The sequence below is a fragment of the Rana temporaria genome, chromosome 10, assembly GCF_905171775.1.
Source record: "Rana temporaria chromosome 10, aRanTem1.1, whole genome shotgun sequence".
Taxonomy (NCBI): domain Eukaryota; kingdom Metazoa; phylum Chordata; class Amphibia; order Anura; family Ranidae; genus Rana; species Rana temporaria.
Genome location: NC_053498.1, coordinates 25,442,577 through 25,514,665, shown reverse-complemented (window position 1 = coordinate 25,514,665; position 72,089 = coordinate 25,442,577). Strand labels below are relative to the sequence as shown.

General features: G+C 45.9%; 1 protein-coding gene across 1 annotated transcript; it reads right to left on the bottom strand.

Annotated features, from left to right (window-relative positions):
• Positions 1-17,991: 17,991 nt before the first annotated feature.
• On the bottom strand, positions 17,992-54,324 carry LOC120916457 (protein BTG3-like). The gene is made up of 5 exons (XM_040327431.1): positions 54,242-54,324; positions 32,299-32,500; positions 25,488-25,625; positions 23,710-23,926; positions 17,992-18,345 (listed from the first exon to the last, which is right to left on the bottom strand). The coding sequence occupies exons 1-5, from the start codon at positions 54,294-54,296 to the stop codon at positions 18,148-18,150; spliced, it is 810 nt and encodes a 269-aa protein (XP_040183365.1). The 5' UTR covers positions 54,297-54,324; the 3' UTR covers positions 17,992-18,147.
• Positions 54,325-72,089: the final 17,765 nt, after the last annotated feature.

Genomic DNA, 72,089 nt, shown 5'->3' with positions numbered 1-72,089 from the left:
TATATATATATATATATATATATATATATCCTTTTTTGTTAGCAGAGAATCTATAGAATAAAATGCCGATTGTTGCAATATTTTATGTCACATGGTATTTGTGCAAGCGGTCTTTAAACGCAACTTTTTGGGGAAAAATACATTTCACGAAATTAAAAAAAATAAACAGTAAAGTTATGCCAATTTTTTTGTATAATGTGAAAGATGATCTGACACATTAAAACTTAATAGTTAATTGTACAGCATATTTATATTCATACTAATATCCAACAATATATCATATAATATATGTTATGTGTAATTAACATACATTTATCTAAGTAGCTAGAGCCCATCCAATATCTATCTATCTATCTATCTATCTATCTATCTATCTATCTATCTATCTATCTATCTATCTATCTATCTATCTATCTATCTATCTATCTATCTATCTATCTATCTATCTATCTATCTATCTATCTATCTATCTATCTATCTATCTATCTATCTATCTATCTATCTATCTATCTATCTATCTATCTATCTATCTATCTATCTATCTATCTATCTATCTATCTATCTATCTATCTATCTATCTATCTATCTATCTATCTATCTATCTATCTATCTATCTATCTATCTATCTATCTATCTATCTATCTATCTATCTATCTATCTATCCCTACCAGTGCAATATGTAAATTAAGTATGTATAAAAAAAATATGTAATCTAAATAAGTGTAGTGATATAGTATATTATCCTATATACCATCCATCTACATGTGGGTATTATATTCAATATCTAACATATATACAGTATCTGTGTAGCTAATTTTCATCCATGTAATATTCCACCTAATGCACCTAACACCCCCCTTACTCCCCCCTTCTCAGTTGCCACCCCCCTTCTTTGTCCCTTTTTTTTCTCTTTTTCGCCCTTTTTTTTCCCTTTCTTTCTCTCTCTTTTTTTTGCTATATTTTTTATTTATTTTTTGTGAGGAATCGAAGAAACCACCATTCAGTAAAGAAATGGATCAAGGAGGTGTTTGTAAGTGTCAATGAAATCTTAAGTGATAAATGTTATATGGAATTGGAACACTTAATAAAGAGAAATTAAACAAAAAAAAATATGTAATATATACAGTATGTATATATATATATATGCCTTTACAATATGACCCAATAATTTGTCCGATTGATCAATCTCTCTGCAGTTGTAACAATCCGGATGATCCCATCTCAGGGTAATATTTTCCTTGAACTTGGCAGCACAATGTTGCCAAATTAGGTGGTGGGTGTGGCATTTCCTAACCATATACCCTATACAGGGGTCTGTAACTTCAATGCTCCCAATCCCTCCATTACCATTTGAAAAGTTGTTCCCAGTCTCAGCACATCAACCTATGAATAGAAATAAATAAAACAAAGAAAACACCCATCTCAGCCGATTTCACCTGCAAATGACTAATAACAACATATGCTACCAGTTCAATTCATATTATAATTACATTTATTTAGGTAGATTAGCAAACCTCAACTTTTTATAGCTACTAAAAATATTTATTACAATGAACTGTATATAAAGCAGGCAAAAAAAAAATGAATGTATCTTTAACAAATTTTAATGGGTTGTAAAAAAAATTGATTGTTCTGTAAATAATTGGGAGCTTATAATAATTGAATGAATATAATTTATTATAAAAGCATATAATATATTACTGGGGATCCTCAAACTACGGCCCTCCAGCTGTTGCGAAACGACACATCCCATGAGGCATTGTAAAACTCTGACATTCACAGACATGACTAGGCATGATGGGAATTGTAGTTCCTGAACAACTGGAGGGCCGTAGTTTGAAGACCTATGATATATACCATAATATAATGCATGATATATACCATAAAATAATGCATGATATATACCATAATATAATGAATGATATATTCCATAATATAATGCATGATATATACCATAATATAATGCATGATATATACCATAAAATAATGCATGATATATACCATAATATAATGAATGATATATTCCATAATATAATGCATGATATATACCATAATATAATGCATGATATATTCCATAATATAATGCATGATATATTCCATAATATAATGCATGATATATTCCATAATATAATGCATGATTTATACCATAATATAATGCATGATATATGTTATTAACAGTAGCAGCCTATCATTTTTTTTTATGACTTATTTCCTCCACTGAAATAACTAACCTACATTCAAGTTGCAACACAATTTTTATTAAATTTAGGCAATGGAGAAACGTGAATCGAATGGAAAATTGTTGTCTGTTCATAAAATATTTTACAATTACAATTTTACACAATGAGCTCAGACAGTCCTTAATAACTAATTTTTTTTAAAAAATTCAATAAATAAATACACACACACATATATATATATATATATATATATATATATATATATATATATATATATAGGGTACCCACCACCCCTACTATCCCAGCGCTGAGAGTTCCTAGGCCTGCACACCTACTGAGCCCATTATGATGGGCTCCCACCATCCCTGTGTGGAGCTCCTGTGTCTGCACACCTGCTGTGCCCATTATGAGGGGCTCCCACCATCCCTGTGTGGAGCTCCTGTGTCTGCACACCTGCTGTGCCCATTATGAGGGGCTCCCACCATCCCTGTGTGGAGCTCCTGGGTCTGCACACCTGCTGTGCCCATTATGAGGGACTCCCACCATTCCGTGCTGAGTTCCTGGGTCTGCACACCTGCTGTGCCCATTATGAGGGGCTCCCACCATCCCTGTGTGGAGCTCCTGGGTCTGCACACCTGCTGTGCCCATTATGAGGGACTCCCACCATTCCGTGCTGAGTTCCTGGGTCTGCACACCTGCTGTGCCCATTATGAGGGGCTCCCACCATCCCTGTGTGGAGCTCCTAGGTCTGTACACCTGCTGTGCCCATTATGAGGGGCTCCCACCATTCCGCGCTGAGTTCCTAGGTCTGTACACCTGCTGTGCCCATTATGAGGGGCTCCCACCATTCCGTGCTGAGTTCCTAGGTCTGTACACCTGCTGTGCCCATTATGATGGGCTCCCACCATACCTGTGTGGAGCTCCTAGGTCTGTACACCTGCTGTGCCCATTATGAGGGGCTCCCACCATCCCTGTGTGGAGCTCCTGGATCTGCACACCTGCTGTGCCCATCATGAGGGGCTCCCACCATCCCTGTGTAGAGCTCCTGGGTCTGCACACCTGCTGTGCCCATTATGAGGGGCTCCCACCATCCCTGTGTGGAGCTCCTGGGTCTGTACACCTGCTGTGCCCATTATGAGGGGCTCCCACCATTCCGTGCTGAGTTCCTAGGTCTGTACACCTGCTGTGCCCATTATGAGGGGCTCCCACCATCCCTGTGTGGAGCTCCTAGGTCTGTACACCTGCTGTGCCCATTATGAGGGGCTCCCACCATCCCTGTGTGGAGCTCCTGGGTCTGCACACCTGCTGTGCCCATTATGAGGGGCTCCCACCATCCCTGTGTGGAGCTCCTGGGTCTGCACACCTGCTGTGCCCATTATGAGGGGCTCCCACCATCCCCGTGTGGAGCTCCTGGGTCTTCACACCTGCTGTGCCCATTATGAGGGGCTCCCACCATCCCTGTGTGGAGCTCCTGGGTCTGCACACCTGCTGTGCCCATTATGAGGGACTCCCACCATTCCTGTGTGGAGCTCCTAGGTCTGTACACCTGCTGTGCCCATTATGAGGGACTCCCACCATTCCTGTGTGGAGCTCCTAGGTCTGTACACCTGCTGTGCCCATTATGAGGGGCTCCCACCATTCCGCGCTGAGTTCCTGGGTCTGTACACCTGCTGTGCCCATTATGAGGGGCTCCCACCATCCCTGTGTGGAGCTCCTAGGTCTGTACACCTGCTGTGCCCATTATGATGGGCTCCCACCATTCCGTGCTGAGTTCCTAGGTCTGTACACCTGCTGTGCCCATTATGATGGGCTCCCACCATCCCTGTGTGGAGCTCCTGGATCTGCACACCTGCTGTGCCCATCATGAGGGGCTCCCACCATCCCTGTGTAGAGCTCCTGGGTCTGCACACCTGCTGTGCCCATTATGAGGGGCTCCCACCATCCCTGTGTGGAGCTCCTGGGTCTGTACACCTGCTGTGCCCATTATGAGGGTCTCCCACCATTCCGTGCTGAGTTCCTAGGTCTGTACACCTGCTGTGCCCATTATGAGGGGCTCCCACCATCCCTGTGTGGAGCTCCTGGGTCTGCACACCTGCTGTGCCCATTATGAGGGGCTCCCACCATCCCTGTGTGGAGCTCCTGGGTCTGCACACCTGCTGTGCCCATTATGAGGGGCTCCCACCATCCCTGTGTGGAGCTCCTGGGTCTGCACACCTGCTGTGCCCATTATGAGGGGCTCCCACCATCCCTGTGTGGAGCTCCTGTGTCTGCACACCTGCTGTGCCTATTATGAGGGGCTCCCACCATCCCTGTGCTGAGTTCCTAGGTCTGTACACCTGCTGTGCCCATTATGAGGGTCTCCCACCATTCCGTGCTGAGTTCCTAGGTCTGTACACCTGCTGTGCCCATTATGAGGGGCTCCCACCATCCCTGTGTAGAGCTCCTGGGTCTGCACACATGCTGTGCCCATTATGAGGGGCTCCCACCATCCCTGTGTGGAGTTCCTAGGTCTGCATACGTGCTGTGCCCGTTATGAGGGGCTCCCACCATCCCTGTGTGGAGCTCCTGGGTCTGCACACCTGCTGTGCCCATTATGAGGGGCTCCCACCATTCCGTGCTGAGTTCCTAGGTCTGTACACCTGCTGTGCCCATTATGAGGGGTTCCCACCATCCCTGTGTAGAGCTCCTGGGTCTGCACACCTGATGTGCCCATTATGAGGGGTTCCCACCATCCCTGTGTGGAGCTCCTGGATCTGCACACCTGATGTGCCTATTATGAGGGGTTCCCACCATCCCTGTGCTGAGTTCCTAGGTCTATACACCTGCTGTGCCCACTGAGGGGTTCTCACCATCCCTGTGTGGAGCTCCTGGATCTGCACACCTGCTGTGCCCATTATGAGGGGCTCCCACCATCCCTGTGTAGAGCTCCTGGGTCTGCACACCTGCTGTGCCCATTATGAGGGGTTCCTACCATCCCTGTGCTTAGTTCCTAGATCTGTACACCTGCTGTGCCTATTATGAGGGGTTCCCACCATCCCTGTGCTGAGTTCCTAGGTCTATACACCTGCTGTGCCCACTGAGGGGTTCTCACCATCCCTGTGTGGAGCTCCTGGATCTGCACACCTGCTGTGCCCATTATGAGGGGCTCCCACCATCCCTGTGTAGAGCTCCTGGGTCTGCACACCTGCTGTGCCCATTATGAGGGGTTCCTACCATCCCTGTGCTTAGTTCCTAGATCTGTACACCTGCTGTGCCCATTATGAGGGGCTCCCACCATCCCTGTGTGGAGCTCCTGGGTCTGCACACCTGATGTGCCCATTATGAGGGGTTCCCACCATCCCTGTGTGACGCTCCTGGGTCTGCACACCTGCTGTACCCATTATGAGGGGCTCCCACCATTCCGTGCTGAGTTCCTAGGTCTGTACACCTGCTGTGCCCATTATGAGGGGCTCCCACCATCTTTGTGTGGAGCTCTTGGGTCTGTACACCTGCTGTGCCCATTATAAGGGGCTCCCACCATCCCTGTGCTGAGTTCCTAGGTCTGTACACCTGCTGTGCCCATTATGAGGGGTTCCCACCATCCCTGTGTGGAGCTCCTGGGTCTGCACACCTACTGAGCCCATTATGATGGGCTCCCACCATCCCTGGTCTGTACACCTGCTGTGCCCATTATGAGGGGCTCCCACCATTCCGTGTGGAGCTCCTGGGTCTGTACACCTGCTGTGCCCATTATGAAGGGCTCCCACCATTTCATGCTGAGTTCCTAGGTCTGTACACCTGCTGTGCCCATTATGAGGGGCTCCCACCATTCCGTGCTGAGTTCCTAGGTCTGTACACCTGCTGTGCCCATTATGAGGGGCTCCCACCATTCTGTGCTGAGTTCCTAGGTCTGTACACCTGCTGTGCCCATTATGAGGGGCTCCCACCATTCCGTGCTTAGTTCCTAGATCTGTACACCTACCAAGCCCATTATGAGGGTCTCCCACCATCCAAGTGCTGAGTTCCTAGGGCTTGTAGATGCTATAATGGAAATTCTAATCTGACAGGGAGTCTTACATCTCACCACTTTATCCACATTTTTAAAAACATTTTTTTTTTACTATAGCCATGTTAAAGGGTACTGCATTCTCAATATTTACCACTAGATGGCAGAGGATTACACCAAATGATGTAGCCGCAAGCCAGATTGGTCTACAACGTCTTATCTGTGATAAATGCAATATAAATAGTATACCGTTTTCACCAGTGTAATACTTATTTTTGTTCTTTTTATGTTTACTCTCTGCCTGTAAAAGAAAATAATATATATCACATCATCCCACCCTTCTTACCTTATTTAGATTTTAATTATTCTGACATGAGAATTCCATAGACTGCCATTGCGAACTTCCTTTTGAAAATGCTGGTTGCCTGACGCTCTCATGATCTCAGTCTCTGTTCTCAATCTAGTAAAATATTTATCGATCTGCCAGAAATCCAGTCGGCTCCTCACTTCCTGCTTTAGCTGACAACACTACCTCTGCTGCACTGAAATCACAACCAGTGTCATCAGCACTGCCTGACTGAGTTTAGGGAAAGGTACTGTATCTTGGGAGATGTAGTTCTGGGAGCATGCCTGAGCAGAGGAGGAACACAGATAATAAAATTGTTTTGGTTACCCTGGTTGGAGGCCAACCTGATGTGAGTAACGAGAGAGAGAAGCATCCGGTATCCAGAATAAGGAACCTCTCAATGAAGAATATAATTGTTTATTGGATGTAAAACACGTACAGATAGAGGTGACATGTTCTGGGGAATTGTTAATCTGTGACCAAAAGGTAGATAAATAATGGGTATGTGGTGCTGCACTGTAAACAAATAAGTGAAGTGACCCCCTGATGAAGTCACGTGGGCGTGACGCTACGCGTTGGGACAGGCACACCGGAAGTGACGTCGGAATACGAGCTGCTAGTGGATTACATGCTTTTATTTCAATTGTTTATGTAAGTACATCAGCTGTCGTCTTTGAATAAATATAGTTTCTTTCACATACTACACTATCTGGGACCCCTTCTTTCTTTCTATATACCTAGTATATAAAAGGAATAGTGCCCCATCATTGGTATCAGTGGGAGGAATAGTGTCCCACCATTGGTATCAGTGGGAGGAATAGTGCCCTATCATTGGTATTAGTGGGAGGAATAGTGTCCCATCATTGGTGTTAGTGGGAGGAATAGTGTCCCATCATTGGTGTCAGTTTCATAATTTCACATACTACACTATCTGGGATCCCTTATTTTCTATATACCTATGGGCAAACCCGAGAGGAACTCCCAGAACACCCATTCCTCCTAAAAGAAGTATATATATCATACTTATCCCAGTGGGAATCATCAACCAGGTGTCAGTGGGAGGAATAGTGTCCCATCATTGATGTCAGTAGAAGGAATAGTGCCCCATCATTGGTGTCAGTGGGAGGAATAGTGTCCCACCATTGGTGTCACTGGGAGGAATAGTGTCCCATCATTGGTGTCACTGGGAGGAATAGTGTCCCATCATTGGTATCAGTGGGAGGAATAGTGTCCTATCATTGGCATCAGTGGGAGGAATAGTGTCCCATCATTGGTATCAGTGGGAGGAATAGTGTCCCATCATTGGTGTCAGTGAGAGGAATAGTGCCCCATCATTGGTATCAGTGGGAGGAATAGTGTCCCATCATTGGTGTCAGTGGGAGGAATAGTGTCCCATCATTGGTGTCAGTGGGAGGAATAGTGCCCCATTGTTGGTGTCATTAGGCAGAATAGTGCCCCATGGGCTGGGTAAAAGTTTGAAGATCACTGATCTACCTCTTTCCTGACAAAGCCTGAAGGTCCCTGTGCCCGCCCTTTTCATTTATTGGATTTTAGTTCTTTCAATCATGACTCGTCTTCACATGTGGGAGATTCCTCGGGTAGTCTGCATACAGATCCACCACTTCCACTTGTAATAAAATTAGAAACGTTTCATGTAAAAATGTCATGGGCATGTTGATGTTGGAGGAAGGAGGAACCAGGGAGTGAAAATTTTAAGTAGAACTATTGGTAAAACTTATTTTTTTCCATTTTGGATATAAGGAAGGGTCAGGTTTTTTTTTTTGTCATCTGTGTCCCATTGAGGAGATTTCCCTTCACTTCCTGTCCCATAGCCAAAACAGGAAGTGAGAGGAAATCCCTGCATTGGAAGATTTCTCCTCCATTACTTTTCTGGGGACGGCCCATTTGGGATTTTCTTTATTTTCACTTTCAATGATAATGGGAAACAGGACAAATAGAGAATATGCAAGTGTCACTGTCGCCCCCCACACCTCTGGCCAAATGAGGTACTGCACACCCCAGAGGCTTGAATCCCGAGACAACGCTTGCAGACCGAATCAGGATTTAAAAAAAATAATAGCTCGTCTTACGAAACGCTCGTAAACCGTAATCCGAGGTATTACTGTCATTTTTTTTAAAGCAAAAGACCAAAAAATGTTGTTTTATATTTTGCTTTTAATGGTAAAGTAGAGATTTGGGGTCTTTTTGACCCCAGATCACTCCAGAAAGAGGACCTGTCATCCATATTTCTATTATAAGGGAAGTTTAGATTCCTTGTAATTTGAATACAAGTAATCAAAATAAGAAAATGAAAGGGATAGTGTAAAAATAAAAAGTACAATAAATAAGAAAACATTTATTAAATCGCCCCGTCCATCCGAGAATCGAACGCATACGTAAGTCGCACACGCAGATGTAAATAGGGTTCACCACACATGTGAGGTGTCGTCGCGAACGTTGGAGCGAGAGCAATAATTCTAGCGCTAGACCTTCTCTGTTACTCTAAACGGCTGACCTATAAAGGCATTTAAATCGGCACCTATGGAGATTTTTAAGTAGTTTGCCGCCATTCCACGAGCGTGCGCAATTTTTAAAACGTGACGTGCTAGGTATCTATTTACTCGGCGTAACATCATCTTTCACATTTTGCAAAATAATTGGGGTATTTATTGTGTTTTTTACTTTTTTAAGTTATTAAAATAGTTTTTTTCCCCAAAAAAATGCATTTGAAAAACTGTTGTGCAAATACCGTGAGACATAAAAAATTGCAACGCTCGCCATTTTATTCTCTAGGGTCTCTGCAAAAAAAAAAAAAATGCAGAACGTTTGGGTGTTCTAAGTAATTTTCTAGAAAAATACTTATTTAAACTTGTAAACAAAAAGTTTAAGAAAAAGCCTGGTTGGCAAGTGGTTAACCATTTGCCGTCCGCCATATAGCAAAATTATGATGGAAGTGGTTCATATGACGTTGGCAGGATAACAACAGCACAGTCTGACACCCCGCAACACCGATCTCGGTAAAGAGTCTCCGACGAAGACTCTTTACCATGTGATCAGCCGTGTCCAATCACGGCTGATCACGATGTAACCAGGAAGAGCCGTTGATCGGCTTTTCCCTCACTCGCGTCTGACAGATGCGTGTAGAGTAGAGCCGATCAGCTGCTCTCCTGACGGGGGGGGCTGTACTGATAGTTTATCAATACAGCCCCCCCTCGGTTGCCTGCCCAGGACCACCAGGATGGCCACCACACTGGACCACCAGGCAGGCCCGTCGCTACAGGACAGGCAAAACAAACAATTGCTTGGGGCCCCAGAGCTGACCTGGGGCCCCCAACTTCCCCTTCCCAGGCTGTAGTGTGGCCGAGCTCCTCTTCCTTCCTCCTGGAGTCCTGTCAGTCCGGCCGGGTACCGCGCGTGGTGCAGGAGATTCAGTTTCCTGTTTCCGGCTGGACTGACAGGAAGTGCACACTGAGTGCTCAATTCCTTTCAGTCCAGCCAGGAACACAGGAAACTGAATCTCCTGTACCGCACGGTACCCGGCCCAGCCCGGGCACTATCTGATTGGGAACTGGGGACCCATAATGATAGTACACCTGACTGACAGGAGGAAGAGGAGCTCGGCCACGCTACAGCGGCAGCCTACAGGGAAGAAGGGGAGGTGAGAATAGAAAAACATAGGGACTAGGGAGGGGGGGGGGGGAGGAGTAAGAACATGGGTGTAAAAATTAGTGTAGCGCTAACGTAGGCTTTGCGTGTGGGGGGGGGGGTGCTTGGGGGCCCCCATTTTGATTGGGGCCCCCAAATTCCTTCAAACGGCCCTGCCACCAGGTATGCCCCCCTAGACAACCAGGGAATGCCAATCTGTGCCCAGACAGTTACCAATCAATGCCCAAGCAGCTGTCAATCAGTGCCCACCCACAATGCCTACCACTACCAGATGCTCATCAGTGCCATCTACCAGTGCCCTTCAGTGCCATGTGTCAGTGCCGCCTATCAATGCTCAGCCGTGCTGCCTCAGTGCCACCCATAAGTACCCATCAGTGCAGCCTTTCAGTGCTCATTAGTGTCACCTATCAGTGCCCACCAGTGCCACCCATGAGTGTCCATCAGTGCCACCTATCAATGCCCATCAGTGCTGCATATTAGTGCCACCCATCAGCGCCACCTGTCAGTGCCACCTAATTTATAACAGAAACAAAACAACATTTTCTGTCTTTTTTTATTTGTTTAGCAAAAAATAAAAACCGCAGAGGTGATCAAATACCACCAAAAGAAAGCTCTATTTGTGAGAACAAAACTATAAAAATTCTGTTTGGGTACAGTGTAGCATGACCGCGCAATTGTCATTTAAACAGCGACAGCGCTGAAAGGGGGTAAGTGCCTGGTATTGAAGCGGTTATTAATATCACTTTAGGACTTCACTTGCTGCATGCTTGTTCCAGGTTTAGTTTAAATTTTAAAAATGCACATTGACTACATCAGCACTGTGGCAGCCAGGCAACCGACATTTTTTAGAGATCCAAACAAATTGGGATCCAGCATGGAAATCTCCCCTTTTGAATGTCAGAGAGACATAGAAACCCCATAAACCCAGGAAGCCCCACCCACCTAAAACTGATCATTTCTATGCGGATTATGTACTAAAAATCACAACCAGAACCGTTTTTTTTTGTTAGTAAAATGTTCTTTTTATATAATAAATATTCCATACAAAATATGTTACATGGGCTTAAAAAATAAAATATTAAAAACATATAAAAGTATATTAACCACATGTACAGTGTAACACAATTGACAAAGCTTATTAATAACCAACATTGTGACATCCCATAATTTCAGCATTATATACATTAAATAGCAAACTGTTAAATAAAAAGGTTTTCTGTGCCTACACTGAACCCGTTAGTTAAATTACTAGAAAATCAACAACAAACACTTTGAGGTATATCTATAAAAAAAAAAAAAGTTGCAGAGCTATTCATCCTGTGAAACCACGTGTGTACATTCTTCCAGCGCAAAGTCAAACGTCATTAGGCTTTTTTCTCTCCAGGTCAAACGTTATTCATTCATTATTATAACTAGACTCGTTTGGGGGAAATACAGCATTAGGCCAGTAGATGGCGCTAACTGTCATATTAAATATGAGTTCTGTTCAGCAGCTCCATCTAGTGGGCAGAAAGCAGAATTATGGCCACTAGATGGCGCCAACAGTCATATTAAATATGAGTTCTGTTCAGCAGCTCCATCTAGTGGCCATAAAGCAGCATTATGGCCACTAGATGGCGCTAACAGTCATATTAAATATGAGTTCTGTTTAGCAGCTCCATCTAGTGGCCATAAAGCAGAATTATGGTCACTACCCTGTTTCCCCAAAAATAAGACCTACCCTGAAAATAAGACCTAGCGTTTTTTTCCAGGAGGGCTGCAATATAAGCCCTACCCCTAAAATAAGCCCTAGTTAAAATACTAAATCCTAAAATCCACTCTACAGTAGTATATAATGTACAATAAGTGCGTTTCTGTAATATAAATGTGGGGAAGAGAGCTCCGGCGGGTCACAGAAGTGCAGAATGGCGCTATAACAAAAAGGTACAATTACAGGAACACACACACGTTGTACATTATATAATACTGTAATAGAGTGGATTGTAGGATTTTACAAGCATTTTAACTCAGTTCACACTGGGGATTCCTGACAGGCAGGGAGGGAGAGAAGACAGCACATTACATGGTAAGACCTACCCCGAAAATAAGCCCTACTGTGTCTTTTGTTGGCATAATTAATATAAGACCCGGGCTTATTTTCGGGGAAACACGGTAGATGGAGCCAACAGTCATATTAAATATGAGTTCTGTTCAGCAGCTCCATCTAGTGGCCATAAAGCAGAATTATGGCCACTAGATGGAGCTAACAGTCATATTATATGAGTTCTGTTCAGCAGCTCCATCTAGTGGCCATAAAGCAGCATTATGGCCACTAGATGGCGCCAACAGTCATATTAAATATGAGTTCTGTTCAGCAGCTCCATCTAGTGGCCATAATGCTGCTTTGTGGCCACTAGATGGAGCCAACAGTCATATTAAATATGAGTTCTGTCCAGCAGCTCCATCTAGTGGCCATAAAACAGAATTATGATCACTAGATGGAGCCAACAGTCATATTAAATATGAGTTCTGTTCAGCAGCTCCATCTAGTGGCCATAAAGCAGAATTATGGCCACTAGATGGAGCCAACAGTCATATTAAATATGAGTTCTGTCCAGCAGCTCCATCTAGTGGCCATAAAGCAGAATTATGGCCACTAGATGGAGCCAACAGTCATATTAAATATGAGTTCTGTTCAGCAGCTCCATCTAGTGGCTATAAAGCAGAATTATGGCCACTAGATGGCGCCAACAGTCATATTAAATATGAGTTCTGTTCAGCAGCTCCATCTAGTGGCCATAAAGCAGAATTATGGCCACTAGATGGCGCCAACAGTCATATTAAATATGAGTAATATTCAGCAGCTCCATCTAGTGGCCATAAAGCAGAATTATGGCCACTAGATGGCGCCAACAGTCATATTAAATATGAGTAATATTCAGCAGCTCCATCTAGTGGCCATAATGCTGCTTTGTGGCCACTAGATGGAGCTAACAGTCATATTAAATATGAGTTCTGTTCAGAAGCTCCATCTAGTGGCCATAAAGCAGCATTATGACAACTAGATGGAGCTAACAGTCATATTAAATATGAGTAATATTCAGCAGCTCCATCTAGTGGCCATAAAGCAGAATCATGGCCACTAGATGGTGCCAACAGTCATATTAAATATGAGTTCTGCTCAGCAGCTCCATCTAGTGGCCAGAAAGCAGAATTATGGCCACTAGATGGCGCCAACAGTCACATTAAATATGAGTTCTGTTCAGCAGCTCCATCTAGTGGCCATAATGCTGCTTTCTGGCCACTAGATGGAGCTAACAGTCATATTAAATATGAGTTCTGTTCAGCAGCTCCGTCTAGTGGCCATAAAGCAGCATTACACTGTATTTGATGAGAATAAATAACATTCAAACAGGAAAGAAAATAGCCGTATAACATTCAATTTTGCTCCGATTTGCAAAGGAGGAATGCGGTTTCACATGACAAATAGCTCTGCATTTTTGTTTCTATAAATCCACCCCTTATTAAGAGCCCTGAGCAAATGAGACACAGGTAGGAGACCCAAACCAAGCTGAGACTCTTACTGCGGGGAACCGGAACATCTTCAGCCATGGAGGATGATAGGAGTTTTGGTTCAGCCACAGCCAGAGACTCAGCATGGTCCTCTAAGATTCACATATTCTTCAACAGGGTAATATTACCCCTATAAATTAAATGCAACATTGTTTGGATTAAGCAGCACCACATATATAATTTCTAATATTTCTGGAATGATTTTTTTTATACTATGAATTATTTTTTGGAATATTCATTATACATTAAAAAATTTGGAAAATTGCTATCCATACAGCTAATTTAAGTCTTACATAGAACACGGGCGACCATATTGTGAGCAATAAACACACTTCCAATTCCTGACACCCACAAGGTACAAGATTATCCAATAGGGGGCGCTATGGACATGACGGCAGTGATTTTTATCCTTAATTCCAAAAAAAAAAGAAGAGATTTCCCCTTTCTTCCTGTTGTCCAATACCCATCCCCTGCACAGGAAGCGAAGGGACATTTCACAATGATACTAGAAAATGTCATATTATCCATTCTGGAGGAATTTCCTGCCAACGTCTGTCTGACACACAGGAATTTGGGAGATTTTCATTCACTTCCTGTGTCCACAAGAAAAAAAAAAAAGCCAAATAGATAGGAATTTAGAAAAGTTTGCTTTACTTCCTGTTCTCTTGTCCATTAAAAAGAAAAAACAGAAGTTCGGGAAATTTTCATTCACTTCCTGCCTAGTTGGACACCTATAGGTGGATTCAGGTACAGTTACGCCGGCGTATCAGTAGATACGCCGTCGTAACTCTGAATCTACGCCGACGTAAATTTAAGCGTATTCTGGACACCAGATACGCTTAAATTAGGCTAAGATACGAGCGGCGTAAGTCTCCTACGCCGTCGTATCTTAGGGTGCATATTTACGCTGGCCGCTAGGTGGCGCTTCCGTTGAGTTCGGCGTAGAATATGCAAATGACTAGATACGCCGATTCACGAACGTACGTGCGCCCATCGCCGTTTACGTTAGAGATACGCCGGCGTTAAGATAAAGCAGGTCTCTAGGTGGCGCATCCCATGCAAAGTATGGACGTCGGAAAAAAAAGCGTATCTTTTTACGTTGTTTGGGTAAGTCGTACGCGAATAGGGCTGTGCGTAAATTACGTTCACGTCACAGGCATTGAGCCGACGTATCTTTGGGCGTAAAGACGACGTGATACTGAGCATGCGCGCGCATGCGCCGTTCGTTCGGTCATGCATCTACATGGGGTCAAGCCTCATTTAAATACGCCCCCTACAGCTTACTTTGAATTACGCGCGCTTACGCCGGCCCATTTAAGCTACGCCGCCGTAACTTAGGAGGCAAGTGCTTTGTGAATACAGCACTTGCCTCTCTAAGCTGCGGCGGCGTATCGTAAATACGGTACGCTACGCTCGCTCAAAGTAGATCGGCCGTACGCGAATCTAGGCCCTAGACCGGAATTTGGGAATTTTACTTCACCTCCTGTTCTATATGAAATCCAAAAAGGCATGAATTTTGGAAATTTTCGCTTTTTCTACACAGAAAGTCAGTGGATCTTCCTTCACTTCCTGTTTTGTCCGACTCCCATAAAATAGACGAAAAGTAAAGAGAAATCCCCAAAATCAGTAATAAATCCTGGCATGGGTTCTCACTCATCATCACTATTCAGACCTAAAAAAAAAAACAATAAAGCTTTGGCTAAAGGGCACTGCATTACCAATATATACCACTAGATGGCAGAACATTATAGGATATATTGTGTAATGTGGCATTTTACGTTGGCCTATAAATTTTATATAATATATATATATATATATCTGTTTCATGCTATTTCGAGACTCTGCTTCCATGATGTTGCAATATGCTTATGTTGCAATAAAGGAGCTTGTAAGATAATGAAATACGTTATTCTACAATTAGCAAATCAGTGCTGACTCAACTTTGGACACACATGATTCATTTCTCTATGCAGGCATATAAGGAGATTTGTAGTGAGGTAGGTGCAGTGCGATTTCTACCACTTAAAGCTTCATTGATTTCCTTTGGCACAGAGCAGGAGTTTATTGTCTAGTGGGGCTCGTCCTTTGGAGAGATTAGTCTTCACTTCCTGTTCTGATGACGCAACAGGAAGGAAAGGGAAATTTCCACAAAGGGAAATTTCCATCTTGATTGTCACTAGAACCAGTGTTCCCATTGGAGGACGTTCCCCCCCCAACTCATGTTCTGATGACAGTTTTGGCTAGACATAAACTTTAAAGCAGACCTTCCACCCCTGTGACAAGGTCCACTCATTCAAGCTATGCCCTTCCCTTCCATGAAACGGTGGATGAAAACTCAAAATTAACCTCTAGGGGGAGTAGTTCGATAATTAACTTGCCGTTCCATGGCTTCTTCCCGCAGTGCCTAGGCAGGGGCAAACTGACAACTCATGGGGCCCCCGGGCAATAGAAGACTATGGGGCCCCTGGGCTTACAGATGGCCACCACGCCAGGAGGCAGTGCAGAGGCGGGGCAGCTAATATCTCGGGATTTTCACATCAGAAGCATGTTGGTTTCAGACATATCAGGGACAGATGTAAAAATAAACACAGATTTTTACATACTGTCCCTGGTTTTACTGAGCCTGGCAACCCTGGTGGGGCCCCCTAGTGACAGGGGGCCCTCGGGCAGTGTCTGAGTGACTCAATGGTCAGTCCGCCCCTGGGCAGGGGTGACATCATCGTCCTTGTGGCCAGATCTCAGAGAAAGCTGAGTAGCCCCAATCTTGAAAAAATACAATCCCGCACTGTACAAGATTTGGGCTACTCAGCGTTCTCTGAGATCTGGTTGGAAGGAGGATGGCATCACCCCTTGCACTAAGGAGGCCAAGGAAAAGCGAGTTATCTAAATATTTTTTTCTCCCATAGGTTCTTCCAAAAAAGGGGGGCACCTAAGATAAGTGGACGTGTGGAGAAACAGACAATGCTAGGACCAATTCCCTGGGAAGGAGAGCAGACAGGGCACTGGCAACACCCGAAGACAACAGGAAGAAAGGAGATGAAAGCTGGCAACTCGTACTTTTTTGAATACTGAAATTTTATGGCAGTTGAAGCACAAAAAATACTTATGCGTTTTGGCTGTTAGCTTGATAACCGTCATTGAGTATGACCAAGGCGAAACGCGTAAGTGCAGTATTTCTTGTACCGCAATCAAATTTCAGTTTTCGGTAGAACGAGTTGCCAGCTTTCATCTCTTTTCCTCATAGGATAAGTTGACTTTGCCTGAAGTGCAAGGTTCACCTCAAACATCTTCATGAAAGCAGAGAGCCTTGTGGACAAGCAGGATTTTGAAAATGAGTCGTTGGGAACAGAGTCCCATGCAAACAAGCAGATATTTAGAAGGCTTTAGCCATCCAGAAGGATGTCCTGCATCTCTGGAGGCTTCAAGCACACATCTGCTATAGCAGGTGTCCACATCGAGCAGTGCAAGCCAAAGCAAAGTTTCTAGATTCATGAGGTTATAAAACAAAATATTTAGCTGTATGGATTTTCTGACCAAAATGATGGCCTTAAAACTTTCACAGTCGCCAACTTTCGGCCATGGACTGAACCACAATGTAAAATCCCAGGTCTGGGGGAACGATCTCATAGATGTGCGCCACCTACAGCATAGGCCCCATTCACCAAACCATTAGCACGCAAAAATTAAGAGGAGACGGAGAAACAACAAGATGCAGGTGGTCACATTTAGAAAAAACATGACCAGGGGTGGACTGACAACTCATGGGGCCCCCGGGCAATAGAAGATTATGGGGCCCCCAGGCTTACAGATGGCCACCACGCTAGGAGGCAGTGCAGCTAAAATCTCAGGATTTTCACATCAAAAGCATGTCGGTTTCGGACATATTAGGGACAAATGTAAAAAAAAAACACAGATTTTTACATACTGTCCCTGGTTTTACTGAGCCTGGCAACCCTGGTAGGGCCCCCTAGTGGCATGGGGCCCTCGGGCAGTGCACGAGAGTCCCAATGGTCAGTCCGCCCCTGAACATGACTGTGCTTGTCTTAGATATTATATCTCGGTGCTCCCACTTCCTCATCACCACCAAATATCAGGTGAGACTTCTATCACCCGTATAGGAATACCTCTTATGGTGTTAAGCTATGTACTATGGCATCCTAAATCACTTCCAGTGCGTTATCAGCCATGCTCCTGAGCGGAGACTTTGTGTCAATAAATTAATAATAAAAATGTCTCAGTAGTTTCTTTCTGAGTTTTGCACAAAAAAAAAAAATCAGGTTTGGACCTTCAAAAACAGGTTCAGCTTTCGAGAAGGTCAACCGGTGAGATGATCTCCATTGGCTCCAAATCATCTTCCAAGAGGTGAATAGTTGAGGTCTTCTAGCGGTTGAATCGCAAGGGTCCGTACAAATCACAGTTTAGCTTTTGGCGGGAGGTGGGGACTTCTTGGTCTTCCATTTACGATATCCTCCCTTAGTCCTCATGTTGTGATAGTACTTCGGGACCAAGTAGTAGACCGTCATGGGCTGGTAGGTTGGAATGAAGCTCAAAGGATTTCTGGGATATTGGTAGTAGACTGTGGACGCTGGAGCTGGGCTGTAGTAATATTGGGCACCCTGCCATTCAAAAAAAAACATAACTGTTAGTAAAGGCATCCAATTGCATCAACGCATTCAAAAGTATGTGTGGTGATCTTCTAAAAAAAAGTCCTTTATTAGGGCTCATGCCCACTTTTCTAAATGCCCTTCCATGTTAGCCAATGTATCCATACACACATAGGCGTTTATAGGAGGCAGAAACCAAAAAACATCACTTATACGTTCAAGAGGGTTAATTCATATCTTGAATTCCACCATTGGAACAAACCCTATATCATAGAAAAATATAAAGAAAAATCAACAGGGTAGGAAAGAAAAAAAAAAAGAGACGGAAAAAGGAAGAGCACAACATCCATGTATTTCTTCTTCTCTCTCCCCCCATTCTTCTCTATTAGCTAGATTCAGGTAGAGTTAGGCCGGCGTATCAGTAGATACGCCGACCTAACTCGGAATCTGCGCCGACCTAAGTTTAAGTGTATTCTCAAACAGAGATACACTTAAACCTATCTAAGCTTGTGCCGTCCTATCTTAGGGTGCAATATTTAGGCTGGCCGCTAGGTGGCGCTTCCATTGCGGTCGGCGTAGAATATGTAAATCACTAGATACGCCTATTCACGAACGTACGCCCGGCCACCGCAGTACAGATACGCCGTTTACGTAACGCATTATCAGGCCTAAAGATATTCCATCAAATAGTTGGAATAGTAATGTTAAAGTATGGCCCCCGTTCCCGCTTCGAAATTCGAAAATTTTACGGCGTTTTAAGTCGTGAATAGGGATTTACGTAGTTTACGTCCACGTCGAAATCAATAGGCCCGTGCGGCGGACTTAGCCGCAATGCACACTGGGAAATGTAGGCGCACGGCGCATGCGCAGTTCCAAAAAACGTCAATCACGTCGGGTCAAGCCTTATTATCATAAAACACGCCCCCTCAGCCGAGTTTGAATTAGGCGCGCTTGCGCCCGCCGCATTTACGCTACGCCGCCGTAAGATAGGAGGCAAGTACTTTGAGAATACAGTACTTGCCTCTCTGACTTAAGCCAAGTCGCCAGGACACTATTTCTAGTCGCCATGGCAACCGGGATTTGTCGAGCCCTGCGATAGCCTATACACACGGTCGGTTTGGTCCGGTGAAAATGAACTTCGGTTCATTCTCATCGGACCAAACCGACTGTGTGTACGGGGCCTTAGACCCCTTTCACACTGAGGCGCTATAATGCTAAAACCCCCAAACACTGGAGCGGTGTGCTGGCAGGACGGTAAAAAAAGTTTTGCAGTGCATACTCCGCTCCTAAAGCACCCCTGTCCAATCAATGGGCACCGCGGCCATACCGCCGCTGCAGTGGCGCTTTGTGGGTGGTCTTAAGCCTTTCTTGGCCGCTAGCGGGGGTTAAAAGTGCCCCGCTAGTGGCCAAATAGGCGCAGGCGCACTGAGCGCGGCGGGTCTTGAATGGAAGCCTGCTGGAAACTGCCGGAAATGTGTGCATGCACAGGGATCGTGACGTTCCACACGTATGTGCGGGAGTGACGCCATCGCCACTCCGGCCAGTCACAGCGCCGGAGTGGTGATACCAGGAAGTCACTCCGGGTATCACGGAGGACGTGTCCGAGGACCATTGTGGGGGCTTCGATCCAAGGTAAGTAATTGATAATGAGCTAGTATGCTAGTCATACTAGCTCATTATGCCTTTGCCTTGCAGGTATAAACAATTAAAATAAAAAAACATTATGGGGTATACAACCGCCTTAATAATACAAATATATACAGTGGAACCTTGGATTGCGAGTAACGCGGTTAACAAGCGTTTCGCAATAGGAGCACTGTATTTTAAAAAATCGTAACTCGGTTTGCGAATGTTGCGAGCAGGGTTCAGGCTAAAGCGGTGTGCAGTACTGCTTTTGGCCTGAGCCGGGAGCCAAACAGAGCCATTCGGAAAACCTTGTAAATACTCTGTTCCTAAGCCTTTCCGAGGTTTGCCGAGCTGTCCTCGGGCCTTACCGGCTGTTTCCAAGGCTCTGCACCCCACCTCTGGCCACATACGGTATTGCATGCCATTGAAGTCAATGCGGAACAAACTATTTTCGTTTCCATTGACTTCTATGGGGAAACTCGCTTTGATATGCGAGTGCTTTGGATTACGAGCATTCTCCTGGAACGGATTATTCTCGTAATCCAAGGTTCCGCTGTAGAGGTTGGGTACTGATGACGGCCCGGCTCACACTGTTCCAATTCATCCCACAGGCCTTCAGTGGGATTGAGTTCAGGACTCTATGAAGGCCACTCAAGTTCTTTCACACTATATTGGTCAAACCATTCCTTTGTGAGAGATAAAACGGAACCAAAACTATTATAGCTTCCTTTAAATAAATATGCAGTAGATATAATGCATGATAAAAAATTCTAAAGGCATTTCCTTCTCTTTAATGAAAGGGTGGATAGGAACCAAAAGAGATAAGATGACTCAAATAACTGAATCACTTACAGAGGAATGGGAACTTGGTGACTCAGAACTTCAGTTTAAACAATTAATAAGGAGATCCGGGTCTGTGGGAAACCTGTGACACGTGTGGCTCCAGGAAAACAATTCACCTCCCACAATTCCCAGAAGCTGGATGAATAAAGTTTGATTCATAACAAGGTGCTTAGGACAGAACAGACTTCAGTAGCACATCTGTCCAGCAGAGCCGAGACCCCGGGGGGTCAAACCAAAGCTAAACCCAATCATTGCATTCAAGTGGATGTAAACCCGCTCTCATCCTTTCCAGTCCGTCCATAGAGGGCGCTGGAGCGCCGCCCCCTCTGGCTCCACACCGCCACTGAAATAACATACATTCATGCATTGCATGAATGAATGTTATTGTTGCCAGCTGCCGCTGGTGTATTCAGGTGGCCGGACATTGAGCGCCGACCACCTGAATAACGGCAGCTGGTTGGCTGTGCGGAAGTGCCTATCAGAGCCAGCGGCCAGAGTACAGCCCTCGTCTCCCGGATGCTTTGTCCAGGGAATGTACGAGGGGTGCGTTCCTTGGATAAGACTGACGGCCATCTCAGCCAATCAGGTTCGCCGATTCTGGTTATCGGTAACCTGATTGGCTGAAGCGTCACCAAGGCAGGAGAAGACATCGAGGGACGTGGAAGGATTAAAGTAAGTGCATTTTACAGGGCACAGCGGCGACAATGGGCACAGTGGCATCAAAGGGCACAGTGGCAACAATTAAAGGGCACAGTGACATGCACAGTGGCAATAATGGGCACAGTAGTGACAATGGGCACAGTGGCATCAATGGGCACAGTAGTGACAATGGGCACAGTGGCGACAATTAAAGGGCACAGTGGTGACAATTGGCACAGTGGCGACAATTGAGGGGCATAGTGGTGACAATTGGCACAGTGGCGACAATTGAGGGGCACAGTGGCTGCGTTTGATGGCATGGCACAGTGGTGACAATTGATGGCACAGTGACTGCGTTTGATGGCATAGCACAGTGACTGTGTTTGGCATGGCACAGTGACTGTGTTTGATGGCATGGCATAGCGACTTCGTTTGATGGCATGGCACAGTGACTGCATTTGATGGCATGGCACAGTGACTGCATTTGATGGCATGGCACAGTGGCTGCGTTTGATGGCATGGCACAGTGACTGCGTTTGATGGCATGGCACAGTGGTGCGAATTGATGGCATTGCGACTGCATTTGATGGCATGGCACAGTGGTAACAATTGATGGCACAGTGACTGCGTTTGATGGCATGGCACAGCGGCTGCGTTTGATGGCATGGCACAGTGACTGCGTTTGATGGCATGGCACAGTGGTGACAATTGATGGCATGGCACAGTGGTGACAATTGATGGCACAGCGGCTGCGTTTGATGGCATGGCACAGTGGCTGCGTTTGATGGCATGGCACAGTGGCTGGGTTTGATGGCATGGCACAGTGGTGACAATTGATGGCACGGTGGCTGCAGTTGATGGGCACAGTGAGGCTGCAATTTTTTTCTTTTTTTTACGTTTGCGCCCCCCCCCAAAAATTTTGAGCACCAGCCGCCACTGATCCTTTCTAAACTACTGCCATAGTGCTGATCTATAAATCAAATGTCTCCCCTCTGTCTGTTAGAAGAACTGAAAAACTGCAGATTCTGTGGGTGGGTCTGTTGTCTGGAGCTCGGTGGGTGGAGTCGTGATGTCAGTTAACTCCCCACCCACCTTTACACTCCCCTTGTCAACATGCATTTTTTCCTATGTATTCCTTACACTAAATTCTGCTATGATCACTAACATCCAGTCAAAATCCAGAAAAGTAACCGCATGACTTCAGAAAAGGAGTAGGGGTGGGAATTGAAAAATAATGCCTGTCGTCAGGCTAGTGCATGAGATATGTAAATAACCTGTCACTCACAGCAAGGGGGCGGAACGGACCGAGGTTTTCCGCTGTAAGTCCATTTTATTTCACTGAACAATAAAAGAGGATTGCTCAGAGCTGGATTAACTCTGTGCGGCAAGACTGGGCACAGATGATATGAAATCGTATTCTCTACATTAGTGGTGCAACGGATCACAGTTGATCCGTGATCCGAACGGGTCACCCCCTTCGGATCGGCACACACTGTGATCCGCGGATTGCCGCAGCTCCGGAGCATAACATTAGGAAAGGCCACGGCTTCGGCCTAGCTCCGTGGCCATCTTGGTACACCCGGCGGCGGCCCTCCTCTGTTTACACTCACAGAGGAGGAGGAGCCGCACTTGTGGGACACACCGGGAGTCCTACTACTGGGGGTGTCTGTCTGCACCGAGAGGGGGGGTCTGTCTGCACCGAGAAGGGGGGGTCTGTCTGCACCGAGAAGGGGGGGTCTGTCTGCACCGAGAAGGGGGGGGTCTGTCTGCACCGAGAAGGGGGGGTCGGTCTGCACCGAGAAGGGGGGGTCTGTCTGCACCGAGAAGGGGTGGGGTCTGTCTGCACCGAGAAGGGAGGGGGTCTGTCTGCACCGAGAAGGGGTGGGGGTGTGTACCGAGATGGGGGGGGGGTCTGTCTGCACCGAGAAGGGGGGGGGGTCTGTCTGCACCGAGAAGGGGGGGGGTCTGTCTGCACCGAGAAGGGGGTGGAGAAGTGGATATTACAGTGGGGGAGATTTTTTTTTTGCCGATCCCAAAAATGATCCGATCCGTGACTCCTGATCCGAGGAACGATCCGAACCGTGAGTTTTTTGATCCGTTGCACCCCTACTCTACATTGTGACATCAAAAAAAAATAAAAAAATTTGGGTTTACATCCACTTTAAGTTGGTATGGTCCAACTGTATGAATTTTCTCTCAAAATCCAAAAAGACCAAGAATGGTGGCCTCAGTGTTTCTCTAATGACTGGTGCACTTTCAACCACTTACAAGTTTTTGGGTGTCTATCCCTGGGGTGGTCTTCTTGTCCTTGCTGATCACACTCTCCTCATCCTCGCTGGAGCACTCCGATGGCGATCCCGTGGTGTCTGAGCCATCAGAGTGATAGTCTGAGGTCTCCAGGTCCGATTTGTCTGAGCTTTGATCCTTCTTGGGTTTTTCGGGCTCAAAAGCCTTCACAATAAAGGGGCTGCAGCTCTCTCCAAGCCTGGGGGGAAGAGAACAGAGGAGGTAAGTGACACCTGTCAAGGTCACCTTCCTAAACACACTAGCATTTATATGGATCAAATCAGCCCCATAACATTTCAAGACAACAATCTGTACTCCAGGCACACGGTTGTGAAATGTCCCGTCTTCCAATGAATTTGTAATTCTGTCAGGCCAGTTTTGCGATTTTTACCCCCCTACTAGACAGTACAGCCAGGAACATGAGGCCACTTTCTCTGTTAAGGCTCATTTACATTTCCTTTGGCCTTAACACACCCACTGCTTCAATTTGCTTTTTTATGTGTTTTTTTATGCTTCTGTGATGCTTTTTTGAAGCTTTAATGAAGCTGATTTGTGTTGATTTTCTGTTTGTTTTAAAGGGGCACAGTAGAATCCCAGCTCAGTAGTACCCCTGTACAGCAGATCCCTAGCTCATTAATACCCATGTTCAGCAGATCACCAGCTTATTGGTATCCACGTATCCCCTGCTCAGAAGTACCCCAAGCCTTGCTGATCCCCTGCTTAGTAGTAAGCCCCAGCTCTGCTGATCCCCCGCTCAATAGTAATCCCCATCTCTGCTGATCCCCCACTCAATAGTAAACCCTAGCTCTGCTGATCCCCCACTCAATAGTAAACCCCAGCTCTGCTGATCCCCCACTCAATAGTAAACCCCAACTCTGCTGATCCCACACTCAGTAGTAATCGCCAGCTCTGCTGATCCCCCACTCAATAGTAATCCCCAGCTCTACTGTTCCCCTACTCAATAGTAATCCCCAGCTCTGCTGATCCCCCACTCAATAGTAATCCCCAGCTCTGCTGATACACGGCTCAGTAGTAAGCCCCAGCTCTGCTGATCCCCCACTCAGTAGTAACCCCCAGCTTTGCTGATCCCCCACTCAGTAGTAACCCCCAGCTCTGCTGTTCCCCCACCCAGTAGTAACCCCCAGCTCTGCTGATCCCCCACTCAATAGTAATCCCCAGCTCTACAGTTCCCCTACTCAATAGTAATCCCCAGCTCTACTGTTCCCCTACTCAATAGTAATCCCCAGCTCTACTGTTCCCCTACTCAATAGTAATCCCCAGCTCTGCTGATCCCCCACTCAATAGTAATCCCCAGCTCTGCTGATACACGGCTCAGTAGTAAGCCCCAGCTCTGCTGATCCCCCACTCAGTAGTAACCCCCAGCTTTACTGATCCCCCACTCAGTAGTAACCCCCAGCTCTGCTGTTCCCCCACCCAGTAGTAACCCCCAGCTCTGCTGTTCCCCCACCCAATAGTAATCCCCAGCTCTGCTGTTCCCCACTCAATAGTAAACTCCAGCTCTGCTGATTCCCCACTCAGTAGTAACCCCCAGCTCTGCTGATCCCCCACTCAGTAGTAAGCCCCAGCTCTGCTGATCCCCCACTCAGTAGTAACCCCCAGCTCTGATGATCCCTCACTCAGTAGTAACCCCCAGCTCTGCTGTTCCCTACTCAATAGTAAACCCCAGCTCTGCTGATCCCCCACTCAGTAGTAACCCCCAGCTCTGTAGAGCGGACTACAGTCCATTAGGTATGACTTACCTACAGCTGACCTCTTTGGGATCAATCCAGATGGACATGTGTTTGGGCAGAGCAAGCTGTGAGCAGCGCAGGCCACTCCTGACACAGGCCTGTAATACAGAGTCATCCAAAAAGAGGTTTTTCTCGATCCTTACACACCTGAAATAATAAGAAAGGCACAGGATTAGCAGGCGCCGGTGGTAGTAAGGTTCTGGACAAGGTGTGTTAACATTCAAGGATAAAGCCCAACTCTAGTCAAAGTGTTCTTTAGAGCTCACTTGTTTGGAAAGAGTTAGAACCTAAGCTTGTTTATGTTTTTGCATTTCCTTTCACTTCCTGTCTGTGTGACACCTGGCTGAATAATAATGGAAATGGGTGCCACCGGGAAAGGAAGGCACAGACAACTATAATAACCTTACAACTGCATTAAATAGGAACCTCATTCTTAACCAGGGCTCTGTGGAACACTAGGGATCCTCCAGAATTTGCTAAGGTTTCCTTGAGTTGTGGCTGATCAAGATCCCATTTAATAGTATAGATCCAGAGACAATGGGGTAGATTCAGAAAGAAGTTACGCTGGCGTATCTATTGATACGCCGCGTAACTTCTAGGATGCTCCGGCGTATCTTTTTTCTGTATTCAGAAAACAAGATACGCCGGAATTTGGCTAAGATCCGACTGGCGTAAGTCTCTTACTCCGTCGTATCTTAGTTGCATATTTACGCTGGCCGCTAGGTGGCGCTTCCGTCGATTTACGCAAGGAATATGCAAATTAGGTAGATACGCCTATTCAGAAACGTACATCCGCACGGCGCATTTTTTTACGTCGTTTACGTTAGGCTTTTTCCGGCGTAAAGTTACCCCTGCTATATGAGGTGTATCCTATGTTTATTATGGACGTCGGGCCAGCGTCGAATTTTCCACCGATTACGTCGTTTGCGTAAGTCGTTCGCGAATAGGGCTGGGCGTAATTTACGTTCACGTCGAAAGCATTGGCTTTTTGCAGGTTAATTTGGAGCATGCGCACTGGGATACGTTCACGGAGGGCGCATGCGCCGTTAGCCAAAAACTTCATTTACGTGGGGTCAGCCATCATTACCATACAACACGCCCACTGCATGGAGAATTTGAAATCTGCGGGGTTACGCCGGACCACATACGCTACGCCGCCTTAACTTAGGGCGCAAGTTCTTTCATAATACGGAACTTGCAACCCTAATTTACGGCGGCGTAACGTATCTGAGAAACGCTACGCCCGCAGAAATTTACGCCGGGCTATTTGAATCTACCCCAATGTTCTTTTCATCTGTCTGAAGGGTGGCTATCTGACCAGCACCGTACATTCTCCATACCGGCCACCCCTGTAATGGGAATTTTATTTGTACTGACCTCCAATTGCAGTGGAACCTCGGATTGCGAGTAACGCGGTTAATAAGCATTTCGCAAAACAAGCACTGTATTTAAAAAAATCTTGACTCGGATTGCAAGTGTTGTCTCGCAAAACAAGTAGGATTCAAGCCAAAGCGGTGTGCAATACCGCGTTCGGCCTGAGGGGGGGGGGGCACTGGAGCCGATCAGAGCCGTTCGGAAATACTTTGTTCCCGAGCCTTTCTGAGTTTAGCCGAGCTGTCCTCGGCCCTTTTCGGATGTTTCTGAGGCTCTCCGGCGCCCCCCCGCCTCTGGCCACATGTGGTATTGCATGCCATTGAAGTCAATGCAGAACTAATTATTTTCGTTTCAATTGACTTCAATGGAGAAGCACGCATTGATATGCGAAAACTTTGGATTACGAGCATTCTCCTGGAACGGATTATGCTTGTAATCCGAGGTTCCACTGTAATTAATTTCATCAAGGTTCCCTAAAACCTGAAAATGTTTCCAAGGGTTCCAATGGGGAAAAAGGGTTGGGAAAGGCTGGTTCGGGAGGAGCATTGGTGGCCTCTACATTTCTCTATGGGCATGTTTTATTAGATAGGGGTAATCTTCCTAATGGGCACCAATTGTAAAGGTCATTTTTTTCCCACTAAACTGGTTTTCTCATGGGTTCCTTGAGACCTGAAAATTCCAAGGGTTCCAATGGGGTAAAAGGGTTGGGAATGGCTGGTTTGGAGGAGTATTGGTAGCCTCTACATTTCTCTAATGGCATGTTTTATTAGATAGGGGTAATCTTACTGGCCACCAGTGTAAGGGGCGTTTAAAGAAGAATTGAGTACTCGAAGGCCAGACCGCCTAAAACTTTTTTAACTGCACATGGAGCCTGGTGGGCTGGGTCAATACAGGTTTCTTACATATTTTCGATGTTTAGATGTGTGAACAGTGGCATCACCCAGCCATAAATCCTAGCTCTGTTTCTGCCCACATGGAAGCATTAGGTGTTCCTGCCCACCTTTGTGTGTTCCAGCTTCTCCTGTTACATTCTCCATTATATAAAATATAGCAGGGATGGCAGGAACTCCTCATAATGGCCAGAGCAGGTGTGCAGACCTGGGAACTCAGTACCAGGATGGTGGAAATAGCTCATAATGGCGAGCAGGTGTGCCAACCCTGGAACTCAGCGCCGGGATTGGTGGAAATGCCTCATAATGTCCAGAGCAGGTGAAGACCCAGGAACTCAGGCCGGGAGGGCAAGAACTGCTCATAATGGCCAGAGCAGGTGTGCAGACCTGGGAACTCAGTACCAGGATGGTGGAAATAGCTCATAATGGCCAGAGCAGGTGTGCCGACCCTGGAACTCAGCGTCGGGACAGTGGAAATGCCTTATAATGTCCAGAGCAGGTGAAGACCCAGGAACTCAGGCCAGGGAGGGCAAGAGCTGCTCATAATGGCCAGAACAGGTGTGCACGCCTGGGAACTCAGTGCCAAGATGGTGGATATGCCTCATAGAACTCAGCCCTGGGACGGTGGGACTCATAATGGCCAGCGCAGGTGTACAGACCCGGCAACTCCGCGCCGGGACAGTGAGAATGCCTCATAATGACCAGAGCAGGTGTGCAGACCCAGAAACTCAGCACAGGGATGGTAGGAACTCCTCATAATGGCCAGAGCAGGTGTGTAGACCCGGCAACTTCACGCCGGGACGGTGAGAATGCCTCATAATGGCCAGAACAGGTGTAAAGACCCAGGAACTCAGGCCAGGGAGAGCAAGAATTGCTCATAATGGCCAGAACAGGTGTGCACATCTGGGAACTCAGTGCCAAGATGGTGGATATGCCTCATAGAACTCAGCCCTGGGACGGTGGGACTCATAATGGCCGGCGCAGGTGTACAGACCCGGCAACTCCACACCGGGACGTGGGAATGCCTCATAATGGCCAGAGCAGGTGTGCAGACCCGGCAATTCCCCCCCGGGACGTGGGAATGCCTCATAGTGGCCAGAGCAGGTGTGCAGACCCAGAAACTCAGCACAGGGATGGTAGGAACTCCTCATAATGGCCAGAGCAGGTGTGTAGACTCGGCTACTTCGCGCCGGGACGGTGGGAATGCCTCATAATGGCCAGAGCAGGTGTGAAGACCCAGGAACTCAGCACAGGGATGGTAGGAACTCCTCATAATGGCCAGCGCAGGTGTACAGACCCGGCAACTCCACGCCGGACGGTGAGAATGCCTCATAATGGCCAGAGCAGGTGTGCAGACCCAGAAACTCAGCACAGGGATGGTAGGAACTCCTCATAATGGCCAGCGCAGGTGTACAGACCCGGCAACTCCACGCCGGGACGGTGGGAATGCCTCATAATGGCCAGAGCAGGTGTGAAGACCCAGGAACTCAGGCCAGGGATGGTAAGAACTCCTCATAATGGCCAGAGCAGGTGTGTAGACCCGGCAACTTCGCGCCGGGACGGTGGGAATGCCTCATAATGGCCAGAGCAGGTGTGAAGACCCAGGAACTCAGGCCAGGGAGGGCAAGAGCTGCTCATAATGGCCAGAACAGATGTGCACACCTGGGAACTCAGTGCCAAGATGGTGGATATGCCTCATAGAACTCAGCCCTGAGACGGTGGGACTCATAATGGCCAGAGCAGGTGTGCAGACCCGGCAACTCCGCGCCGGGACGGTGGGAATGCCTCATAATGGCCAGAGCAGGTGTGTAGACCTGTGAACTCAGTGCCGAGATGCTGGAAATGGTTCATAATTGGGCAGAACAGGTGGCCGGCCCTAAGAAGCAATAGCAGAAATCTCACCAATGGAGGCCCAGAGAAACAAGAGACTGTTAGATGGTTTAACTCTGCAAATTTTACCAAAATTTCCAACATCTGTTATGCGTGGACTGACCTTTTAACATGACATTTTGTTGAATATTTCGGGAGGTTTTTTTTCAATGATTGTGTAAATATCAGACCAAAAAAGAGGAAGTAGACTGGAGGAAATAGAGAAGGATCTCTGTAAATGGGGATTCAGCGAAAAATACCCGATGCTCTCTCCCGGTGCAATGATAATTTTGTATGTGTCACTTGTGTTTTCTCTTACACCTCCAGAAATCCTGGACACCATTGCCCAAGAATATTGTATGCAATACGAGAATCAAGCAGCTTTCACATCAATTTTTGCTCTACTAGAAAATATTTAAAGGGAATGTACAGCCGGTTTGTATAATAGTCCCCGCTGGTCATGTGTTTTTTTTACACTATGACATTGGCATGGGGCAGGTTCCGTTAAATTCAACCCTCCCCGGCATTATGAAGGCCCCTTGCATTACCATTGAGCTGGAGCACTCACCCTATGCCTGCTATGTTTAACTTAAGTTACGAGGTGGCCCTTTTTATTCCCATGGACTGGAAATCAACAGGAATGAATGGGGGTGAGCAGCAGTGGCGTAGCGTGGGGGGTGCAGAGGGGGCCGTGGCCCCCGGGCGAAAAATTTAGGGGGGAGAAATTCCCCGCCAGTATGTGTCACAGTGGCTGCCTCCTCCTAAATGTACTTTCCTGTGTCGCTTGCTCTGGGCGCCATGTTCAGCCTCAGGCGCCCTGTGATTGGGCGTATGGGGTCATGTGTGGGGCGGGGCTGGCCTGTCCACGATCGTGGTAGATCCTGGAGTCCCGCATCCACCCATGGTCATTCTCCGGCACCCTGTGATTGGGCGAAGGCAGGACTCCAGGAGCAACCGCGATCGTTAACAGGCCAGCCCTGCCGCCGCACATGACCCCATACACCCAATCACAGGGTGCTGGAGTCTGAACATGGTGAAGCGCGGGGAACACAAGAAATTGACATTTTGAGCCGCCGCTGTCTTCTCCTCCTCCTTCTCTCCTCCGGACCGATGGATAACAAAGAGAAGGTGAGACTCCCTCATGATCGTGAGTCGTGTTGCTGGCATTGGGGGGTGGACATGGTCTGGGGAGATGGCGCAGCCAGCCAGAGAGAGAGAGAGAGAGAGAGTAGAAGAGCAGCTAGAGTCATGCAGTGTAGTGTGGTGGTCAGTATAGGAGTACTGTAGGTAGGATAGTGTAGTGGTCAGTTTAGTGGACAGTATAGTGGTAAATGTAGTGGATATTGTAATGGTCAGTGTAGTGTAGTGGTCAGTATAGTGGTCAGTAAAGTAATCAGGTAGGTCAGTGTAGTGTGAAGTGTAGTGGTTGGTGTAGGAATCAGGCTGGTCAGTACTATTGTAGGAAGGGACTCGGGGAGTGTAGTGGTCAGTGTAGTGTACAGTATAGTGGTCAGTGTAGTGAATAGTGTAATGCTCAGTATAGTGTAGTGGATATTGAAATGGTCAGTGTAGTGTAGTGGACAGTGTAGTGTAGTGGTCAGTGTAGGAATCAGGCTGGTCAGTGCTATTGTAGGAAAGGAAGGGATTTGGGGAGTGTAGTGGTCAGTGTAGTGGACAGTATAGTGGTCAGTGTACTGAATATTGCTATGGTCAGCGTAGTGGATATTGTAATGGTCAGTGTAGTGTAGTGTAGTGGACAGTATAGTGGTCAGTAAAGGACTTGGGTAGGTCAGTGTAGTGTGAAGTGTAGTGGTTGGTGTAGGAATCAGGCTGGTCAGTACTATTGTAGGAAGGGAAGGGACTCTGGGAGTGTAGTGGTCAGTGTAGTGTAGTGGACAGTATAGTGGTCAGTGTAGTGCATATTGAAATGGTCAGTGTAGTGTAGTGGACAGGGTAGTGTAGTGGTCAGTGTAGGAATCAGGCTGGTCAGTGCTATTGTAGGAAGGGAAGGGATTTGGGCAGTGTAGTGTAGTGGACAGTATAGTGGTCAGTGTACTGAATATTGCAATGGTCAGTGTATTGGATATTGTAATGGTCAGTGTAGTGTAGTGGACAGTGTAGTGTAGTGGTCAGTAAAGGACTTGGGTAGGTCAGTGAAGTGTAGTGGTTGGTATAAGAATCAGGCTGGTCAGTACTATTGTAGGAAGGGAAGGGACTCGGGGAGTATAGTGATCAGTGTAGTGGATAGTGTAGTGGTCAGTGTAGTGTAGTGGTCAGTGTAGTGTAGTGGATATTGTAATGGACAGTGTAGTGGTCAGTATAGAAATCAGGTAGGTCAGTGTAGTGATCAGGCTGGTCAGTACAATTGTAGGAAGGGAAGGGACAGGACTCGGGGAGTGCTAAAAGTCCGTAAGTTAGGGGGGCACAAATTCCTTGCCTTGCCCCGGGCGCTGACAACCCACGCTACACCACGGGTGAGCAGCACACATGCACAGGGATTGCACTCATGTCTTGTATGGGGGACATTCAGTATCTTCGTCCCCAGCCTGCCCCTTTCATTTTTTAGGATTTGGTTCTTTCATGGAGGCTCAGCCTAGGGAGGTCTTTCAACAATCTATGTACAGCCCCACCAGCCATGATCTGCCTGCACTGCCTAGACAAGCACAGAGACCCATTGAGTGACTTACCTGTAGGCCTGTCCCTTCTGCGGGCTGTCCGGGTACCAATGTCCTTCGAATTTGTCGCACAGGATGGACGTCAAAGTCTCTGTAAACTTTTCCACTTGCTTGCTGTCCAGTTTTTGGTGACGATTGAGCAGCCTTACGATGTAAGACGCCCCAAGCTGAACCTCCTCGTGCATCTTCTCTGGTGATATCTTATATCGCACTCCTGAAATAAAACACAAAGACCACATTAATGGGCGTATCAAAACCTTATTACTTCTCTGTGAATAGACAAGAACAGCAAATAAACAAAATGCCTCATTAATACAACGTAGCAGTAACTCACAAATGCAGGTCCCTAAAACTATATTCCCTTATGTCAAAATGTGCATCCTATATGTGCATTTTCTATGATCATCAGCGCCATCTAGTGGCCACCATGTGGTATTTTCCCAAAACACTGCTATAAGGAGAATATCACATTATGGACACTAGATGGAGCTAAAGATCACAGAAATTACACATATTAGACAGATTGTGAGGATTATTTGCAATTGCTTTGTAGATGCTGAGGCACACGCACATCTAATTGTATTAGAAATAAATATAATTGCCAAAAAATACTTGTATGTATCCTTTGCAGCATCTCTAGTACTTGTACTAGCTGCATTGTACTGTATGGAAGATGTCAATAGGCTAATAACCAAGTAAGATTCAGGTACTTGTACTAGCTCAGGGCTCGACAAATCCCGGTCGCCAGGGCGACTAGAAATAGGGTCCTGGCGACTTGGCTTGTGAGCTGGCGCCATCTGGTGGTGGCCATTGGTATTACAAGTTAAGCATTACAAGTTAAAAAACAGCAATTCTTTTGTAATTTTTCACTATTTTCACTGCCATCTTCTTCCCTCTAATTAGAACCCCCAAACATTATATATATTTTTTATCCTAACACCCTAGAGAATAAAATGGCGATCATTGCAATACTTTCTGTCACACCGTATTTGCGCAGCGGTCTTACAAGCGCACTTTTTTGGGAAAAAATTACACTTTTTTAAATTAAAAAATAAGACAACAGTAAAGTTATCCCCATTTTTTTTAATATTATGAAAGATAAGGTTACGCCGAGTAAATTCATACCCAATATGTCACGCTTCAAAATTGTGTCCGCTCGTGGAATGGCGACAAACTTTTAACCTTTAAAATCGTCATAGGAGACGTTTAAAAAAATCTATAGGTTGCATGTTTTGAGTTACAGAGGAGGTCTAGGGCTAGAATTATTGCTCTCGCTCTACCAATCGCGGCGATACCTCTCATGTGTGGTTTGAACACAGTTTACATATGCGGGCGCTGCTCGCGTATGTGTTCGCTTCTGCGCGCAAGCTCGTCGGGACGGGGCGCGTTTTCTGGCTCCTAACTTTTTTAGCTGGCTCCTAGATTCCAAGCAAATTTGTCAAACCCTGTACTAGCTGCATTTTATTGTATGGAAGATGTCAATAGGCTAATAACCATATAAGATTCAGGTACTTGTACTAGCTGCATTGTACTGTACAGAGGGTGACAAGAAGCAAACAACGATGTAAGATTCAGGTACTTGTACTAGCTGCATTGTACTGTATGAAAGATGTCAATAAGCTAATAACCAAGTAAGATTCAGGTACTTGTACTAGCTGCATTGTACTGTACAGAGGGTGACAAGAAGCAAACAACGATGTAAGATTCAGGTACTTGTACTAGCTGCATTGTACTGTATGGAAGATGTCAATAGGCTAATAACCATATAAGATTCAGGTACTTGTACTAGCTGCATTTTACTGTACAGAGGGTGACAACAAACCAAGTCGAATTTAGGTACTTGTACTAGCTGCATTTAAAAAAAAAAAAAGAATACACAACTGTAAAAATCGTTTTTTTTTTTGTGTTTGTTTTTTCACTTCCGTCTAGAGTTCAGCTGTATGCTGCCACCACTTGGAGGACCAAGTCCAAAGCAATAAACACCGAGCGTCATTACCGACACATCGCCAGTTAGACATTTAATGACTAAACCACTTCCTGAAAAAAAGCACAAAAGGTCTTTGAGTCGCAGCGCGCCCCAACCCAACTTCCTCCTGTGTGCAAAGCGACTCGTAGGTGTAAGAGGATGACGGACAGATCAGGTGATGACACCACGCCGTAACATCAGCGACAGCCTGCCATCTGTGACCCCATCCCCTACTTTCCTTTGCCGTCTGTTTCATCAGCTTAGCAGACAAAGAATTTACTGTGGATGAGTGGCCGGGAAGGAACACGCCATGTGCAGAGTCAGGCGAGGTCGGCTGCTGTGCGTGAAACAAGAACTGCCTGTGACGCAGCGAAGCAACTGCGTCTCGTACAAAAAAAAAAAAGGAACAAAAACAATTAAGGCCCCTTTCAGACGGACGGCTGTTTTGCCGAAGTAAAAAGCACTACCAATGTTTTGTGAAATTCAAGGCTCCAGGCACTGCGATTAGCTGCATTTGCACATTGCGATTACATGCTTTTACGTGCGTTTAATTGCGGCCGCGTTTAGCTGCGGTATTCATTTCCATAGCAACCCCTTTTATTTTTTGGGATTATGATGTGCTTCCTGATGTTCTTTTTTTTTTTTTCAACGCTGCTATCCGCGATTACCTGCGGTTATGTGCATATAGCTGCGCTACATCGCACCTGGACGCATTCAATTCTATTTTTTCTATTCGCACCAAACCGCATGCAACTAAATCGCACGTAAACGCTGTGTGTGAATGGGGCCATAGGAAAACCTTGTGTGCTTTTAGTTGCGGTAGAAAAATAGAAAATCCGCAGCTAAAAGCACCATTCTATCCGTCCGTCTGAAAGGGGCCTTAGGGCTCATTCGCACCATACGCAGTCTAAGCGCATAGAAATTAATAAAAATGTAATTTTGTGACATTTCAATAAAGTTAAAAACAAAACAAAAACACTTAAATCTGATGTCACAATGCATGGCACCATACGCAGTCTAAACGCATAGACAAGGAAATTTGCCTTATGTCCTACTAGTTCAGTTCCTATAAAAAAAATGTTAGCACTGCGGCGCACAGAAATTAATACAATTTAATTTTGTGACATTTCAATAAAGTTAAAACAAAAAGAAAAACACTGAAATCTGCCTTATGTCCTAATAGTTCAGTTCCAATAAAAAAAATGGTGTGCTGCAGCGCAAAGAAATGAATAAAATGTCATTTTGTGACATTTCAATAAAGTTAAAACAAAACAAAAACACTTAAATCTGATGTCACAATGCATGGCACCATTCGTAGTCTAAGCAAATAGAAAATTTGCCTTATCTCCTACTAGTTCAGTTCCTATAACAACAAAAAAAAGGTGTGCTGCGGCACATAGAAATTAATAAAATAAAATGTTGTGACATTTCAATAAAGTAAAAAAAAAAACGTAAATCTGATGTCACAATGCATGGCACCATACGCAGTCTAAGCGCATAGACAAGGAAATTTGCCTTATGTCCTACTAGTTCAGTTCCTATAAAAAAAATGGTGTGCTGCGGTGCATAGAAATGAACACTCAACCCCTACAGCGCCCCCTCCTGGTTAACCTCTTCACTGCCAGTGTAATTTTTACAGTAACCAGTGCATTTTTATAGCACTGCTCGCAGTAAAAATGACAATGGTCCCAAAATAGTGTCAAAAGTGTGTCCGCCATAATGTCGCAATAAAAATCGCTGATCGCCGCCATTACTAGAAAAAATGTTTTTTTTTATAAAAATGCAATAAAACTATCCCCTATTTGGTAGACGCTATAAATTTTGCACAAACCAATCAATAAACGCTTATTGCAATTTTTTTTTACCAAAAATAGGTAAAAGAATACGTATCGGCCTAAACTGAGGAAAAACATATTTTTTTATATATTTTTGGGGGATATTTATTATAGCAAAAAGTAAAAAATATAGATTTTTTTTTCAAAAGTGTCGCTCTATTTTTGTTTATAGCGCAAAAAATAAAAACCGCAGAGGTGATCAAATACCACCAAAATAAAGCTCTATTTGTGGGGAAAAAAGGACGCCGATTTTGTTTGGGAGCCACGTAGAGTTGCCACCTCATCCCTTTAAAAAGGAACACATATGAATTACACAGGTTCTGAGGTTAATTTAATGCAGGTAAGGCACCAAATGAGTCTAATTACCACCTTAATTAGCCACAAAACCTGTGTAATTAATATGTGTTCCTTTTTAAAGGGATGAGGTGGCAACCCTAGAGCCACGTCGCACGTCCAGTTAAAGCGACGCAGTGGCGAATCGCAAAAAGTGGCCTGGTCTTTAAGCTACAAAATGGTCCGGGGCTTAAGTGGTTAAAGGGTTAGTCCATGCAAATCTGGTCTTTTGGGTTTTTGGCAAATGGTGAAGAACAGACAGCTGAGCAGTTAGCTGGGTGAGGGGGACACGTCACGGTTCTATGAAGGCGACATAAACCACGAGAGAGAATTCTCACCGCCAGAGTTTCCAAAAATATTAAAAGCTGCCCAGTAACTCCGCCCACCCATCACTCCATCAAGATAACCTTCGAAATGTTTAAATACGACTTATAGTCACAGCTTTCTTCCTGTGTATGTTCCACACACTGCCCTACATTTGTTATAGACCTTGGTTCTTTCTGCTAAAGGTTTGGAGGTTTTAGTGGCTTTCTCGACTTTTGATGTTTATCGCTGTGTAATAAACACTTTAGCCAACCCCGACTTCAACAACTTCCTTCTCGTCCTGAGGTGTACGTTTATCAAACATTGATAATTTATCTCATTTCAGTTCTCAGAGAAAAATCTTCTCCTCTGGCACCCTGTTTATGAAGCGGAGAACATTTGTTCTCAGAAGGAGAATAGATGAGAAGTTTTTCCTCTGAGAACACCTGAGATCTGAGTAGAAGGGGGAGGGGCTGCCTGTGATCTCCTCATACACCTGTGTGATTACAGAGCAGCTGAGTTTTTAAAAGTGAAACCAAAGTTAAAAACGCTGTGTTATTACATGAAAATAATAAGCGCTTTTTTAACTCAGTTTTTTTACAAATATTTTGGCACATTGTTTAAATGTGTGTTTTTAATTGCTAATTTTGGCATTATTTATGCATATTTTGGCATTTTTTTTTAACATGGCATATTTTTTTAACACACGTCTGGCCAATTTTTTTATTGTGCATTTTTTTAAACACATATTTTGGTCCTTTAGCACACATTTTGGCACAGGTTATTTTAAGATGCATTTTGGTATGGTATGTAATGCACACTTTGGCGCTTTTTTTAGCATATAGTTTGACACCTTTTTAACGTGCATTTTGATTTGCTTTTTATGCGTATTTTGGCAAACCACACATTTGCTAGCCACTTTTGGGATGCCATTAACAATTAATGACACTGCAAGCATATCATGCTTTTTGCATGTGTTTCTGGAACGCACTCCAAAACGCAGGTAAAGAAATGAGCCAAAATGCATGTTAAAAAAAGCATCAAAATGTACATTTTGGGCATGGAGCATTTTGGCAAGTTGCTAGAGTATTTGTCAAATTACAAAATGTGTGGCAAAATGCATGTTTGCTAACTGCATTTGGGGTGCCATTAACAATGAATTTTAGAGCAATTTGGAATTGTGGAAAGAATTGCACAATTCTGCCAACAATTCTGCATTGCTCAGATGTGAATGGGTCCTAAAAGAAAATACATTATAACTATACTGTGTATGTGTGTGTAATACATATATATATATATATATCACCTATATACATAAACATATATAGTTATTATTTATATCAATCTTTAAGCTTGCTTTTGCTGATATTAGGAGCAGCAGCTTCTCACCCATATCCTCAACCTCTGAGCTGGAGAATCTGGGACGGAGATATTTTACTAGGGTTGTCCCGATACCACTTTTTTAGGACCGAGTACAAGTACCGATACTTTTTTTTATGTACTCGCCGATACCGAATACCGATACTTTTTTAAATGTGTCCCCAAATGCAGCCATGTCCCCCCACATATGCAGCCATGTCCCCCCCATATGCAGCCATGTCCCCCACATATTCCAGCCATGTCCCCCACATATTCCAGCCATGTCCCCCACATATTCCAGCCATGTCCCCCACATATTCCAGCCATGTCCCCCACATAATGCAGCCATGTCCCCCACATAATGCAGCCATGCCTCCCACATAATGCAGCCATGTCCTACATACCTTGATGATGCCACACGTGTCGCCGTTAATCAGCGTGCGGGGAACATTACAGCTTTCGTTTGAATAGCTGTATCCCTGCCGCGTATAGACACCCCCCCTTGCGCGGGATTGGACAGATCATCCGTCCAATCCCGCGCAAGGGGGAGTGTCTATACGCAGCGGGGATACAGCTATTCAAAAGAAATCTGTAATGTTCCCCGCACGCTGATTAACGGCGGCGGCTTTGCGTGGGCGGGGGGGAAACAAGTATTCTATTTCAGTATCGGGGGGATTTGCGGGAGTACGAGTACTCCCGCAAATACTCGGTATCGGTCCCGATACTGGTATCGGGACACCCCTATATTTTACAGAGATAGCCAGTGAGATCCTCAGATCTCACCTTCATAAACTGGTCATCTGTGTAAAAGTGAATGACAGAAGGATGTGTCTTGTGATGAGAAGTGAAAAACATGTTCTCCACTCCTCATCTCGGCTTCATAAACTGGCACACCTGAGAGATCACCCGTGATCATCAGCATCTCAGCTCTTCTCTGTTTGATAAACGTGTTTAAGTTGAGCTTAAAGTTAATAAATATTTATTTTAGAAATGTGTAAACTGAATAATGTTTCAATAAACTTTTGGAAAATAAATACATTGACCTTAAACTTAATAAGTTGACCTTAAAGTGTATATCTAATGTAGAGTTGAGCCTAGGATGGGCTCAACTCACTTGGCCATATTTGGTCATTGACCTTGTCCAAATACGGCCAAGTGATTTCAGCCCAACCCTTCATAAATGTAGGCCAAAATGTCTTCTGCTACATGCCTTTGGTAAAACCCAAATTTTAATCATGATCAAGATACTGATCCATACAGACACTATATTAGTAATGGCGGTGATAAGCTACTTGTAGCGTGACTGTGACAGTGTGGCAGACAAGCTGGTGCTAACTGACAATGGCTGGAAGGGATACGGACACTGATGTCGCTAGTGAGACTAATACAATGATCAGTGATAATACTGTACACTAGTGGTGCAACGGATCGTCATTGATTCGAATGGGTCACTATGTTCGGATTGGCACACCACGTGATCTGCGGATTAAGCTCCGCTGCCTCGGCCATAGGAAAGGCCGTGGCTTCGGCCTTGCTCCGAAGCGGCGGCCATCTTGGTACACCCGGTGGAGGCCTAGGTGAGCTCCCCTAGCAGACAAACGTATATACAGTGGGGGAGATGTGGATATTAAAGTGGGGGGGGATGTGGATATTACAGTGTGGGGGGGGGTCTGGATATTACAGTGTGGGGGGGGGGGGATCTGGATATTACAGTGGGGAGATGTGGATATTACAGTGGGGGAGATGTGGATATTAGTAATATCCACATTTCCCCACTGTAATATGCACATTTCCCCCCACTATAATGTCCACATCTCCCCCCCCCCCCCCACTGGAATATCCACATCTCACCCTGGCTTTGATCAGCTGTTCTTTATGGTAACGCAGAAGCGATGACATGACATCAATTCCAGGTTAACCTGGATGTCAACTGCGCCATTTAAATAAAAAATGGAAAGCATTCCAAAACACTGATTTTGGTGTTTTGAATGCTTATAAAGGGCAGGGGAGGGAATTGGAATCTTATAGACCCCAGATCTCTCCATAAAGAGTACCTGTCATGGTCCCGCATGCATGCACGTATACAGCAATCGTGCCACACATGTGAGGTATCGCCATGAACGTCAGATCATGGGCAGTAATTCAAGCACCAGACCTCCTCTGTACATCTAAAGTGGTAAACTGTAAAGCCTCGTACACACGATAGGTTAACCAGAGGACAACGGACCGTTGTCCTAGGTTAACCGATAAAGCTGACTGATGGTCCATTGCGCCCACACACCATCGGTTAAATAACCGATCGGGTCAGAACGCGGTGATGTAAAACACAACGACGTGCTGAAAAAAACGAAGTTCAATGCTTCCAAGCATGCGTCGACTTGATTCTGAGCATGCGTGGATTTTTAACCGATGGTTGTGCATACTAACGATCGGTTTTGACCTATCGTTAATTCTAAAGCAAGTTGGCTTTTTTTTAACCGAAGGTTAAATAACCTATGGGGCCCACACACGATCGGGTTTGACCGATGAAAAAAAACGGTCCTTCAGACCGTTGTCCTCTTGACCATTGTGTGTATGAGGCCTAAAGGCTTTTAAAGCGTCGCTATAGATAGCAAAATGTACGCAGTGTGTCGCCGGTGCACAGGCGTGCGCAATTTTAAATCATTACATCTAAGGTATCTATTATATATTTAAAAGAAATTGGGTTATGTGTTGTGCCTTTTGCATTAAAATGCAAAAAAGTGTATTTTTCTTTCCCAAATAAAAATGTGTTCGAAAAGCCGCTGCGCAAATACCATGCGATAAAAAAAATTGCAACACCTGCCAATTTATTCTATAGGGCCTCTGCTTTAAAAAAATATATAACATTTCGGGGGTTCTAGCTAATTTTCTAGCAAAATCTTTTTTTATATACATGTAAACAAAAAGTAAAAAAAAAAAAAAAGGCCTGGAGGTCAAGAGGTTTACTGTATTTTCTGGCATATAAGACGACTTTTTGCATCTAAAATCATGCCCCAAAAGTCAGGGGTCATCTTATACGCCGGGTACCTGTCTGTCAGACGGCGGCCATCCATTATTCAAAAGCCGCGCCTCCTCCTTAGACTGTTCCGTGATAGGCAGAACACTAATTTTCCCAGCAGAGCCTCTGTTCAGTGTTCTGCCTATCACGGATGCCTTCTCTTCCTCGCCCTCGGACGAGAGGACATCCGTGATAGGCGGAACACTGAACAGAGGCTCTGCTGGGAAAATTAGTGTTCCGCCTATCACGGAACAGCCTGAGGAGGAGGCACGGCTTTTGAATAATGGATGGCCGCCATCTGACATACTCTGCAAATAGGAGAAGGTAGAGAGATCGTCGAGGCATGGAATGGAATGGTACAGTGAGGTTGGCAATGGCACAGTGAGGTCGGCAATGGCACAGTGAGGCATGTAATAATTGCACCGGGAGGCATGTATAATGGCACAGTGAGGCATGTAATAATAGCACAGTGAGGCATGTAATAATAGCACAGTGAGGCCCGTAATAATGGCACAGTGAGGCATGTGTAATGGCACAGTAAGGCATGTAATAATGGCACAGTGAGGCATATGTAATGGCACAGTGAGGCATGTATAATGGCACAGTGAGGCATGTATAATGGCACAGTGAGGCATGTGTAATAGCACAGTGAGGCATGCAATAATAGTACAGTGAGGCACGTAATAATGGCACAGTGAGGCATGTGTAATGGCACAGTGAGGCATGTATAATGGCACAGTGAGGCATGTAATAATGGCACAGTGAGGCATGTGTAATGGCACAGTGAGGCATGTGTAATGGCACAGTGAGGCATGTAATAATGGCACAGTGAGGCTTGTGTAATGGCACAGTGAGGCTTGTGTAATGGCACAGTGAGGCATGTGTAATGGCACAGTGAGGCATGTAATAATGGCACAGTGAGGCATGTAATAATGGCACAGTGAGGCATGTAATAATGGCACAGTGAGGCTTGTGTAATGGCACAGTGAGGCATGTGTAATGGCACAGTGAGGCATGTAATAATGGCACAGTGAGGCATGTAATAATGGCACAGTGAGGCTTGTGTAATGGCACAGTGAGGCATGTATAATGGCACAGTGAGGGGTCGTCTTATACAGTGAGTATATCCCAAAACCAATATTTTAGCTGGAAAATTAGGGGGTCGTCTTATACGCCGGCAAATAAGGTATATAAGGCAACAAAGAGATTCTTCAAAAATCTTTTTGATCCGCTGTTGATGTAAAGTTTATAGCATGTTCCTCGTGCTTGCTGGGGAATTACTGTTATGAAAATGGTGCAATCAACAGTAACAAGGAAATTGTAAAAGTGGAGACGGGTTTATCTTGTTCTGGAAGAAAAGTGTCACAGGAAGTCTGAATCAAACCGGTTTCTCAGTAAACATTGTGCCTCACTGAACATCTGACGGGAGGCCATTTCACAAGAGCGTGCCAGGGCGGCTGAAACGTATACAAACAATATACATCATCTCCGGTTGTGTAAAGAAGGAACCTTGTGATCCCAAAAGAACTGGTAGTTCTTATTTTTGTGCCAACGCGTTCTCACAAAGATCTTCCAGAATGCTGGAAAACTTCCAGTTGACCCTCATGCCCATTATTATGATGTGAACCACAAATGTTGTAAACTATTCCGGAGTCAGTGGCACCTGTAGTGTGATTGGCCGGACTGACTGGTAGGATCAGTGGTCAGCGGATCTCACCACCTTCTCCGCCCGCTGCGTAGACTCATCGCCTTCATCCCGGAAGAGGACACAGCAGTAGTAGTTGGAACAATCATTGATTCCCGACTCGACTACGCAAACTCCCTCTACCTCAAATACCAAATTTTGCGTCTACAAGTCGCCCGGAACACAGCAGCCAGACTGGTAACGGGAAAAAAAACTGTTTTTTTTAATCAAATCAGATCAAATCAAATGAATCAGTCATTTTGAATCGTGATTGATTGAATCAATCACGATTAGAATCGATTTTTTTTTATATGGACACCGCACCGGTCCTGAGGAGCTGCGGGCAGCAGTTTTTAGGTCAGGCCACGGACTAGGCCGAAGCCGCGGCCTCGCCTAAAAACTCCTGACCGCAGCTCCTCAGGACTGGCGCGGTGTCAGTGCCGGTTCTGGTGAAAAAAAAATCAAAAAAATCGATTTGCTGAAAATCTGAATCAATTTGACCTCTCAACTTGATTCTAGATTCAAATCGATATTTTCCCCAGCCCTAAAGGAGAGGAAAGCCGATAAGCGTGTTTTCTCAGTGGGGACATCTGCAATGATAATGAGTGCCCTGATTATCAGTGCAGCCCCATTAGTGATGCCAATCAGTACCCATCAGTGCTGCCTTTCAGTGCCCATCAGTGATGTCTGTTATTGCCCATCAGTGCCCATTAGAGATGCCTGTTATTGCCCACCAGTGTCTCCTCATTGGTGCCACCTATAAGTGTTGCATATCAGTGTCCATCAGTGTTGCATATTATTTCCTCCTCATCCGTACTAATTGGTGCCGCCCATCAGTGCTGCATATTAGTTCCTCCTCATCAGTGCCCAATAGTGCCGCCCATCAGTGCCACCTATTAGTGCCCATCAGTGCTGCATATTAGTTCCTCCTCATCAGTGCCCAATAGTGCCACCCATCAGTGCCACTTATGCTGCATATTAGTTTCCCATTAGTGCCCATTGGTGCCATCTCATCAGCGCATATCAGTGAAGAAGAAAAATTACTTATTTACAAAATTACAAAGTTATTACAGAAACTAAAATATATATATATATATATATATATATATATATATATATATATATATATATATTTGTTGTTGTTTTTTTTGGGTATGTTTTCATTTTTTTTTAGCAAAATATAAAAAAAAACATGTGGTTATTAAATTCCACCGAAAGAAAGCTCAATTTGTGTGGAAATAAATTATAAAAATGTCACATGGGTACAGTGTTGCATGACCGCGCAATTGTCATTCAAAGTGTGACAGCGCTGAAAGCTGAAAATTGGACTGGGCAGGAGGGGAGTAAAAGTGTCCAGTATAGAAGTAGTTAAAAAACTGGTATCGGGGCATCCCTAAGCGTCTATGGCACAGATCACATGACCTGCTGCCATAGGTTTCCAATGGTGTCTCCGGTAGATATCACATAACTGACCAATGGGCATCTCAGGAGCTTTTACATGCCTTCTGTTAAGGCATATCTATAGAAAAACGTAATATTTTTGGGATTTAAAGTGGAGAAGATTTGGAACCTGTCAGGATTTTCTTGCTGTGTGTGTCCCCATTGAGAAGATGTTCCTGCACATCCTGTCCCAGAGATACTACAGGAAGTGGAAAGCCCACATCTGAAAGTTGGCACCAGAACAGGTGTCCCAATGGATGATTTCCCAACCAAACATTTGGGATTCCTTCTCACTTTTTACGCTATTGGCAATGGTCCCAGGACAAGTAGCGAGGTTAGATCGCCCCGATAGGGACATGGAGAGCAATATAAAACTGGCAAAAGGTTATAACCCATGTATACTAATACTAGAAAAACAAGTTTTCGTTGGAAGAAACTTTTTGGCTTTAACCACTTAAGCCCCGGACCAATATGCAGCCTAAAGACCCAAGGGGTTTTTACAGTTCGGGACTGCGTCGCTTTAACAGACAATTGCGCGGTCGTGCGACGTGGCTCCCAAACAAAATTGGCGTCCTTTTTTCCCCACAAATAGAGCTTTCTTTTGGTGGTATTTGATCACATCTGCGGTTTTTAGTTTTTGCGCTATAAACAAAAATAGAGCAACAATTTTGAAAAAAAAGCAATATTTTTTACTTTTTGCTGTAATAAATATCCCCCAAAAACATATATAAAAACATTTTTTTTCCTCAGTTTAGGCCGATACGTATTCTTCTACCTATTTTTAGTAAAAAAAATCGCAATAAGCGTTTATCGATTGGTTTGCGCAAAATTTATAGTGTTTACAAAATAGGGGATAGTTTTATTGCATTTTTATTTTTTTTTATTTTTTTACTACTAATGGCGGCGATCAGCAATTTTTTTCGTGACTGCGACATTATGGCGGACACTTCGGACAATTTTGACACATTTTTGGGACCATTGTCATTTTCACAGCAAAAAATGCATTTAAATTGCATTCTTTATTGTGAAAATGACAGTTGCAGTTTGGGAGTTAACCACAGGCGGCGCTGTAGGAGTTAGGGATCACTGTGTATGTGTTTACAACTGTTTGGGGGTGTGGCTGTAGGAATGACGTCATCGATCGTGTCTTCCCTATAAAGGGAATGACGCGATCGATGCGCCGCCATAGTGAAGGACGGGGAAGCCGTGTTTACACACGGCTCTCCTCGTTCTTCAGCTCCGGGGAGCGATCGCGACGGAGCGGCTATAAACAAATAGCCGCAAGAAGCAAGTGATAGCAGGTTCTGGTTGGAATACAGGTCCTCTTTACTTCCATACCGCGCCTATTCTGGCACTTCTCTCCTTCATGTAAAAATCTTAATTTTTTTACTAGAAAATTACTCAGAACCCCCAAACATTATATATATATATATATTTTTAGCAAACACCCTATGGAATAAAGTGGCGGTCATTGCAACTTTTTATCTTGCACAGCATTTGCGCAATAATTTTTCAAATGCCTTTTTAAAAAAGAAAAACGGTTTCATGAATTAAAAAATAACAAAACAATAAATTTAGCCCAATTTGTTTTTGTATAATGTAAAAGATGATGTTATGCCGAGGAAATAGATACCTAACTTGTCAGGCTTTTATATTGCACACACTCATGGAATGGCGCCAAACTTCAGTACTTAAAAATCTCCAAAGGCGACGCTTAAATTTTTTTTTTACAGGTTACCAGTTTAGAGTTACAGAGGAGGTCTAGTGCTAGAATTATTGCTCTCGGTCTAACGCATGCGGCGATACCTCACATGTGTGGTTTGAACGGCGTTTACATATGTGGGCGGGACTTTCGTGCGCGTTCGCTTCTGAGCGCGAGCTACTGGGGACAGGGGCGTTTTCATTTTTATATATATATATATATATATATATATATATATATATATGTGTATTACTTAATTTTTTTTTTTATTCTTGCACTTTTTTTTACATTTTTTTTTTTTGATCACTTTTATTCCTATTACAAGGAATGTAAACATCCCTTGTAATAGGAATAGTGTGTGACAGGTCCTCTTTAAAGTGGAGTTCCACCCTGAAAAAAAATGTTACTCCAAAAATAAAAATAAAAATGTTTTACTTACCCGAAATAGCTGTTGCTATGCGGAAGTCCCGAATCTGCCTCTTCATCCTCCGCGGTAGATTCTCTTCCTCCTCCTACACTCGGTTTCTTCTTGTGAATGGGGCGCGCTGCATTCTGGGAACTGTGTGTATCCCAGAAAGCAGCCGGCCCATTCACAAAGCGTTGCGCTGCTCACGCATGCGCAGTAGGAAACGGGCAGTGAAGCCGCATCGGTTTCACTGCCTGTTTCCCTTACTGTGGATGGGGGCGCCTGGGGCTGCCAGGATCGAGGATCGGCCTCGGCGGGGGCCCACATCGCTGGCGACTAGGACAGGTAAGTGTCCTCTACAGTGTTAGTAGCTGCTGACTTTTAATTTTTTTCTTTTTTACCGGACCTCCGCTTTAAAGCGAAGGTTCACCCTAAATTTTTTTTTTTTTTTATGTACCATCCCATCCAGCATAATTGCGTCAGCTATAGTATGTTTTTGGGGTTTTTTCGCCGCTGTATTTACCGTTTAATCGCTTAGTTTCGTTTCAGACTCCGGCGGGGAAATAGGCATTCCTATGATGAGGGGAACATGATTGACGCCCGGCTATGGCGCGTCACGCGTTCCAAAAATAGTCGAAATAGGACTCGGATATATACGGCGCCTGCGCAGTCAGCTCCTAGTCTGTGTGCAGGCGCCGTATAGCGCCGTGAAGAGCCGAGTCCTACTCCGGCTATTTTCGGAACGCGTGACGCGCCATAGCCGGACGTCAATTATGTTCCCCTCTTCATAGGAACGCCTACTTCCCGCAGGAGTCTGAAACGAAAATGCACAATTAAACGGTAAATACAGCGCAAAAAAAAAAAAAAACATACTATAGCTGACACAAGTATGCTGGATGGGATGGTACATAGATGTTTTTTAGGGTGAACCTCCGCAATAAGACAAAAAATTCACGATTTCATGCTTTCAGCCGCGATTGCGGCTTTGTTTACTTCAGGGTACTCGGGAGTGACGTCATAACATCGCGCCCGGGCCTCCGACGTTTATAGAGATGACCGGAAATCTCTATGATCTTCGTTCTCCGGACCTCCGATGGCACGGGAGAGCCTGGAGAAGCACCGGATGACGGCGAGGGGGTGTCCCCTCTCGCCGCCTGTAAGAACGATCAAGCGGCGTTCTTATGGTGCGGTTTGTTGTGGTTGGACTCCATATGACGTCCTACGGTACGGAAGTGGTTAATGATAAACGCACCAGCCAGCAAGTATGGTATGTTGTGTACATTTAATATGCAAATTCTCACTGACCTGCAGAACTTTCACTAGACGTGTTTACAACTTGAAGGAAATAACATGAAGTTCAGCTGAGCCGGTTATGTAAATGAGGTCTTATGAGGGCGAATACCAGGAAATCTATCCGTACATCGGTTCCTTGAAATGAACTGAGCTTGGCACTGAAACACGACATCTAGAAGACAACTTGTCTGGGACTTCCCAGAGCTACCGTCCGATAGCCTTCGAAATTCCCTAAACATTCGCCATTCCTCAGTTGTATAGTCAAAGTATTGGCAGAAAACTGGTTCCTATTCGTATAGGAGGGATACGAATTCCGGTCATTTTGGACAGTCTTATGGCTCATACACACGATCGGATTTTGGCCCCGAAGGGGCGTTGTCCGTGAACTTGGTATGCATACACACGGCAGGACTTTGTCAGCCAACAAACACGAACGTAGTGACGTAATAGACGTACTACGTGGTTTTTCTGCTCTTTACCGCCATCCTTTGGGTAACTTTTGCTATTGTCTGATCTGAGCGCGCTGTGATCACATGAGTCACTGAGACTCGGGTAAGGGGCCGGTCCTGGCCCCTTACCACATGATCAGCTGTCAGCCAATGACAGCTGATTACGTGATGTAAACAAAAGCCAGTAATCGTTTTTTTTTTTTTCTCCTCACGCTGACAGTGTGAGGAGAGAAAAAAAAAAGCCGATCACCGGCTTATGTGAAAGGGACAGGGGCGGACTGACCATTGAGGCACTCGGGCACTGCCCGAGGGCCCCATGCCACTAGGGGGCCCCATCAGGGTTGCCAGGCTCAGTAAAACCAGGGACAGTATGTAAAAATCTGTGTTTTTTTTTTACATCTGTCCCTGATATGTCTGAAACCAACATGCTTTTGATGTGAAAATCCCAAGATTTTAGCTGCCCCGCCTCTGCACTGCCTCCTGGCGTGGTGACCATCTGTAAGCCCGGGGGCCCCATAATCTTCTATTGCCCGGGGGCCCCATGAGTTGTCAGTCCGTCCCTGGAAAGGGACATCGATCCCGAAGAGGAAGGAGGCACATCTGCCTCATCTGTGCCATCAGTACCCCCTGCCAGTGACCACCAGTGCCACCTATCAATGCCCATGAGTGCCACCTATCAATGCCCACCAGTGCCTCATAGCAGTGCTGCCTATCAGTGCCCATTACTGCCACCCATCAGTGCCCATCACTGCCACCGATCAATGCCACATTAATGAAACATAGCATAGCAACATAGCAGTGCTGCCTATCAGTGCCCATTACTGCCACCCATCAGTGCCCATCACTGCCACCCATCAATGCCACATTAATGAAACTTCTCAGTGCCCACCAGTGCCACCTATCAATGCCCTTCAGTGCCACCTCTCAGTGCCCACCAGTGCCCACCAGTGCCGCAATATCAGTGCCCATCAGTACATCCCATCAGTGCAGCCTCATCAGCGTACATCAACGAAGGAGAAAAATTACCCGTTTGCAAAATGTTATAACAAAATATAAAAAAATATATATATATATTTTTTAAATTCAGTATTTTTTATTTTTTTAACAAAAAATAAAAACTGCAGAGATGATCAAATACCACCAAAAGAAATCTCTATTTGTGGGAAAAAAATGACAAAAAATTCATTTGGGTACAGTGTTGTATGAACGCGCAATTGTCATTCAAAATGCGTCAGCACTGAAAGCTGAAAATTGGTCTGGGCAGGAGGGGGGTTTTAGTGCCCGGTAAGCAAGTGGTTAAAGGAGGTTGTAAAATCAGATTGCAATGTGTATGGTTAGCCTTAGAGCAAGGAGGAAGCACTAAATTGAATAACCTTTTTTACGCACGCACACCACGCCCGTATGTTGACCGTCTCCAGGTGTAAGGATTACAGGTAAATCCCTCGCCATTGCTCGGGATCAGTGAATTGCCGTTATTAAGTATCCAGGCGAGACCGAAAACACACAGAACAGTTGTTTCTACAAAACCAACTTGTTCTGCCAGACAATGGATCCGTAGAGTCACATGTCAGCGCACGGCCTTGTGGCATCAGCCTAAACCAGTGATGGCGAACCTTGGCACCCCAGAACTACATTTCCCATGATGCTCATGCACTCTGCAATGTAGGTGAGCATCGTGGGAAATGTAGTTCCAAAACATCTAGGGGTGCCAAGGTTCTTCATCACTGGCCTAAACCATGCCTTGCCATGGAAGTCAGAAATAGGTTTTTATTATGGCACACGATCATACAAATTAGCCAAGAGAAAGTTTTGTCTGGTAGCAGCGTTGGCCTGTATCATCTCCAATTTTATGATGCCCACACACACTTATGCCAATTCAACTACCTTTTCAGTACCATAGATACCCAGTGGGTTAAAATAGGCTACCACCAACATTTTGGACCAGATGGTAAAATGATCTAAAGGTTGGTGATTGGCCGCTATAACCCTGGTTGCAACTAAGTCTCAGTATCAGCAGGCATCCGCCGCTCTGTCCGCACATAGTGTCAGGAGGCGCAGTGGCGGCAGAGGACCGTGTCTGTCCCGACTCCCGAATGAATGGAAGCAAGAAAACATTCCTTGATGGGCACTGGTGAGACTGCATTGATGGGCGCTGGTGAGGCTGCATTTAATGTGCACTGGTGAGGCTGCATTTGATGGGCACTGGTAGGCTGCATTTGATGGGCACTGGTAGGCTGCATTTGATGGGCACTGGTAGGCTGCATTTGATGGGCACTGGTAGGCTGCATTTGATGGGCGCTGGTAGGCTGCATTGTTGGGCGCTGGTAGGCTGCATTTGATGGGCGCTGGTAGGCTGCATTGTTGGGCGCTGGTAGGCTGCATTTGATGGGCACTGGTAGGCTGCATTGTTGGGCGCTGGTAGGCTGCATTTGATGTGCACTTATAAGGCTGCATTTGATGGGCACTAATGAGGCTGAATTTGGTGGGCACTGGTGAGGCTGCATTTGATGGGCGCTGGGGAGGCTGCATTGATGGGCGCTGGGGAGGCTGCATTGATGGGCGCTGGGGAGGCTGCATTGATGGGCGCTGGGGAGGCTGCATTGATGGGCGCTGGGGAGGCTGCATTGATGGGCACTGGGGAGGCTGCATTGATGGGCACTGGGGAGGCTGCATTTGATGGGCACTGGTAGGCTGCATTGTTGGGCGCTGGTAGGCTGCATTGTTGGGCGCTGGTAGGCTGCATTTAATGGGCACTGGTAGGCTGCATTGTTGGGCGCTGGTAGGCTGCATTTGATGGGCACTGGTAGGCTGCATTGATGGGCACTGGTAGGCTGCATTTGATGGGCACTGGTAGGCTGCATTTGATGGGCACTGGTAGGCTGCATTTGATGGGCGCTGGTAGGCTGCATTTGATGGGCACTGGTAGGCTGCATTTGATGGGCGCTGGTAGGCTGCATTTGATGGGCACTGGTAGGCTGCATTTGATGGGCGCTGGTAGGCTGCATTTGATGGGCACTGGTAGGCTGCATTTGATGGGCGCTGGTAGGCTGCATTTGATGGGCACTAATGAGGCTGAATTTGGTGGGCACTGGGGAGGCTGCATTTGATGGGCACTGGGGAGGCTGCATTTGATGGGCGCTGGGGAGGCTGCATTTGATGGGCACTGGGGAGGCTGCATTTGATGGGCACTGGGGAGGCTGCATTTGATGGGCGCTGGGGAGGCTGCATTTGATGGGCACTGGGGAGGCTGCATTTGATGGGCACTGGGGAGGCTGCATTTGATGGGCGCTGGGGAGGCTGCATTTGATGGGCACTGGGGAGGCTGCATTTGATGGGCGCTGGGGAGGCTGCATTTGATGAGCACTTCATTAAAAAGGAGGGGTATACGTGGGCAAGGGTGGAGTCAAAGTGGCGGCAAAAAGAGGTTTCGCTAAGGTGTCAAAAATCCTTGCACCAGCCCTGATAGGATGACCACCACATTAGGGACCAGATGATCCTTTAAAAGAATACAAAATCTAAACATGAACAGAGATGCTGGGACTTGTAGTCCCACTCCCACCACAACTAAAGGATTACAAATGAACTTATGCTGAAGCTTTTTGTCCTCGTCTCAAGTCACAAGTTCCCAGTCTCCATTGTTGATGACTTTGAGGAAGACCAACACATTCAAAAAATAAACGATATGGTCCTTTAAAGGCACAGAAAATCTCAGCAAGAATGGAGATGCTGGGACTTGTAGTCCCACTACAGCTAAAAGGTCACTGATGGGCTTATCCTGAAACGTTTTGTCCTCGTCTCAAGTCACATGGTCCCAGTCCCACCGCTGATGACTTTGAGGAAGACCAACACATTAAGAAAGAGACAATATGGTCCTTTAGAGGCACAGAAAATCTCAACATGGATGGAGATGCTGGGACTTGTAGTCCCACCACAGCTAAAAGATCAAGAGATGGGCTTACCCTGAAACTTTTTGTCCTTGTCTCTTCTCAACGGGATCACAGGGGGGGCTTATCCTGAAACATTCTGACCACAGAGATTCTTAGCATGATCGGTGATGCTGGGACTTGTAGTCCCAGCACAGCTAAAAGGTCACAGATGGGCTTATCCTGAAACTTTTTGTCCTCGCCTCAAGTCACACGCTCCCAGTCTCCACTGTTGATGACTTTGAGGAAGACCAAAACATTAAGAAAGAGACAATATGGTCCTTTAAAGGCACAGAAAATCTCAACATGGATGGAGATGCTGGGACTTGTAGTCCCACCACAGCTAAAGGGTCACAGGTGGGCTTACCCTGAAACTTGTTGTCCTCGTCTCTTCTCTACAGAAGCACAGATGGGCTTATCCTGAAATGTTTTGTCCTCATCTTAAGCCACATGGTCCCAGTCTCCGCTGTTGACTTTGAGGACGATCACCACTGTATAAAAGAGCTCATATCCTCCTTCAAAGGCACAGAGATTATTACCAGAAACAGGGATGTTGGGACTTGTAGTCCCACCACAAATAAGGGCCACAGGTGGGCTTACCCTGAAACTTTCTGCCCACAGAAAATCTCAGGATGGAGATGCTGGGACCTGTAGTCCCACCACAACTAAAAGGGAGTGAGCTTACCCTGAAACTTTTTGTTCCTGGTCTCTTCTCAATGGGATCGCAGGTGGGCTTATCCTGAAACTATTTGTTCTCGTCTCAAGTCACATGCTCCTAGTCTCCACTGTTGATGACTTTGAAGACGATCACCACCGTATAAAAGAGCTCATATCCTCCTTCAAAGGCACAGAGAATATTACCATAAACAGGGATGTTGGGACTTGTAGTCCCACCACAAATAAGGGCCACAGGTGGGTTTACCCTGAAACTTTTTGTCCTCGTCTCAAGTCACACGGTCCCAGTCTCCGCTTGTTGATGACTTTCGAGGACGATCACCACCGTATAGAAGAGCTCATATGATCCTTCAAAAATCTTTCCATAAACAGGGATGTTGGGACTTGTAGTCCCACCACAACTAAAGAGTCACAGGTGAGCTTACCCTGAAACTTTTTGTTCTCATCTCAAGTCACATGGTCCCAGTCTCCGCTGTTGATGACTTTCGAGGACGATCAACACCATGAAAAAAACTCCCATCATCCTTCGAAGGCACAGAGAATTACAGGCTGACCAGAGATGTTGGGACCTGTAGTCCCACCAAAGGCACAGAGAATCTCAACCTGAACAAGGGCGCTGAGACTTTTAGTCCTACCAAAAATTAGGGTCGCAGGTGGGCTTATCCTGAAACTTTCTGTCCTCGTCTCAAGTCACATGGTCCCAGTTTCTGCTGTTGATGACTTTGAGGACGATCACCACCGTATAAAAGAGCTCATATGATCCTTCAAAAATCTTTCCATAAACAGGGATGTTGGGACTTGTAGTCCCACCACAAATAATGGTCATAGGTGGGCTTACCCTGAAACTTTCTGTCCTCGTCTCAAGTCACATGGTCCCAGTTTCTGCTGTTGATGACGATCACCACTGTATAAAAGAGCTCATATGATCCTTCAAAAATCTTTCCATAAACAGGGATGTTGGGACTTGTAGTCCCACCAAAGGCACAGAGAGTCTCAACCTGAACAGAGATGCTGGGACTTGTAGCCCCACCAAAGGCACAGAGAATCTCAACCAGAACAGAGATGCTGGGACTTGTAGTCCTACCAAAGGCACAGAGAAGCTCAACCTGAACAGAGATGCTGGGACTTGTAGTCCTACCAAAGGCACAGAGAAGCTCAACCTGACCAGAGATGCTGGGACTTGTAGTCCCACCAAAGGCACAGAGAATCTCAACCTGAACAGAGATGATGGGACTTGTAGTGCTACCAAAGGCACAGAGAATCTCAACCAGACCAGAGATGCTGGGACTTGTAGTCCTACCACAATTAAAAGGTTCACAGATGGACTTTTCCGGATAGCAGTCCTAGGATCTAATTATGGTGGCATCACCCAACCTAAGTTCTTCCACCCATAGGGAAAAAAAGGGAAATACAATATAAAATACAATGTATCACCCAACAAAACTTCCACAACTAAAAAAAAAGAGGACATACAACTTTCCGAGGACTATGGAGTAGAATGTAAGTTGTTAGATAGAGATGTGTGACCCCCCCATGCCCGGCGTGCCCGCTCCTCATGGTCCTCTTACCCGCCTGGATGTCCTCTCTCCTGCCCGCGTGTTCTTTGTGTCTGCCGCTCAGCATGGTGAGCCCGGACTTCCCAGCACAGCTTATGAGTCACAGTCAAGGGGTGGGAATCCCCGCGGTGACGTCACACTCCATATAGGGACATCCTGGGGAGAAGAAGAGCCGCTGTCAGCGATGTCCATGGTGGGAAGCGGCCCCCCGGGGCCCCCCTGGGGGAAAGTGATCAGGAGGGGTCACTTCTATAAAGGTGTTGAATAGCTCCTCCCCCCCACAAGCGTTTTGTCTTTTTAGTTTGCTTATAATGTTTATAAAAAGCCTTAAAGGGGCTTTCCACTCTACATCCACAGGTGGCCAGAACCCCCCCCCCCCCCCCCAACTGGAAGCCCCCTCCAAGTGCCCTGGAGCTCTGAATGGGATAGAATGATCAGATCTGGGAAAATTTCTTATGGGCCATTACACGGGATCCAAAAATCTAAATGGAAAATACCGCTTTTCGAATCGATCGTACGATAATCGGATCGTTAGTACAGAGCTTTCGATAACCGATCAGGACCGTTGATTCGATATTATCCGATCGGTAATGCACAACATTTTTCTCATACCGTACCAGATCGTACAATTTTTCCCCAAAAATTGAACTTCCGCTGTCCAGATTACCCCCCCTCCGGGGGCATATTTGGCATCTTTTAGGCCAGTGATGGTGAACCTTGGCACCCCAGATGTTTAGGAACTACATTTCCCATGATGCTCATGCTCTCGAGTGTAGTTGAGCATCATGGGAAATGTAGTTCCAAAACATCTGGAGTGCCAAAGTTCCCCATCACTGCTTTAGGGGGAGGGGAGGAGCAGATACCTGTCCAATACAGGTATTTGTTCCCACTTCCGGCGAAAGACCGCCAAAGTGATCTACGCCATGTCTGGACCCTCCTCCGTCCCCCCAGCTGTCTGACACCCAGGTCCCAGAAGACAGCAGGGACCAGTCAGAAAGCGCAGCGCGACTCACGCATGTGCAGTAGGAAACCAGGCTGTGAAACTGCAAGGCTTCACTTCCCGATTCCTTTCCCAGCAATTCCGGCGCCTCCCCCTGGGGGCCGAGGGACAGGTCGGCTCCGGGTAAGGACATCACGGGTGCCCTGGACAGGTAAGTGTCCTTATTTTAAAAGTCAGCAGCTGCAATATTTGTTAGACGTCGGAAAGTGTCTCTCTGTGGGGGTGGGCACTCGATGAGGAGGAGGGGCCAGGAGCGCTGCCAGGGGTCCCTAGAAGAGGAGGGCTGTGGAGGGGGCGAGAGCGGCTGCTGGGAGGCTGAGCCGGGTGTCGGTCCAGGCATGTGGGCGGATCCCGACCATATGATCTCAATCTTTCTTGAGCCCGGACCGACTCTGTGACATCAGCCGACAGCGGGCTGCTGAAAACGGGTCACATGAGTGAATAAATATCCCCAAAAAACATATAAAAAAACATTTTTTTCCCTCAGTTTATTTACGTATTCTTCTACATATTTTTGGTAAAAAAAAAACGTAATAAGCGTATATTGATTGGTTTGTGCAAAAGTTATAGCGTCTACAAAATATAGTGATAGTTTTATGGCATTTTGATTAATATTTTTCTTTTTTTTACTAGTAATGGCGGCGATCAGCGATTTTTATTGTGACTGCGACATTATGGCGGACACATTGGACACTTCGTAGACAACGGCGCAGGCACACTGAGCGTGCCGTTTTTGTGAATGCCATTATTGGGGTTAATTCTGTATTCCCGCGCATGCGCATGGATCTGCCGATCCCGCGTGCGGGAATGACGTCATCACAGCGCCGGAGCGGCAATAACAGGAAGAAGATGCGAGAGGAACGAGGAGGACTTCGGGGGCTTCGATTTCAGGTAAGTGCCACATAATGAGCTAGTATGCTATGCAAATTAGCTCTTTATGCCTTTCTCTTGCTGGATTCGTTTTTATTCACGTTTTCCGGGGGGGTTTACTTCCTCTTTAACCACTCTCCCGATGTCAGGGAGCTGTGATCAGTGTCCTGTCACTAGGAAGAATGGGGAAATGCTTGTTTACATCAGCATTCCCCTGTTCTTCCTCTCCGTGAGACCATCGCGGGGAACGTTAATCTGCCTGTACGTGCCATTCTGCCAACGTATATCGGCGTGAGCCGGTCAGCAAGCGGTTAAGGGGTTTGGAATGGTGGGAGGCGGGGCTTTTTGTCATGTGACTGCCTTGTCACAGCGGTCACGTGATCGGAAAGCTCCTTCAAGATGTAAACGGGAGCTTTCAGTTAGCCGCCGGTAACTGTGCTGGGAGCGCACAAGGGGCGTGCGCTCTCAGCACAGCGCTATTGGACGCAAATATGCATGCACTTTGGAGGAGTTAGCCGCACATCGGCAAACATGACGCTTTTTCAGGCACGTCAAATAACATGGTGCCAAGCTAACTGGCTGCTGTAACCACGACGTGTGCTGGACAAGTGTGAACCTAGGCTGATTCCGCATACACACGATCAGAACCGTGGATTTTTTTCCGACTGAATTTTGGCTCAAACGTGTGTTGCATACACACGGTCACACAAATGTTGTCGGAAATTCCAAACGTCAAGAACGCGGTGACGTACAGCACTAAGATGAGCCGAGAAAAATTAAGTTCAATGATTCCGAGCATGCGTAGGATTTTTGTGCATACAGACGATCGGAATTTCCGACAAGATCTTTTTCGTCTGAAAATTTGAGAACCAGTTCTCAAATTTTTACTTTTGACAGAAAATGGCCGATGGAGCCTACATACAGTCAAAATTTCCGACCAAAAGGTCACATCGAACATTTCTTGTCGGAAATTCCGATCGTGGATTTCAGGAAAGTCGATTCACTCCAAAATCGAACGTTAAAAGCAAGTACTTTTGTATGACGTTCGCCATGCGCTCGAATGAACGTTCGTACAATCTGCTAGTGTATAGCCATCTTTAAGAGAAAGAGTTGAAGAATTCCGGTCATTCCTAACAATTGGAATGCTGGGATTCCTGTGTATGTAGATCAGAGCAGAATAATCCGGAGGGGGTCAGTTAAACAATTAGGTGAAAGGCTTTGTTTATTGTCAGGCCGGGACAATGGAGGGAGATGTATATCGGCAACACCCGCTTGTTTGTTGAAATGCAAAGGAAGATTGGACTCGGAGTTCAGAGGCCACCATCATTAACATCTTGCTGTAAAGTCCACCTTCATTGCCCTCCCGAAGTGTGACTGGCACCAGAAGATACTCAAGAAAACTCCAATCTGAAGACTTTTCCAAAAAATTGGTTGTCTTCTTTGGAAGAGAAAAAGTCCAAAAGTCTTTTTTTTTTTTGGAGTAGAACCATCATTTTTGAAGGAAGGGCCATTTAATATGGTCACATGTATGACTGAGTGATCACTGGTCTAGACTTATGCCGCGTACACACGATCATTTTACGTTTTTTTTATGACATTAAAAACGAGCGTGTGTGGGCAGATCGTGTTCAGAGCATTTTTCGGGTTCTGAAAAACGGGCAAATTCTTTTTCGAACATGCTCTATTTTTTCACGACGTTTTAACCACTTAAGCCCCGGACCATATAGCTGGTCAAAGACCAGAGCACTTTTTGCGATTCGGCACTGCGTCGCTTTAACAGACAATTGCGCGGTCGTGCGACGTGGCTCCCAAACAAAATTGGCGTCCTTTTTTCCCCACAAATAGAGCTTTCTTTTGGTGGTATTTGATCACCTCTGTGGTTTTTATTTTTTGCGCTATAAACAAAGATAGAGCGACAATTTTGAAAAAAATTCAATATTTTTTACTTTTTGCTGTAATAAATATCCCCCAAAAACATATATAAAACATTTTTTTTCCTCAGTTTAGGCCGATACGAATTCTTCTACCTATTTTTGGTAAAAAAAAATCGCAATAAGCGTTTATCGATTGGTTTGCGCAAAATTTATAGCGTTTACAAAGTAGGGGATAGTTTTATTGCATTTTTATTAATTTTTTTTTTTTTACTACTATTGGCGGCGATCAGCGATTTTTTCCGTGACTGCGACATTATGGCGGACACTTCGGACAATTTTGACACATTTTTGGGACCATTGTCATTTTGACAGCAAAAAATGCATTTAAATTGCATTCTTTATTGTGAAAATGACAGTTGCAGTTTGGGAGTTAACCACAGGGGGCGCTGTAGGAGTTAGGGTTCACCTAGTGTGTGTTTACAACTGTAGGGGGGTGTGGCTGTAGGACTGACGTCATCGATCGAGTCTCCCTTATAAAAAGGATCACTCGATCGATACGCCGCCACAGTGAAGCACGGGGAAGTTCTCCCCGTTCTTCAGCTCCGGGGAGCGATCGCGACGGAACGGCTATAAACGAATAGCCGCGCCGTCGTCCCGGATCGCTCCCCGAGGGAATCCGCCCGCCGCACGCAGCGGAGGGGGTCCCGATCGGACCCCCCAGCCGCTAGAAGGCAAGGACGTATATATACGTCCTTCTGCCTGTACGTGCCATTCTGTGGACGTAAATAGTCGTGTGGCGGGCGTTAAGGGGTTAAAAACGAGTGTGGGCTTCAGAGCATTTTTCGGGTTCTGAAAAATGGCCAAAAATGTTTTCGAACATGCTCTATTTTTTCACGACGTTTTAAACGTTGTTTTTCAGGTTGTAAAAAAATGGTCGTGCGTGGGCTTTAACGGCGTGAAAAATCCGCGCACGCTTAGAAGCAAGTTATGAGACGGGAGCGCTCGTTCTGGTAAAACTATTGTTCGTAATGGATTAAGCACATTCACGCTGTAACAGACAGAAAAGTGCAAATCGTCTTTTACTAACACGAAATCAGCTAAAGCAGCCCAAAGGGTGGCGTCATCCGAATGGAACTTCCCCTTTATAGTGCCGTCGGACATGTTGTACGTCACCGCGCTTTGCTAGAGCATTTTGTTTTCAAGATCATGACGCAAGACCGTTTTAATGATCAAGTTGAAAAAAACTTCATTTTTTCTAGAGCCTGAAAAACTTCGTTTTTTACAACCCGAAAAATGATCGTGTGTACGCGGCATTACAGTTATGGCCAACGTGGTATTTTCGGGATATCAAAAATAAAGACGCTCAAGCAATCAGATTAAAGTGGTTGTAAACCCAACCACACAACTTGCACCTACAGGTAAGCCTAGATTAAAGCGGATGTGCCACGGGAAAATAATATTAAAAGCCAGCAGCTACAAATACTGCAGCTGCTGACTTTTAATATTAGGACACTTACCTGTCCTGGAGTCCAGCGCTGATCGCAGCAGAGCACGAGCGATCGCTCGTCTCTCTGCTGCTCCCCCCGCCATCCACGCTCAGGGAACCAGGAAGTGAAGCGCTGCGGCTTCACTGCCCGGTTCCCTACGGCGCATGCGCGAGTCGCGCTGCGCCCGCCGATTGGCTCACACGCTGTGTGCTGGGAGCCGAGTGTTACCAGCACACAACGGGCGACAGACGGGATGTGACGGAATGCCCGTCTTTTGCCCGTAGCGTGTGGCCGGAAGTGGGTGCAAATACCTGTCTTTAGACAGGTGTCTGCACCCCCCTCCCCCCTGAAAGGTGTCAAATGTGACACCGGAGGGGGGGAGGGTCTCCACTCTAGGGTGGAGAACCGCTTTAAGTCCCCTTTCACACTTATACGACTTGTCCCACGATTTTGGACTGCAAAATCGCATGACAAGTCATTCTCCATGATTTTCAATGACTTCCATTCATATTGGCACGACTTTAAAGCGGAGTTCCGCCGTTAAAAAAATATAAAAAGCCAGCAGCTACAAATACTGCAGCTGCTGACTTTTAATATATGGACACTTACCTGTCCTGGAGTCCAGCGACGTCTGCAGCACAAGACAAGCAATCGCTCGTCTATCTGCTGCCCCCACCGCCATACTCGGTGAGGGAATCAGGAAGTGAAGCGTTCCGGCTTCACTGCCCGATTCTCTATGGCGCATGCGCGAAAATACCCGCAAAGAGGACTCTCGGAAGTGGGTGCAAATACCTGTCTTAGACAGGTATCTGCGCCCCCCTCTCCCCTGAAAGGTGTCAAATGTGACACTGGAGGGAGGGTTCCGATGAGTCAAAGTTCCACTTTAGGGTGGAGCTCCGTTTTAAGTGATGCCAACTTCAAAGTAGTCCCTGCACTACTTTGGTCCTACTTCCATGCGAGTTGATGTCCATAGACCTCAATGCTAAACCCTCAAGTAGCATGCAAATCGTACCTGAATAATATAGACACGATTTCAGTACGACTTTGTAAGCGCAAGCAGCTTTTTGACCCTTGTACCACCCAATCCTTTCAACACAGTAGCCCCTCCCAAGCACATTTTTTTCTAGCACACATTCACTTCCTGGTTATTCCCTCAGGAACAATGTGCTCCAAACAGCCCAAAAAAAGAGACGTCCTTGTCCTCCGCTTCTCCTCCTCTTCTTCCTCATGCACTGCTACTGCAGCAATGACTACTGCGGTGGCAATATATTGAATAGCAAACATTTTCTGTCACAACACACCACACCACAACAACCAGGAAGCCAACAGGAACTGGAAACAATTATGGCAGAAAAAGGAATTACCTCACAACATGGATGTTTTCATTGGTTAATGCCAAAGTTGTGGCAAAGTAGTACTGATCCAAAATCGCGGGAAAGTCGCACGACTTTGAAGTCGTACAAGTGTGACAGGGGCCTAAGGGTTACCTGTAGGTGCAAGAAATATCTCCTAAACCTGCACGGTTTAGGACATATTTACAATAATGACAGGCGCCGATGTCTACGATACATGCGCATCGTAGACAACGGCGCAGGCGCACTGAGCGTGCCGTTTTTGTGAATGCCATTATTGGTGTTAATTCCGTATTCCCACGCATGCGCAGGGATCTGTCGATCCCGCGTGCGGGAGTGACGTCATCACAGCGCCGGAGCGGCGATAACAGGAAGAAGATGCGAGGGGAACGAGGAGGATTCGTTTTTTTCCCCGTTTTCCGGGGGGGATTTACTTCCTCTTTAACCACTTGCCAACTACCAACGTACCCGTACATCACTGGACTTCAAGTGGTTCTACCGGGATAATGTCCACAGCTGTAGGGGTCACCTGGAGTTGCCACCTCATCCCTTTAAACCTGAACACATATGAATTACACAGGTTCTGAGGCTAAATAAATGCAGACAAAACAACAAGTGCGTTTAATTACCACCTTAATCAGCCACAGAACCTGTGTAAGTAAAGCGGAGGTTCACCCAAAAAACAAGTATATAACATTACATTCTGTATACCTCAAACATGTACAGAATGCTGTTTTTTTTTTTTGGGGGGGGAGGTGTACATACGGTATTATCGCTATTTTTCACCTGGCTTCTGGGTACTAGCTCCCGCGGGAGTAGGCGTTCCTATGCAGTAGCGCAATGTCCTCTGGGACTTCGCCCAGATGATTGACATGCCTGACAAACCCCCCCCCCCGGTGGATAAGGCACGTCACGAGTTTACGAAACTAGCCGAACTGCGAGTCAGCTCTATACGGCGCCTGCGCACTGACTAGGAGCCGTGTAGAGCTGACTGCACGAGCGCCGTATAAAGCCGACTCGCATTACGTCTAGTTACGGAAACTCGCCTTATCAGCCGGGGGGAAGTTTTTGTCAGGCACGTCAATCATCTGGGCGACAGAGGACATTGCGCCACTGCATAGGAACGCCTACTCCCGCGGGAGCTAGTACCGGAAGCCAGGTGAAAAATTGCGATAATACCGTATGTACACCAAAAACCAGCATACTGAACATGTTTGAGGTATACAGAATGTAATGTTATATACTTGTTTTTTGGGTGAACCTCCGCTTTAATACATGTTCGGGTTTAAAGGGATGAGGTGGCAACTCCCCTGGCATCCCGATATAGTTTTTTAGAAACCGATGGTTGGCTCTCTTGTAAAAGCAATCCTAGCAGCTGACTAGCAACTGGATTGGTTTTACAAGCAGAGGGAGGGAACGACCCCCCACCACCACCACCTTCTGTGGCTTTACCGGGATCCCCCACCTCACCAGGAGTCCCGATCGACCAGCTGACGCTTCCAAATCCAAAATTGTCAACAGAAGAAGAATGGAGAACCAAACTTCCAATTGGGACACTTGATCCAGTGACAGCTCTTGATTTTCTCTCACTTCCTGTTGTGTCTCCAAGACAGGAAATAAAAGGAAATCTCCCCAACGGGACACAGGCAACAAAGAATAGACCAACAAGGGTTTTAATGCTTCACCCACTTCAATCTGTTGGAATGAATTTAGCGAGAATACTTCCCATATGGAATACATGAGCCAGTAGGTATTTGGCATAGTACAGTATATCCGTCTTGAGTATCCTTTTTTGGACATAAACATTTTTACTTCATGGGCTTACTCTTGGTTTTGTGTTGATTGCTATAGCTTGCCCCTATGAGAATTCCCTGATACATCATTGGATATGATTTTTTGGAATCTTGTGGATAAGGCTGCTATTCTCCCATAAGGTATTTCCACTGTTTGTTTTTTTGTGTGCCATGCTCTTTCATTTTGGTCGATGTTTTTAAGATGTGTGTAAAGCCTCGTGCACACTGTCGGACATCCGACAAACGTTCCCTTGGATTTTTGTCCAAAGTGAGTTGTCCGGTCCCACCCATAGCATACACACGCTAGGACTTTTCTACAAACTTTTCTAAAACTTTCCCAACATCACGTGTCTTTTCTGCTCTTTATCGCCACCCTTTGGTTAACCTCTGCTATTGTTGGTTGATTTTAACATTGGTTCTGGGCATGCGTGTTTGTACTTTGGACAAAAGTCCGATGACTTTGCTGTACAGTTACACACGGTCGGACTAGGCACCATCGGACTTTTGTTGTCGTAAAGTTTGTCCGTTTGCAGACCGAACTTTTTGTCCGACGAAACCCGAAAAAGTTTATAGCCGCCCCGTCGCAATCGCTCCCCGGAGCTGAAGAACGGGGAGAGCCGCGTGTAAGCACGGCTTCCCCGTGCTTCACTATGGCGGCGCATCGATCGAGTGATCCCTTTTATTAGGGAGACTCGATCGATGATGTCAGTCCTACAGCCACACCCCCCTACAGTTGTAAACACACACAAAGTGAACCCTAAATGTTACAGCGCCCCCTGTGTTTAACTCCCAAACTGCAACTGTCATTTTCACAATAAAAAATGCAATTTAAATGCATTTTTTGCATTTTGCATTGCATTGCAAATGACAATGGTCCCAAAAATGGGCCAAAATTGTCCGAAGTGTCCGCCATAATGTCGCAGTCACGAAAAAAATCGCTGATCGCCGCCATTAGTAGATAAAAATAAATAAATAATAAAAATGCAATAAAACTATCCCCCATTTTTTAAACGCTATAAATTTTGCGCAAACCAACCGATAAACGATTATTGCGATTTTTTTTTTTTACCAAAAATAGGTAGAAGAATACGTATCGGCCTAAACTGAGGAAAAACAATGTATATATGTTTTTGGGGGATATTTATTATAGCAAAAAGTAAAAAATATTGATTTTTTTTCAAAATTGTCGCTCTATTTTTGTTTATAGCGCAAAAAATAAAAACCGCAGAGGTGATCAAATACCACCAAATGAAAGCTCTATTTGTGGGGAAAAAAGGACGCCAATTTTGTTTGGGAGCCACGTCACACGAGCGCGCAATTGTCTGTTAAAGCGACGCCGTCCCGAACTGTAAAAACCCCTTGGGTCTTTAGGCAGCATATTGGTCCGGGGTTTAAGTGGTTAATAGGCAGCAGCACTCCCATATTTAAATTCATTTTTCACTCATTTTTTTATTCCTTCCTCTATTTAGAGGTCATATATCAATTTTTCCTCACTTGTAAGTGGGTTTACCTCTGCTATTGTTGGTTGATTTTAACATTGGTTCTGGGCATGCGTGTTTGTACTTCGGACAAAAGTCCGATGGCTTTGCTGTACAGTTACACACGGTCGGACTAGGCACCATAGGACTTTTGTTGTCGTAAAGTTTGTCCATTTGCAGACCGAACTTTTTGTCCGACGAAACCCGAAAAAGTTGGTCCGATGGAGCGTATACACGGTCGGACAAATGTGAAAACTTCAAAAAAATGGGGAAGAGGGCGCTAGTGTAAATAATACCTATTATTTAGGACACCCTCAGTGCGAGGATCCCTAAAGGTATGGGTGAGATAAAATAAATTAAACACTACGGTGGACAAGAAAATCATACATAAATGATATCTCTACTACATTGTGTGCAGTGATTTAACATTCAAAAATCGTTGACATATTTGTATGCAACAAAACTGGTGTCTTATATAAATTTGGGTGTAACCATGGGTGTCCGCTCCATAGGGCAAGGGGGGTCGTTTGCCCCCCCCTGGAATCGCCAGGGAGAGCCAGGAGCATGGCCGAACTGGCCCTGGGGCCGATTTAAGCAGTGACTGCAGCGCTCCCCTCTTCTCTAGTTGTCCCTTATTTAGAGTGCCTGTCCCTCTTCTGGAATCAAATCCAGTTGTCCCTCATTCCAAAAGTTTCCTCTTTTAGACCTGAAATAAAAATACTGTCAATATAGTGTAGTGTTTCAGTCAAGGGAAAGGGGTGCTGTGAAATGAAAAGGGGTCCAGTGATGCAGGGTGCTGTGTAATGTAAAGGGGTCCAGTGGTGCAGGGTGCTGTGTAATGTAAAGGGGTCCAGTGATGCAGGGTGCTGTGTAATGTAAAGGGGTCCAGTGGTGCAGGGTGCTGTGTAATGTAAAGGGGTCCAGAGATGCAGGGTGCTGTGTAATGTAAAGGGGTCCAGAGATGCAGGGTGCTGTGTAATGTAAAGGGGTCCAGTGGTGCAGGGTGCTGTGTAATGTAAAGGGGCCAGTGATGCAGGGTGCTGTGTAATGTTTAGGGGTCCAGAGCTGTGGGGTGCTGTGTAATGTAAAGGGGTCCAGAGGTGCAGTTGTGGAGAGGGGGTACAGAGTAGTGACAAAGAGATATTGAAAGATGCAGGGGGCACAGTGGGGTGTTTTTACATTTTAACGTGGGGGGGGGGGGGGCGCTTTTAACCCCCGCTAGCGGTCGAAGAAAGGGTAAAATGCGACTGTATATCGCCGCTGCCGAAGCGCCCCCCTCTGAAAAAATTTCAGCGGATGCCCATGGGTGTAACCAATAAAAGTGCAAAAGACACTAAGCAATTATGCGTCTCTTGAGTGAAACCTCAAAAACACAAAAGAACAGAAAAAAACACAGTCCATAGGTGATTGCCTCCGCAGGTGAATTCAATCCAAAAAATCATCAAATCATGCAAAGAGTCTTTAGTGATACAGCAGCCACCACCATCTACTGAGACTTCACCCGAAGTGATCTTGACAGGAGATATGCTTACCAGATAAAGTGGACCCCTTTAGTGAAAAAGTGGGTCTAAAGGGCTGAGCAGGTCTAAGTGCCTGCACACTATTCACCACCGTTCAGACTGCTAGCGATCATATGACCAATGGTATCCAGGAATCCATCCACAAAATAAACAGGAGAAAGCTATAGTGCATTAACGTTTATTAAAAAATGACAAATAAAAAGCTGATTGGCCCCTTACTTTTGTGGGTGCCTGCCCGGCACTAGGACTGCATGCGTCTTAAACCAGGACCTTGGCTGTATCTCGTAGGTCACTGTGTGTGGGAAGCGCATTCGTTGCTGCAGAGTATGAGCGCGGGATCAGCTGGTGAGCGGGGATGTCAGACTAGGATGTCAGACTTTCTTGTCCACCGGAGTGTTTAATTTATTTTCTAATTTAATTTATCTCACCCATACCTTTAGGGTGTCCTAAATAATAGGTATTATTTACACTAGCGCCCTCTTCCCCATTTTTTGATTCTATTGCACAATATTTCTATATATTTTGTTACAGAGGAGCTGCTTGGCACATAAGTAGTTAATATTATTTCACCTTGTGATTAATTTTTATATACTTATTCATTTTGGCGCGGAAACACACCCCACTCACAAATGTGAAAACTTGCAGATTTTGAAGTTTGTTGGACGAAAGTCCGACCGTGTGTACGGGCCTTAAAGCGGTAGTTCACCCACAATCCCATGATGTTACCATCGAGACAGGCATTGTAGCGCGAGCTACAGTATGCCTGTCCCGATTTTTTTAACCCCGTACTCACCTCGTAGTCGTCCATCGTAGATTCCGGCTCCCGCGGGGAATGGGCGTGCCTATGGAGAGGGAGGATGATTGACGGCCGGCCCTGGCACGTCACTCTCCCCGAAGACAGCCGGAGTAGGTCTCGGCTCTTCACGGCGCGTGCGCACAGGCTATGCGCACGCGTCGTGAAGACCAAGCCTATTTCGGCTATTTCCGGAGAAGCGTGACGCGCCAGAGCCGGCCGTCAATCATCCTCCGTCTCCAGAGGCACGCCCATTCCCCGGTATCTTCGATGGACGACTACAAGGTGAGTATGGGGGGAAAAAATTCGGGACAGGCATACTGTAGCTCGCGCTACAGTGCCTGATTTAAAGGTAAAAGAAAAAATTTTTTTTTTTTCCTGTCGATAGGGTGAACCCCCGCTTTAACTCCGTTACCAAATTCTAACACATATGTTATTTAACCTAGATAGTGAGACCCGTTTCTTTCTTGCGACGAACCCTGAATGTGTCCTGATGAAGCTTAAGGCCTAGTACACACGAGAGGATTTATCTGCGGATACGGTCCACCGGACCGTTTCCGCGGATAAATCCTCTCGAGGATTTGCGAGGATTTTGATCCGATGAAGTGTACTCACCATCGGATCGAAATCCGCGCCGAAATCCCATCGCGATGACGTGTCGCGCCGTCGCCGCGATGATGACGCGGCGACGTGCGCGACGCTGTCATATAAGGAATTCCACGCATGCGTCGAATCATTACGACGCATGCGGGGGATTCATTCGGACGGATTGATCCGGTGAGTCTGTACAGACCAGCGGATCAATCCATTGGGATGGATTCCAGCGGATAGATTTTAAAGCATGTCTTCAAATTTTTATCCGCTGGAAATCCATCCCAGGGGATAAAAATCCGCGGAAACAGATCCGCTGGATTGTACACACCAGGGAATCTATTCGCTGGAGCCGGTCCGCGGATCAATTCCAGCGGATGGATCCTCTCGTGTGTACGGGGCCTAACAGCGAAACGCGTTGACGCACAGGGGCTCACTCTATACCGTGTATCTTGTATATATGTTTTTAAATCATCCTAACCCTCTATATGTACCATGTACTATTTTCAATAAATATTGTATTTTTTGTATATTCTCCGTTGTTTACTGTGCCTTCAAAGTCCGACCTTTGGGTTACCATCTTGGTACCCCTTTTTTCTTATTCCCCCTATCATTTACGGATGTGGCAATGTGAGTGCTTTCCATTCCTATGAGCTTCACCCACTCTATCCAAAAGTTTTGGCCATACATACTCTTCATTGTCACGTGATTGCTCATGCTCATTACTATTTTAGAAGGACGGTCATGACTATCACGCCATCAGAAGCGGAAGTAAGCTGATTTTAATTATTGTGATTACGGGCATTCATTACATTCCCGTCTAGCTCTAATCACTCTGACTCAGTCTATGTGTGAGGAACAACCGAAGTTACATAAGAGAAAGTAGAGCAACATTTTTGGCTAGAGTTGGGAAAGTTGGGAAAGTTCAAACCCTTATCAGGTTGTTCCTGGGGAAATCTCCTTTCATTTCCTGTCTTGGAACCACAACAGGAAGTGAGAAGAAATCTCCCCGAAGATAGGGAACTTCCCCCCACTGACAGTTGTCTCCGGAACGTTGGAAGATTTCCCAGCACTTCTCACTCTCATGACAATTCTACATTTCCCATCACTTTCTACCTCAGTGACAATGGTCACTGGTACGAATAGATGGCGAATATCCCCAATGGGGACAAAGACGGCAATGTAAACCTAGCAGAGGGTCTAAGGCTGGCCATAGACGGAGCAAAGTTTGGCAGGTTCAGCAGGAACTGGTTAAATTTGGATCCAGCTATGGGCAGGCTGGTTGTACTGAAGTCTGACAACCAGTCTAACAAGTTTTTCTTGGGTGATCACTATAGCCGCTAGCAGTGATCATTGTATTCTGATGGCGGGGAAACGTCCCGCTTTCAGAACACAATAGTGCAGTGGGAGGGATTCCCCAATCAACACTGACTGCATTGAACCCGTTCATGTGGTTAAAGGATGGAAAATTGCATAATCTATGGCTTCCTTTAGACGAGTGGTCTCCAAACTATGGCGGATGTGGCCCTTTGCTTGCTTTTATCCCTCGGGGGCACTGTTCCTCCCACTGACACCAACAATTGGGCAATTGTTCTCCTATTGACGCCAACAATATATCCACCCACTCACACCGAAAAAGGGCCGGGAATTTGGGGGGGGGGGGGGAATAAATTTCATATATTTTTTTTGCAAACAGGTAATTTTTCTCCTTCACTAATCTGCACTGATGGGCACTGATGAGGCTGCACTGATGGGGACTGATGAGGCTGCACTGATGGGGACTGATGAGGCAGCACAGATGGACACTGAGAGGTGGCACTGATCGGCAACACTAACAGGCGGTACTGATGGGCACTGATTGTCAGCACTGGTGGCAATGATTGGCAGCACTGGTGGGCACTTTTGGGACTGCACAGTTAATCAGGACACTGATAATCAGTGCCCTGATTGTGGTTGCCCATCCCTAACACAAGCCGGTTATCGGCTTGTGTTTGCATCCAATGATCAGCTGTCAATGGCTGACAGCTGATCACGTGGCAAAGGGGCGCTGCAAATGGCCCTTTACCCCGATTTGTGATCAGCTAAGTCCGAAGGACTCGCAGATCACAGAGCATGCTGCCCAGGTGCCGGTCGATCATGGAAGGACATCCCTGGAGGCCCTCCTGGTATTGGAAGCCTGCTCTGTAGCCGTCTTTGGGCCATAGCATGGGAGGCAAGCAGCTAAAGCGGAGCTCCACCCTAAAGTGGAACTCCCACTGATCGGAACCCACCCCCCATTCGGTGTCACATTTGACACCTTTCAGGGGGGAGGGGGGTGCAGATACCTGTCTAAAGACAGGTATTTGCACCCACTTCCGGCATTCGGGCATGACGTCACCTTCCCCCCCCCCCCCCCCCCGTTGTGTTCTGGGAACACTCGGCTCCCAGTACACAGCGGGAGCCAATCAGCAGGCATAGAGCGACTCGCGCATGCGCCGTAGGGAACGGGGCAGTGAAGCCGGAGCGCTTCACTTCTTGGTTCCCTCACAGACGATGGCGGGGGGGGGCGCTGCGGACGGCGCTGGACTCCAGGACAGGTAAGTGTCCTAATATTAAAAGTCAGCACCTGAAGTATTTGTAGCTGCTGGCTTTTAATATATTTTTTTTCAGCGGAGCTCCGCTTTAAAGAACGATTGTTTGTTTTTGTTTGTCTATTTTGTATTGTAATATATGTAATGTTGAAAGAGTTTAATAAAGATAAATTGGGGGGAAAAAAAATGAAAAAAAGAACGATTGTTTAAAGCGGCAGCCAAAGTTTATATGGTTGTTTGACACTCATATAGTCCATTGAGTCCTAGGCCATATGAGCACCCAAAATACCCAAAAGCTTTATGCCTGACCCCCCCCCCCTGTACATGCGGCGGTTCCCGTGGCTTCAGGAGCGATCCGGGATGAGGGTGCGGCTATTCGTTTCTAGCCGCCCCCTCGCGATCGCTCCCCGGAGCTGAAGAACGGGGAGAGCCGTATGTAAACACGGCTTCCCCGTGCTTCACTGTTGCGGCGTATCGATCGAGTCATCCCTTTTATTAGGGAGACTCGATCGATGATGTCAGACCTACAGCCACACCCCCCTACAGTTGTAAACACACACTAGGTGAATCCCAACTCCTACAGCGCCCCCTGTGGTTAACTCCCAAACTGCAACTGTCATTTTCACAATAAACAATGCAATTTAAAAGCATTTTTTGCTGTGAAAATGACAATGGTCCCAAAAATGTGTCAAAATTGTCCGAAGTGTCCGCCATAATGTCGCAGTCACGAAAAAAATCGCTGATCGCCGCCATTAGTAGTAAAAAAAAAAAATAATAATAATAAAACTATCCCCTATTTTGTAAACACTATAAATTTTGCGCAAACCAATCGATAAACGCTTATTGCGATTTTTTTTTACCAAAAATAGGTAGAAGAATACGTATCGGCCTAAACTGAGGAAAAAAAATGTTTATATATATTTTTGGGGGATATTTATTATAGCAAAAAGTAAAAAATATTGAATTTTTTTCAAAATTGTCGCTCTATTTTTGTTTATAGCGCAAAAAATAAAAACCGCAGAGGTGATCAAATACCACCAAAAGAAAGCTCTATTTGTGGGAACAAAAGGACGCCAATTTTGTTTGGGAGCCACGTCGCACGATCGCGCAATTGTCTGTTAAAGCGACGCAGTGCCGAATTGTAAAAACCCCTTGGGTCATTTAGCAGCATATTGGTCCGGTCCTTAAGTGGTTAAAAATGAATTCTGAGAAAAGTTACAGTAACTATCAGAATTTTATTACGATATCTCAGTAACAGGCTGAGGTTTGGTTTTCAGAGGTATGTTTACAACCTTACTAAAAGTCAACAGCAGTAAAAAGACTTTCCCGCCAGCCGCAGCCGCCAGCCGTAAGGAATTTCGGAGAACAGTAAAGGCCACAGGCGTGTTATGAAAGTAAACGTGTTTATGTTCTCCTTGGTCTCATGATCTCACAGAAGGGGCGTGAGTGTTTTGGGACTCTCTCTCTCTCTCTCTCTCTCCGCCTCGGGCCGTCCTGTTCCAGCAATCAGGATGTGAGCGCCGTGTGACCTCACCATGGGCTACGTCGCTGTTGAGCAACACTGGCTGCACATGTACTTCACATAAACAGTGTGTGATTCATACGGAGCTCTGCTGTGCTAGCAAAAGACTTACCGTATAAACCGGCCACACGTATTACAATATGATTGCATCAACAGCCAAGTGTAGGCGTAGTGATACAAAACGAAGTATCTCAGTATCAAAATAGCTTCAGCCAAAACTTATAGCTAGATTCAAATAGACCGCCGCATCTTTGCGGCGGCGTAGTGTATCGTATTTACACTACGCCGCCGTAAGTTAGTTAGGCAAGTACTGTATTTACAAAGTACTTGCCTGCTAAGTTACGGCGGCGTAGCGTGAATAGGCCGGCGTAAGCGCGCCAAATTCAAATGAGGATGTGGGGGGCGTGTTTTAGGTAGATTAACTGTGACCCGACGTGATTGACGTTTTTTACGAACGGCGCATGCGCCGTCCGTGTACATATCCCAGTGTGCATTGCGGCAAAGTACGCCGCAAGGACGTATTGGTTTCGACGTGGACGTAAATTACGTCCAGCCCTATTCACGGACGACTTACGCAAACAACGTAAAATTTGGACGTGGGAACGACGGCCATACTTAACATTACTAGTCCAGCTATTTGATGGAATAACTTTACGCCTGAAAATGCCTTACGTAAACGGCGTATCTTTACTGCGACGGGCGCACGTACGTTCGTGAATAGGCATATCTAGTGATTTACATATTCTACGCCGAACGCAATGGAAGCGCCACCTAGCGGCCAGCCTAAATATTGCACCCTAAGATACGACGGCGCAAGCCGTCGTATCTTAGATAGGTTTAAGTGTATCTCAGTTTGAGAATACACTTAAACTTAGGTCGACGCAGATTCCGAGTTAGGTCGGTGTATCTACTGATACGCCGGCCTAACTCTTTCTGAATCTAGCTATTAGTCTTGGATGGGGTAAGGCAGTGGCGGTGCATCCTTAAGGGCGCAGGAGCGCCGCCCCCCC

Bases quoted from the DNA above. Each gene is read 5' to 3' on its own strand.
- LOC120916457 (XM_040327431.1), bottom strand. From the start codon at position 54,296: ATGCTGAGCGGCAGACACAAAGAACACGCGGGCAGGAGAGAGGACATC. The intron at 32,501-54,241 runs GTAAGAGGACCA...GTTTTATTTCAG, and splicing joins GAGAGAGGACATCCAGGCGG to GAGTGCGATATAAGATATCA. The intron at 18,346-23,709 runs GTAAGTGGTTGA...TTTGAATGGCAG, and splicing joins GGATAGACACCCAAAAACTT to GGTGCCCAATATTACTACAG.